The sequence below is a fragment of the Culex quinquefasciatus genome, chromosome 1 (genome assembly GCF_015732765.1).
Source record: "Culex quinquefasciatus strain JHB chromosome 1, VPISU_Cqui_1.0_pri_paternal, whole genome shotgun sequence".
Taxonomy (NCBI): Eukaryota; Metazoa; Arthropoda; class Insecta; order Diptera; family Culicidae; genus Culex; species Culex quinquefasciatus.
Window position 1 is genome coordinate 84,885,468 of NC_051861.1, and position 50,523 is coordinate 84,935,990.

The 50,523-nt window shown below is 44.4% G+C and overlaps 6 protein-coding genes, 1 long non-coding RNA gene and 1 pseudogene across 7 annotated transcripts; 7 read left to right on the plus strand and 1 right to left on the minus strand.

Moving 5' to 3' along the window:
- Positions 1 to 4,180: 4,180 nt before the first annotated feature.
- Positions 4,181 to 5,200, plus strand: LOC6034319 (AMP deaminase 2). The gene is made up of 2 exons (XM_001844600.2): positions 4,181 to 4,339; positions 4,399 to 5,200. The coding sequence occupies exons 1-2, from the start codon at positions 4,214 to 4,216 to the stop codon at positions 4,702 to 4,704; spliced, it is 432 nt and encodes a 143-aa protein (XP_001844652.1). The 5' UTR covers positions 4,181 to 4,213; the 3' UTR covers positions 4,705 to 5,200.
- A 2,148-nt stretch (positions 5,201 to 7,348) lies between these two features.
- Positions 7,349 to 9,630, minus strand: LOC6034320 (nitric oxide-associated protein 1). Its single transcript, XM_001844601.2, has 2 exons — positions 8,745 to 9,630; positions 7,349 to 8,682 (listed from the first exon to the last, which is right to left on the minus strand). The coding sequence occupies exons 1-2, from the start codon at positions 9,513 to 9,515 to the stop codon at positions 7,390 to 7,392; spliced, it is 2,064 nt and encodes a 687-aa protein (XP_001844653.2). The 5' UTR covers positions 9,516 to 9,630; the 3' UTR covers positions 7,349 to 7,389.
- A 10,409-nt stretch (positions 9,631 to 20,039) lies between these two features.
- Positions 20,040 to 20,820, plus strand: LOC6034321. The gene is made up of 3 exons (XR_005276806.1): positions 20,040 to 20,355; positions 20,414 to 20,691; positions 20,752 to 20,820. It is a non-coding gene; the product is annotated as an uncharacterized LOC6034321 (long non-coding RNA).
- Positions 20,821 to 29,986: 9,166 nt separating this feature from the next.
- LOC6054688 lies at positions 29,987 to 30,589 on the plus strand. The gene is made up of 3 exons (XM_038265701.1): positions 29,987 to 30,059; positions 30,127 to 30,277; positions 30,344 to 30,589. The coding sequence occupies exons 1-3, from the start codon at positions 29,987 to 29,989 to the stop codon at positions 30,456 to 30,458; spliced, it is 339 nt and encodes a 112-aa protein (XP_038121629.1). The 3' UTR covers positions 30,459 to 30,589.
- On the plus strand, positions 30,582 to 32,226 carry LOC119765326. Its single transcript, XM_038248966.1, has 2 exons — positions 30,582 to 31,638; positions 31,700 to 32,226. Exon 1 carries the CDS (start codon positions 30,623 to 30,625, stop codon positions 31,214 to 31,216), a length of 594 nt encoding a protein of 197 aa, XP_038104894.1. The 5' UTR covers positions 30,582 to 30,622; the 3' UTR covers positions 31,217 to 31,638; positions 31,700 to 32,226.
- Positions 32,227 to 32,344: 118 nt separating this feature from the next.
- LOC6034322 lies at positions 32,345 to 34,733 on the plus strand (annotated as a pseudogene).
- Positions 34,734 to 38,394: 3,661 nt separating this feature from the next.
- LOC6034324 lies at positions 38,395 to 39,592 on the plus strand. The gene is made up of 4 exons (XM_038265708.1): positions 38,395 to 38,532; positions 38,657 to 38,883; positions 38,944 to 39,319; positions 39,384 to 39,592. Exons 3-4 carry the CDS (start codon positions 39,156 to 39,158, stop codon positions 39,526 to 39,528), a joined length of 309 nt encoding a protein of 102 aa, XP_038121636.1. The 5' UTR covers positions 38,395 to 38,532; positions 38,657 to 38,883; positions 38,944 to 39,155; the 3' UTR covers positions 39,529 to 39,592.
- A 139-nt stretch (positions 39,593 to 39,731) lies between these two features.
- On the plus strand, positions 39,732 to 45,602 carry LOC119770574 (serine/arginine repetitive matrix protein 1-like). Its single transcript, XM_038265721.1, has 7 exons — positions 39,732 to 42,502; positions 42,570 to 42,778; positions 42,842 to 43,345; positions 43,401 to 43,580; positions 43,636 to 43,845; positions 43,906 to 44,412; positions 44,473 to 45,602. Exons 3-7 carry the CDS (start codon positions 43,252 to 43,254, stop codon positions 45,600 to 45,602), a joined length of 2,121 nt encoding a protein of 706 aa, XP_038121649.1. The 5' UTR covers positions 39,732 to 42,502; positions 42,570 to 42,778; positions 42,842 to 43,251.
- The last annotated feature ends 4,921 nt before the right edge of the window (positions 45,603 to 50,523 follow it).

Consider the following 50,523-nt stretch of genomic DNA (forward strand, 5'->3'; position numbering starts at 1 on the left):
TCCGGCCTCCAAAAGTGTATAAAATAACACTTAAGTGCCAATAACTTTTGATAGGGTTGTCAGATCCTTGATGTTTTAGGCTCATTTGAAAGGTCTTTCGATTATCTAACTAACGATGGGTCGCATGATGGACCCGGACATCATTTTCATTGAAATATCTGAGATCCGGCCTCCAAAAAGTGTATAAATAACACTTAAGTGTCAATAACTTTTGATGGGTTTGTCAGATCCTTGATGTTTTAGGCTCATTTGAAAGGTCTTTCGATTATCTAACTAACGATGGGTCGCATGATGGACCCGGACATCATTTTCATTGAAATATCTGAGATCCGGCCTCCAAAAAGTGTATAAATAACACTTAAGTGCTAATAACTTTTGATAGGATTGTCAGATCCTTGATGTTTTAGGCTCATTTGAAAGGTCTTTCGATTATCTAACTAACGATGGGTCGCATGATAGACCCGGACATCATTTTTACTGAAATATCTGAGATCCGGCCTCCAAAAAGTGTATAAATAACACTGAAGTGCCAATAACTTTTAATAGGGTTGTCAGATCCTTGATGCTTTAGGCTCATTTGAAAGGTCTTTCGATTATCTTACTAACGATGGGTCGCATGATAGACCCGGACATCATTTTTACTGAAATATCTGAGATCCGGCCTCCAAAAAGTGTATAAATAACACTTAAGTGCCAATAACTTTTAATAGGGTTGTCAGATCCTTGATGTTTTAGGCTCATTTGAAAGGTCTTTCGATTATCTAACTAACGATGGGTCGCATGATAGACCCGGACATCATTTTTACTGAAATATCTGAGATCCGGCCTCCAAAAAGTGTATAAATAACACTTAAGTGCCAATAACTTTTGATAGGATTGTCAGATCCTTGATGCTTTAGGCTCATTTGAAAGGTCTTTCGATTATCTTACTAACGATGGGTCGCATGATAGACCCGGACATCATTTTCATTGAAATATCTGAGATCCGGCCTCCAAAAAGTGTATAAATAACACTTAAGTGTCAATAACTTTTGATGGGTTTGTCAGATCCTTGATGTTTTAGGCTCATTTGAAAGGTCTTTCGATTATCTAACTAACGATGGGTCGCATGATGGACCGGACATCATTTCATTATAAATATCTGAGATCCGGCCTCCAAAAGTGTATAAATAACACTTAAGTGCCAATAACTTTTGATAGGATTGTCAGATCCTTGATGCTTTAGGCTCATTTGAAAGGTCTTTCGATTATCTAACTAACGATGGGTCGCATGATGGACCCGGACATCATTTTCATTGAAATATCTGAGATCCGGCCTCCAAAAGTGTATATAACACTTAAGTGCCAATAACTTTTGATAGGGTTGTCAGATCCTTGATGTTTTAGGCTCATTTGAAAGGTCTTTCGATTATCTAACTAACGATGGGTCGCATGATGAACCCGGACATCATTTTACTGAAATATCTGAGATCCGGCCTCCAAAAAGTGTATAAATAACACTTAAGTGCCAATAACTTTTAATAGGGTTGTCAGATCCTTGATGTTTTAGGCTCATTTGAAAGGTCTTTCGATTATCTAACTAACGATGGGTCGCATGATGGACCCGGACATCATTTTTACTGAAATATCTGAGATCCGGCCTCCAAAAAGTGTATAAATAACACTTAAGTGCCAATAACTTTTGATAGGGTTGTCAGATCCTTGATGTTTTAGGCTCATTTGAAAGGTCTTTCGATTATCTAACTAACGATGGGTCGCATGATAGACCCGGACATCATTTTTACTGAAATATCTGAGATCCGGCCTCCAAAAAGTGTATAAATAACACTTAAGTGCCAATAACTTTTAATAGGGTTGTCAGATCCTTGATGTTTTAGGCTCATTTGAAAGGTCTTTCGATTATCTAACTAACGATGGGTCGCATGATGGACCCGGACATCATTTTTACTGAAATATCTGAGATCCGGCCTCCAAAAAGTGTATAAATAACACTTAAGTGTCAATAACTTTTGATAGGTTTGTCAGATCCTTGATGTTTTAGGCTCATTTGAAAGGTCTTTCGATTATCTAACTAACGATGGGTCGCATGATGGACCCGGACATCATTTTCATTGAAATATCTGAGATCCGGCCTCCAAAAAGTGTATAAATAACACTTAAGTGCTAATAACTTTTGATAGGATTGTCAGATCCTTGATGTTTTAGGCTCATTTGAAAGGTCTTTCGATTATCTAACTAACGATGGGTCGCATGATAGACCCGGACATCATTTTTACTGAAATATCTGAGATCCGGCCTCCAAAAAGTGTATAAATAACACTTAAGTGTCAATAACTTTTGATAGGATTGTCAGATCCTTGATGTTTTAGGCTCATTTGAAAGGTCTTTCGATTATCTAACTAACGATGGGTCGCATGATGGACCCGGACATCATTGTCATTGAAATATCTGAGATCCGGCCTCCAAAAAGTGTATAAATAACACTTAAGTGCTAATAACTTTTGATAGGATTGTCAGATCCTTGATGTTTTAGGCTCATTGGAAAGGTCTTTTAATACCTTTCTGAAAATGTATAACATGACAGGGTTTCTTACAAAAACCACCCTTTTTACAATCTTCCGGACATACGCCAAAATCGTTTTTAGCATAACTTTTGAAGTACTTTACTAAACTTCATAATTTTCAATAGGGACTTATGGGACCCCAAGACGAATCGAATGAGACCAAAACGGTCCAAATCAGTTAAGCCAGTGCTGAGATAATCGAGTGCATATTTTTTGGTGCACAGACCCACATCCCTACACACACACACACACACACAGACATTTGCTCAGAATTTGATTCTGAGTCGATAGGTATACGTGAAGGTGGGTCTACGAGGTCAAATTAAGAAGTTCATTTTTCGAGTGATTTTATAGCCTTTCCTCAGTAAGGTGAGGAAGGCAAAAAACGGGAAATCTGGGAAAACCTCGGGGTTTTATTCCATCGGGGAAAAAAATATAATTTTAGCCTAAAAAACAAAAAAAAATGTTGGTGATTTCCAAATTGTGATTTAAAATTAACAAAGAAAAATCAGATACTTAAAAAAGAATTCTGAGTTCTGCGACACTAAAAGTCACTTTCAATACAAACAATCACTTTAAGGCCTTTAAGGTGGATACAAAATCTACACACAAATTGAGTTCTTGTTGGTTTTAGTTTGATTATCACCTGAAAATACTGTTTGAAAAATTTGACTTTATTGGTGACGGTTTCGGAAAATTGGGTCCGAAAATTAAGCTTAAATTGCTGATAACATTGTTCACAACGATGAAGGATTTTAAATCCATTGGGTCCTAAAATGAAGCTTAGATTGCTGATATTATTGTTTACAGCGATAAAGCTTATTTTTCTGAGTACAATAACCCTGTGTACGACCACAAAGAGTTTAAAATGGATTTTTTTTAATCAATTTTGAAAAATTAACCTCGCGGTCCTTCTTGACAGAAAAGTTCCTACTTGACAGCTCGTTCCAAGGGGACCATAGTTGATCCATCGAAAAAAATGTTGTCTAGTCAATATTTTTTTTTTTTTTTTGCATTCGAATGAAAAAAAGTGATCAGAAATGGTTTTTAATCGTGTTTTTTTACCGTTGTATAAAAATTGACATAGGGCTTTAGTACAACAACTTTGCCGAAGACACCAAATCGATCAGAATATCCGTTCTCTATTGTTGGAGGACCATTACCGATAACCGATTTTTGAATGTTTTAATACAGAGATGATGCAATAATTCGAATGGAACTGCATTCCAAATAGTGAATCCGAATTCGTTTGTTGAAACCACGTGCTCGGAAATCGCCGAACAGTGGGGTTGAACTGTCAACATCATTTTGACAACTCATTGAGTACTTTTTAATATGAATACGTTCGAATTTGCGAGCATTCAAATTTACGGACATTCGAAAAATTTTATGGAGAACTCTTAAAATTGTATCGATACTTGGATAAACGGACTAATTTTGCAAAATGTCTACTTGAAAAAGTACCCACAATGTTTCATCCAAATAAAACAAATGCTATAATTTATATTCCAGTAAATTTTCTAATTCTTGGTAGCATCGCTCATTACTCGTTTGCTTGATTTGATAACTTATCTAAGAATGCTCAGAATTCTGAAGTAATTGAAACATATTTGCTTAAACTTTCTTTTTACTGACCTACAGGTATCGCCATGTCTCCGCTGTCCAACAATTCGCTCTTCCTGAACTACGACCGCAACCCATTCCCGGAGTATCTGGCCAGGGGTCTGGTGGTGTCTCTATCCACGGATGACCCCCTTCAATTCCACTACACCAAGGTAACTTTACTTTGTTTCACAAAAAAGGACATAATTACAATAACGCTTTGTTCCTTTAGGAACCCCTGATGGAGGAGTACAGCATCGCGGCCCAGGTCTGGAAGCTAAGCTCGTGCGACATGTGCGAGCTGGCCCGGAACAGCGTGCTGATGAGCGGCTTCCCGCACAAAATGAAGCAGCACTGGCTGGGACCGAACTACACGCGCGAGGGCGTCGCCGGAAACGATATTACGCGGACGAACGTGCCGGACATCCGGGTGGCGTTCAGGTACGAATCGCTCGTGGACGAGCTGTCCAACATCTTTAAGGTGCACAGCGAGAAGACGTTGGCGCTGGCAGCGGCGGCCGGAGCGGGGAGTCCGTAGATTTTAGTTGAGGGACGCGAAATCTGAGAATCTATCGTATAGAGACACACAAACACACTCACCCACTTATTATATGTTGCATGTTGGTTTTCGGAGAAAGTGATTCCAAAATTGGTGGAAATCGGAAAACAGGCTGTTCTATTAGACAAGTTCAAAAGTGAAGGCATTGATGTTGATTATTGTTTTTTTATGTACCAACTATTTATTGTGTAGACGCTGTGAATCAGTTATCGATTAGATAACAGTTTGAAAACACCTTCATCAAAATGAAAACCATGTCTAAAACCATTGTGTACCACTTGGACCATTAAATGTTTACTATATATCTAATAGGAGCATCTTTAAATCTACAACAACGTGTTTGTAGCTGGTTTCAGGCTGTAGTGTGAAAGTGGCAAAGTGAGCAACATAAAACATTCTCTGTACTACACGATTGAGTGTAACAAATAAAAATATATATTTCAATCACTCGTTTGACACAATATCTTTCAAAAAATGTTGTTCTCTTTATACGCAAAGCATTATCCGAAAAAAAACACTGTTTGGTTCCTGTTTTGAGAATGTCCTTTAATCTTAACTCTGCTTCCGTGAATGTCTATCCATTTCACTCGTATTTCATCTCAAGGCGCTCTTATAACTAGAAATAGAGTCCTTTCTTCTCAATTAGAACCTTTTGCTATTCCACACATATATGAGCTCGAAGGGTTAAACAGCGCCCAGTTTCGCGTTACTTTTGATCAGATCAATATGATCCCATGCAAATGCGTACCGATAATGAAGATGGCCGACCGTCACAACGTCCTCTTCGCCACTGTTCCATCGTGAGTCACTTCTACTTCAACTGTCGTTGCCTTTGTCTTTTGCTCGATTGGTACCTCCATTTGACAGTTCTCGTGCTTCGATTGGTACTTTTGGTTTGAGATGGCCGTTCTCTAATAAGCTCCACCCTAGTAACATTTTTAAACTTACAGGTTTTATCATGGTTCTGAAAACCCTGATACGGCCTAAATAGGCTTTTATGGCCTACTTAAAACCTAAAATGTTGCTTGGGCAGGTTCTCTAGTTTTAACTCGTTCGTGGTTCATGCGCCTTCGACACTTGTTCTGAGATGTACGTACTCCACCGTAGATTGTTGGCTACACTTTCCATTCGAAAACATAGAGTACAACCGGTCTAATCAGTGTCTGGTACAGGGTCAGCTTCGCGGCGCTTTGTACTTAATCAGATGTCAAGGTTTGCCGTAATCCAAAATAGGCGCGACTCACAGAGTCCGGATCTCTAAGCTGGTGTCGTTGTCGGCCGTTACACGCTCACCTCATTCAGCTCATCGCCATCCACTGTTAAAGGGGTGAGTCTTGGATGGTCAACGTCCTTTGAGCCCCTCCCTCTCATGTACTTTGTTTTCGTCGTATTCATGGCAAATCCAATTCGTATTGCTTGCGTTTTCAAGGCGGTGTAAACCCTTTTCTCTACGTCTCTCGCTATAATATCAATGTCGTCCGCAAGAAGTTGAACTGTCCTGTTGCATATCGTGCCTCTCGTGTCTGTAACCGCTCTTCGCACAACTCCCTCAAGTCCGATGTTAAACAGCGCATTGGATAAGCCGTCACCTTGTCGTAACCCTTGGTGCGATTGTTGGTCAGCAGCGAGCGGTCCAAGTTGGGCTTTAAAGCCTTCTCCATGCGCTACATCGCCGTTGAGGAACTGGTGAATCGACCGTCGATGAGGACGTGGTTAATGATTGTTTTAGTTCTTTGGTTAGGTGACTTTTTGGATGTCTTTCCGGGAAAGAACGTACTCCGTAACACCATATCGCGGGAGGCTGTGTAGTTGATGCACCGCTGGCCGTTGTCGTACGGCTCCCAATCTATCACACGACTCCGCATCTTGCCCAACACAATGAAGGCGGTTCCCAGCTTGTTTTCGGCTCCGCCGCTCTGGAACATGGTGAGATCCTCCCACATCTTCGCTCCCTTCCAGCACATCTCCTGCAGTGATACAACATCGAAGTTACGGGGTTTGAGCTCGTTCAACAAAGTGTACTCATACCCATCGAAACGTAGCGATCTGCAGTTCCATGTTCCGAGTTTCCAATCGGTGTCCTTTTCGTGCCTAGGTCTATGCCGTTTGTTCCGGATCATTATTCCTTCTTGATTGTTCGTAATACTCGGATTTTCGGTATGCATCTGGATTGGGACATAGCTACACCCTCCGAAGAGGATGGAGACCGCGCCTTCCCTGTCAGTGTACATCATTAAGCGTTTTCTTAAGCATGCTTAGCGTGATTGGGTATCTCTCATAGTTTTAAACATTCTAAGTTGATCTCCCGGTGGTTGGTCACTTTTTCGTTTGACACTTTTTAAGTTTGTACCCCGTTGGTTTGTCAAAGTCAAACTAAAAAGTTACGAACTGTCACTTTTTACACGGCGCTCACGCACACTATCAAAACAAACGTTTGGTAGTGTGTGTGAACTCCGTGTAAAAAGGGTGTCAAACTGAAAAGTGACCCCGTTCGTTTGACAACAGTTGGTGTCAAACCATCGGGGTTTGAGTGTACCAGTCGTTTGTATCTGTACGTCCGCCAACGCGTTCCGATAGCATTAATCATTAATTTAAGGACTTTTCGGATCACTAATCAGTCACATTTGTAGTCACGATCATCTTTCTATTTTGACAATCCACTTCTCACCGCTTCACAAATCCATCCCCGATCCGGTACGCCAACGTACCACGTATCCGCTTCCCCCTCAAGCTCATCCCGTGCGGCAACAGCGCCGGCTGTCTCACGTAAATTCCGCGCGCTTCCGGCGTCCACGCCCTAAAAGCAGCCTCCTCCCCGGGGGGAAGATTCACCGCAATCCATCCACCGGAGGAGAGTAGAATGTCCGCGACGGAGATGTGCTTCTCCTGGACGCCTGTGAGGAGGATGTCCGGGGATGGTTTGAGTGCGGGCCACCGGGAGAGTCGGTTGGGGTCGGGTCCGGGGATTTGGAGGAACTCGGTTCCGAGAAGGTTTGCGTAGATTTGGGTGGCGGCGGTTGTTTCGCAGATGAGGGTTGGGAGGGAGGGCGAGGAGTAGAGGAGGATGCGGGTTGAGGGAGGGCCTTCGAGGTAGTCGAGGCGGCCGAGGCCGGCCAGGAAGAGTGAGAGACCGGGTTTGAGGAGGTAGGCCCGGGGGCGGATCATCTGCTTGGGGAGGGTTTGCAGGAGTTCGTCGGTGGTGAGGAGGTTCGTAATTTGGTCCGGTTGTATGACTCCTGGGGTGTCGTAGCACCACTTGCTGTTGGCGTACGTGTCGGACTTTTCGTTTAGGGTTAGGATTGGGCTTTGAGCAGTTCCTCTTTGGGAGACGGAGAAGCCCTCTTTGGTAGGGTCCTTTTCCTTAAGGAAGGTCTGTCCGATGTGGCCAATCAGGGTTGCGAACTTGGTAGATCCGGTCTGTCGAGCCTGTTGCTTTCGTAGTTTTTCCTCCTCGATCTGCTTAACTCGTTCGGACTGGAGTCGCTTCGTCCTCAAAAACAGTCGATAGTCCGACGGTCGCAAAATGGGGAACTTCAGCATCCGCAGCGTAGTACCCGGCCACGGACAGGCCGTCGCGCGCTGCACCAAATCCGTCGCCTGAACCTTGCACAAATCCGACGCCAGCAGCGCGTTGAACAGCGTACTCTTCCCCACGTTCGTGCACCCGACCAGATAGACGTCTCCGCGACTTCCCCAAACGTTGTGCAGCTTTGTGATCAACTCCTCAACGCCGAAGCCGGTCGCGGCGGAAACTAGGGCGACGTGCCGAATGTTGTTCCGTTCGAAGCCAGAGCTGACAATGGCCCGCGTCAGCGTGTCCCGGATGGTGTCCAGATAGCCGGGACTATCCCGCGGGAGCAGGTCCACCTTGTTGCCGACGACGATGATGGAGCGTTTCGGGCCGAGAATGTCCGACAGGCCGGGCCAAATCGAGCACGGGAAGTCGAGGAGGTCAACCTGCAAGGTTGCGATTTATGTTTAAAATAAATTTAAAAACGATTAAAGTCTGACTAAATTACCATCAACAGCACCAGCGCTCGCTTGTCCCGAATCGACGAAATCATCTGCACGTAATCCTCCGGCGACACCGTCACGTTGATGGCCGTGTTGTAGTTCTTCAAGAAATGGCACCGCTGACAAATCGTACTCTGAAGTTGCTTCTTGTGCTTTCCCTTGAACAGCTGACTTGGCAAATACCCCGGAATGCTAGGTTCCGCACACTGCATAAACGCCCCACACCCACCGCACGCCACACTCGAAACCGGTTCGCTCGGATCCGGCGTCCCGTAAAACGAAGACCGATCATCCCCCTCATCCTCCTCGTAAAACTCGTAATCCGTCATCCATTCACCACCCGTGGGCACGTTTTCCTCGGTTCGTTCAACCCTCCTAACCAACCGCTCGTACGGCAAGTAATCCCGAACCCCATCCAGCTCCTCCATCCCTCCACCCTCAACTGCATTCTCCTCCAAACTCTCCCCGTAGAGATGTTTCAGCGCGACCGGAAATGGTTCGGCTTTGGCCTGTGCCGCGAACGCCGCACGTTTCGCCTTGGCCATTTTCGATTCCACAATTTTATTCCTCTGGTAGCCCAACCGGAGCGTGCCGGCTTCGACCACCGAACTGTACAGGACCTTTTCCCGCACCTCCTCGAACCGGTCTTCGGCGGAACGGTCCAACTTTGGCGGTTCGAACTTTTTTGCGTCAACGGTGCAGCAACGTCGCGTTCCGGCGAAGAGTGAACGGTTGAACCGGACGGGGGTGGCGCTCCGGAGCGCGTTACGGAACATTTTTTTTAACTTTCAACTAAAATAACAAACTATATGGAATCAAAATTTAATTTAAAATATTGCATAAATCCGGGTCGGGAAATCGCGAACACGCGATCGAACTGTTTTCTATCGAGTTTTGTTTTGATCTGCTCTTTCGTTGCACGTGCGGGACGGGAATGACGGAGCGGAAAAAAACATCGCACAGGAGATTTTACACGGTAAACTGGATTTATTCTTTTGTCAGTTGTGTTTGCAGTTTGCAATGTGTAAATTTTACATAAGAGAGAAAAAATCACGGAAATTCTTAAATAATTTTATTTAATAAATAATTTAATGTCCGTTTGCGTGTGGCACGCTCACGCTAACCAGTCGATCTCAATTTTGAGATGAACGTCGCAAACCGGCTAAAGGCTAGTATGCAGATCGGAAGGAAAGGGGTCAAGAAACAGCTTCACGAACAGCAGAACAAAGGAGAGGGAGCGATTTCTTGGGGCTTTTCTTCACCCTCTCTGACTTGCTTGCGCTGCCGCTGCTGCCCATTTGATTTTTTTCTTGACCGGTTCCTTCCGAAGAGCGTATACCGCTTAAAAGTGAAACCACTCAACGTTGAGATGAGCAACTCGATCTCAACGTTGAGATGGGCTACTCGATCTCAAAATTGAGATGGGTCCGGTACCGGAAAAATCGCCAGAAAAGCAGGAAATCGATTCTGAAATTCAATTTTAATTCAGTTAAATAAAGAAAAGTACACACAATTCTCACTTTATTACACTAAAACGAATATGTTTACAGAGGTGTTGAAAGAAGCAGTATATAGATCTAGATGATGCACCATTTGTTGTTAATCGTGTTGGAATCTTGGTCGATTGTGGACAAACCTCTGATGCTGCGGCCTTGGAACTGACATCCTCTGTGACCGGGGACGAAATCTGTCTCCGTCAACAATTTACATAGTAATTTGACGGAAGAACTGCGAAGAAAAGAACCTGTGCGTCGGGCGGAACTGCTCCGACACTCCGGTCCAATTGGTCGGTTTCATGACCCGGCGGCAAGGCTACCTTGGAAAGTGCAGGGACAGATTATCGTGGCTCAGAAGGAAAGTTGGACCAGCGCACTAACTCCGTTTGCTACACAAAAATTAAGCTCCCCCGCCGACAAACCTCCTCTCACATCAGCAAATGAACGAAACACGCCGGTAGATCCAGATTTACCACCTTGGTGATTCCGGGTCTGAGAAAGATATCCCACCGGTCCGCCGGTGGACGGATTACGGTACAAGGTTTTGCAAGAGGAATCCGTCCGCCGGTGGACGGATTGCCTGCCAATGTTTGGCGAAAAGGTGGACTGAACGCTGGACAATGTTTTGCAAGAGGAATCCGTCCACCGGAGGACGGGTTGCCTACCAATTTTTGGCGAAAAGGTTCTGTCCTCCGGTGGACGGATTACTGTAAAAAAAATGCAAGAGGAATCCGTCCGCCGGGGAAGGATTGCCTGCCAAAGTTGACGAGAAGATACGGTCCACCGGTGGACGGAATATTGGAAAGTGTTTTGCAAGAGAAATCCGTCCGCCGATGGACGGATTACGGTACAAGGTTTTGCATGAGGAATCCGTCCGCCGGTGGACGGATTGCCTGCCAATGTTTGGCGAAAAGGTGGACGGAACGCTGGACAAAGTTTTGCAAGAGGAATCCGTCCACCGGAGGACGGGTTGCCTACCAATTTTTGGCGAAAAGGTTCTGTCCTCCGGTGGACGGATTACTGTAAAAAAATGCAAGAGGAATCCGTCCGCCGGGGAAGGATTGCCTGCCAAAGTTGACGAGAAGATACGGTCCACCGGTGGACGGAATATTGGAAAGTGTTTTGCAAGAGAAATCCGTCCGCCGGTGGACGGATTGCCTGCCAATGTTGGCGAAAAGGTGGACGGAATACTGGACAAAGTTTTGCAAGAGGAATCCGTCCGCCGGTGGACGGATTGCCTGCCAATGTTGACTGGAAAGTTCGGTCCACGGGTGGACGGAATACTACACAAGATTTTGCAAAAGGAATCTGTCCACCGGTGGACGGATTGGCTGCCAATGTTGGCGAAAAGGTTCGGTCCACCGGTGGACGGATTACTGGACAAGGTTTTGCAAAAGAAATCCGTCCACCGGTGGACGGATTGCCTGCCAATGTTTGGCGAGAAGGTGGACGGCACACTGGACAAAATTTTGCAAGAGGAATGCCTGCCAATTTTTGGCGAAAAGGTTCTGTCCTCCGGTGGACGGATTACTGGACAAGGTTTTGCAAGAGGAATCCGTTCACCAGTGGACGGATTGCCTACCAATGTTGGCGAAAAGATTCGGACCACCGGTGGACGGATTACTGGACAAGGTTTGCAAGATTCGGATTCGTCCGCCGGAGCACAACAATGTTTTCCAAGAGTAATCTTGGTTATGTTTGCAAGAGGAACTTTTATTCTGAAGGATGATTTTTGCCTTCCTCACTGAGGTAAGGCTATAATCTTGGCTATAATCCTGCTCTAAAAATAAACTTTTTATTAAAAGCTCGAAGACCCACCTTCATGTATACATATCGACTCAGAATCGAAAACTGAACAAATGTCTGTGTGTATGTGTGTGTGTATGTGTGTGTGTATGTATGTATGTGACCAACAAACTAGCTCATGTTTCTCGGCACTGGCTGAATCGATTTGATCTGAACTTGTTGCATTCGACTTGGTTTAGGGTCCCATAGATCGAGTTTTATACAGATTGAAGTTTCGATAAGTAGTTCAAAAGTTATGTATAAAAATGTGTTTTCACATATATTTGGATCTCACTTAACTGTATGTAAACTATGTCCGGGTCCATCATCCGACCCATCGTTGGTTAGGTTATCAAAAGACCTTTCCAACGAGTCCAAAACATTGAAGATCTGGCAACCCTGTCTCGAGATATGGCCACTTAAGTGATATTGATGTACTTTTTTGAAGCCGGATCTCACTTAAATGTATGTAAACTATGTTCGAATCCATCATCCGACCCATCGTTGGTTAGGTTATCAAAAACCCTTTCCAACGAGTGCAAAACATTGAAGATCTGGCAACCCTGTCTCGAGATATGGCCACTTAAGTGATATTGATGTAATTTTTTGAAGCCGGATCTCACTTAAATGTATGTAAACTATGTCCGGATCCATCATCCGACCCATCGTTGGTTAGGTTATCAAAAGACCTTTCTAACGAGTCCAAAACATTGAAGATCTGGCAACCCTGTCTCGGGATATGGTCACTTAAGTGATATTGATATACTTTTTTGAAGCCGGATCTCACTTAAATGTATGTAAACTATGTCCGGGTCCATCATCCGACCCATTGTTGGTAAGATTATCAAAAGACCTTTCCAACGAGTCTAAAACATTGAAGATCTGGCAACCCTGTCTCGAGATATGGTCCCTTAAGTGACATGATGTACTTTTTTGAAGCCGGATCTCACTTAAATGTATGTAAACTATGTCCGGATCCACCATCCGACCCATTGTTGATTAGGTTATCAAAAGACCTTTCCAACGAGTGCAAAACATTGAAGATCTGGCAACCCTGTCTCGAGATATGGCCACTTAAGTGATATCGATGTACTTTTTGGAAGCCGGATCTAAAAAATAGATAAAACTTGTGTTCAGCCATTGTTGTGAGGAAGGCTCTAACCACATAGGTGGATTAAGTTAGTTTTGACAAAGGACTTTGTCTTAAAGCTCTATCTGCGGTGTCAATGCAAAATTTTTCGAAAATGTAGCGTTACCGTCGCATGCCCTCGGCGTGACATTCTGTTTCTGTTGCGTGGATGCCGTGCCAACTATTTAAGCTAAAAGTTAGCCTCTGGAGGATTTAGTGTCCATCAGACTTTCATCAAAGAAGGACCTTACGTTGGGAATTTTAATGCTCACACACACACGCACACGTTGAAAGAAACAGGTGGTGCATAACCTTGAAGGTTCCAAGAAGATATTGACGGTTGCCAGAACGGTCACCGGAATACCGAAATGATTTTGAACAAATTGGTAGGATATCGGCCACACCCGGAGTGGCCAGTGCCCTGAGGGAAGGTTCTACCGGGGACATTTATCGAACCATACGACTTGGGGCAATATGGGTATCAAAATTCATGATTTTTGATACTGGTAATGAAAATGGCCATTTTGACAGGATTGGCCACACCCGGAGTGGCCATGGCCCTGAGGGAAGGTTCTACCGGGGGGACATTTATCGAACCATACGACTTGGGGCAATATGGGTATCAAAATTCATGGTTTTTGATACTGGTGATGAAAATGGCCACTTTGACAGGATTGGCCACACCCGGAGTGGCCATGGCCCTGAGGGAAGGTTCGAACCATACGACTTGGGACAATATGGGTATTAAAATTCATGGTTTTTGATACTGGTGATGAAAATGGCCATTTTGACAAGATTGGCCACACCCGGAGTGGCCATGGCCCTGAGGAAGGATCTACCGGGGGACATTTATCGAACCATACGACTTGGGGCAATATGGGTATCAAAATTCATGGTTTTTGATACTGGTAATGAAAATGGCCATTTTGACAGGATTGGCCACACCCGGAGTGGCCATGGCCCTGAGGGAAGGATCTACCGGGGGGACATTTATCGAACCATACGACTTGGGGCAATATGGGTATTAAAATTCATGGTTTTTGATACTGGTAATGAAAATGGCCATTTTGACAGGATTGGCCACACCCGGAGTGGCCATGGCCCTGAGGGAAGGATCTACCGGGGGGACATTTATCGAACCATACGACTTGGGGCAATATGGGTATCAAAATTCATGGTTTTTGATACTGGTGATGAAAATGGCCATTTTGACAGGATTGGCCACACCCGGAGTGGCCATGGCCCTGAGGGAAGGTTCTACCGAGGGGACATTTATCGAACCATACGACTTGGAGCAATATGGGTATCAAAATTCATGGTAGAATGGCCATTTTGACAGGATTGGCCACACTCGGAATGGTCATGGCCCTGAGGGAAGGTTCTACAGGGGGGGGGGGCAGTTATCGAACCATACGACTTGGGGCAATATGCGTATCAAAATTCATAGTTTTTGGTACCGTCCCAAGTCGTATGGTTCGATAAATGTCCCCGGTAGAACCTTCTCCAGGGCCATGGCCACTTCGGTTGAGGCCAATCCTGCCAAAATGTCCATTTTCATTACCAGTATCAAAAACCATGAATTTTGATACCCATATTGCCCCAATTTATATGGTTCGATAAATATCCCCCCGGTAAAACCTTCCCTCAGGGCAATTGAATAAATTGATTACTCCTTTATTGCCAAATGGTGTCTTCGGAAGAGTTGTTGTACTTGATAAGGGCTATCTTTTAAAGTTATTGACATACAGGGTGACGACCTTCCAAGGTGTCAACCAAAAACTGACTCTGTTGGATGACGTTGTAGGGCTTTGGTGTATTGCGCAAAGTTGTAGAGGAGAAAATTTCATGGAAGTTTGTCAAAGGCGCCAAATTTGTAGCTCTTAATCTACTACGTCATTTTTGCAAAAATGGTAAAAAAAGCACTTTTTTGTGATAACTTAAAATGTTAGCATTTTTGCGGCCTACTATGTTCTGAAGAGTTGTTTTTGACATAAAATTACACATCTTTGCCCAAGACAGCAAAATGTTGTGAGCCTTTATTGAGGAGTTATAACCATTTGTAAGTGATTTTGAGCATATTTTCAAGTTGCAATGTTTTAGAAATGGCGAATTTTGGCGCAAAACCGAACAATGCACATGAAAGTACACACTTTCAACTACATTTTCTGAAAATATCTTCGTGTCTATCGGTGTCGATTTAGAGATACAGTGGACTCTCTCGTTGTCGATCTTCTCGATATCAATATTACTCCAGCTGTCAATAAATTGTTCAGTCCCTTCAAATAGATTGCTTTGATTTTTGTTCTATAATTTCATAACTCCTGCTCTCGACGGTCCCTTCAATATCGACAACGAGAGAGTCCACTGTATCTTAATTTGAATTTGACGGTTTTTAATCAATTTATTTATAATTTTAAGCGGAATCTTATTGAAACGTGGTAATAATCAGTAAATTGAAAGGGTAAATTGATCGATTTTAATATTGCTTATTGCGAGATAAAATCACGTTTCTCCTTCGCTGTGAGTGACAGGAGATTATTGCCGCCTTATAAAAATCAGCAAGTTGAACTGAAATTCTGGTTGATTTGGCTGTCAACTTGGTTTGTTTTGAATATTTTCCAAAAAGTCAGCTCAAAACTCAAGGCAACCTATGACAACAGCCAAAAATTTGTTCTGCGGTTGTCTTGCGGCTGTCATGCGACCATTATCTTGCGGTCGTATCACCGCGCGTGAACTCTAATTATTGACGCCCGCAGTAAAACATTGTTCATGCTTAAAATTCTGATACACATTTTCAAATTATGAATAAATACATGTTTTTCCCAAAAATAATGTAAGTGAAAATTTTAAATAATTGTTCGTATTTAAAATTAAGTATTTCCTTTCGTATGTGGTCACTCTGGAAAGGTTGTCGTATTTTTTCATAGACAATGTAATTTCCATGAAAATCGATCAATTTACCCTTCAATTTACCGATTTTCACTTTGTATTCATTATGATTTCGAATAACATTTATAAATAAATTGATTAAAAATCGGCAAATTCAAATTGAGATATCTAAAAATATATACACGAAGATATTTTCAGGAAATTGTAGTTGAAAGTGTGTACTTTCAGGTGCATTGTTCAGATTGCGCCAAAATGCGCCATTTTGAAAACATTGCAACTTGAAAATAGGCTCAAAATCACTTAAAAATGGTTATAACTCCTCAATAAAAGCTCAAAACATTTTGCTGTTTTCGGCAAAGATATGTAATTTTATGTCATAAACAACTCTTTAGAACATAGTAGGCCGCTAAAACGCTAACATTTTAAGTTATCACAAAAAAGTGATTTTTGGACCATTTTTGCAAAACTGGCGTATATCTCGAGTAGATTAAGAGCTACAAATTTGACGCCTTTGACCAACCTTCATGAATTTTTCTCCTCTACAACTTTGCCCAAGACACTAAAGCCCTACAACGTCATCCAACAAAGTTAATTATGGTTGACACCCTGGAAGGTCGTCATCCTGTATGTCAATAACTTCAAAAGATAGCCCTTATCAAGTACAACAACTCTTCCGAAGACACCATTTGACTAGGACGTCAAATAAAAGAGTTATCAATTTATTCCACTTAATTTTGCCATTCCGAACACTGTGCAATGGCCACTCCGGGTGTGGCCAATCTTGTCAAAATGGCCATTTTCATCACCAGTATCAAAAACCATGAATTTTGATACATTTACCCAAGTCGTATGGTTCGATAAATGTCCCCCGGTAGAACCTTCCCTCAGGGCCATGGCCTCCGGGTGTGGCCAATATCCTACCAGTTTGGTCCCAACCCCATTGCCTTGAATCATTCTGGTTTCCGAGTGACCGTTCTAACAATGTTCTTTAGAACAGAATTCCTCCCAAGTTGGTGCACAACCTGTGTCTTTCAATGTGTGTATGTGTGTGTGTGAGCAATAAAATTACCACCGTCGATCCGTCTCTGACGGATTTTCAGTCAAAACTAAATTGTTCAGAGGCTATCTGTTAGCTTAAATAGTCCGCATGAAATGTGGCAACAATGGTGCAACATTCTCGCGTGACAGTTCCAAGAAAGCAGGAGACGAGGCAAAATTTGCACCATGTTGCCACATTTCATGCGGACTATTTAAGCTAACAGATAGCCTCTGAACAATTAGTTTTGACTGAAAATCCGTCAGAGACGGATCGACGGTGGTAATTTTATGCTCACACACACATACACACAGGTTGCACCAACTTGGGAGGACTGTTCTAAAGAACATTGTTAGAACGGTCACTCGAGAAACCAGAATGATTCAAGGCAATGGGTTGGGACCAACTGGTAGGATATTGGCCACACCCGGAGTGGCCATGGCTGATTCGAGGAACATTTATCGAACCATACGACTTGGGGCAATATGGGTATTAAAATTCATGGTTTTGATACTGGTGATGGCCATTTTGACAGGATTGGCCACACCCGGAGTGGCCATGGCCTGAGGGAAGGTTCTACCGGGGGACATTTATCGAACCATACGACTTGGGGCAATATGGGTATCAAAATTCATGGTTTTGATACTGGTAATGAAAATGGCCATTTTGACAGGATTGGCCACACCCGGGTGGCCATGGCCCTGAGGGAAGGTTCTACCGGGGACATTTATCGAACCATACGACTTGGGGCAATATGGGTATCAAAATTCATGGTTTTGATACTGGTGATGAAAATGGCCATTTTGACAGGATTGGCCACACCCGGAGTGGCCATGGCCTGAGGAAGGTTCTACCGGGGGACATTTATTGAACCATACGACTTTGGGCAATATGGGTATCAAAATTCATGGTTTTTGATACTGGTGATGAAAATGGCCATTTTGACAGGATTGGCCACACCCGGAGTGGCCATGGCCCTGAGGAAGGTTCTACCGGGGACATTTATCGAACCATACGACTTGGGGCAATATGGGTATCAAAATTCATGGTTTTTGATACTGGTAATGAAAATGGCCATTTTGACAGGATTGGCCACACCCGGAGTGGCCATGGCCCTGAGGGAAGGTTCTACCGGGGACATTTATCGAACCATACGACTTGGGGCAATATGGGTATCAAAATTCATGGTTTTGATACTGGTAATGAAAATGGCCATTTTGACAGGATTGGCCACACCCGGAGTGGCCATGGCCCTGAGGAAGGTTCTACCGGGGACATTTATCGAACCATACGACTTGGGGCAATATGGGTATCAAAATTCATGGTTTTGATACTGGTGATGAAAATGGCCATTTTGACAGGATTGGCCACACCCGGAGTGGCCATGGCCCTGAGGAAGGTTCTACCGGGGGGACATTTATCGAACCATACGACTTGGGGCAATATGGGTATCAAAATTCATGGTTTTTGATACTGGTAATGAAAATGGCCATTTTGACAGGATTGGCCACACCCGGAGTGGCCATGGCCCTGAGGGAAGGTTCTACCGGGGGGACATTTATCGAACCATACGACTTGGGGCAATATGGGTATCAAAATTCATGGTTTTGATACTGGTGATGAAAATGGCCATTTTGACAGGATTGGCCACACCCGGAGTGGCCATGGCCCTGAGGAAGGTTCTACCGGGGACATTTATCGAACCATACGACTTGGGTCAATATGGGTATCAAAATTCATGGTTTTGATACTGGTGATGAAAATGGCCATTTTGACAGGATTGGCCACACCCGGAGTGGCCATGGCCCTGAGGAAGGTTCTACCGGGGGACATTTATTGAACCATACGACTTTGGGCAATATTGGTATCAAAATTCATGGTTTTTGATACTGGTGATGAAAATGGCCATTTTGACAGGATTGGCCACACCCGGTGGCCATGGCCCTGAGGAAGGTTCTACCGGGGGACATTTATCGAACCATACGACTTGGGACAATATGGGTATCAAAATTCATAGTTTTTGATACTGGTAATGAAAATGGCCATTTTGATAGGATTGGCCACACTCGGAGTGGCCATGGCCCTGAGGGAAGGTTCTACCGGGGGACATTTATCGAACCGTACGATTTGGGTCAATATGGGTGTTAAAATTCATGGTTTTTGATACTGGTGATGAAAATGGCCATTTTGAAAATGGCCACACCCGGAGTGGCCATGGCCCTGAGGGAAGGTTCTACCGGGGGACATTTATCGAACCATACGACTTGGGGCAATATGGGTATCAAAATTCATGGTTTTTGATACTGGTGATGAAAATGGCCATTTTGACAGGATTGGCCACACCGGAGTGGCCATGGCCCTGAGGGAAGGTTCTACCGGGGGGACATTTATTGAACCATACGACTTTGGGCAATATGGGTATCAAAATTCATGGTTTTTGATACTGGTGATGAAAATGGCCATTTTGACAGGATTGGCCACACCCGGAGTGGCCATGGCCCTGAGGGAAGGTTCTACCGGTTCCATTGATTGAATAAATTTAATTAGAATTAATTATTCAGGATAAAAAAATAGGCAAAGAATTAAAAAATATAAATAAAAATAGCATGATTTTTTGAGTTTTGTACAAAGTTCTTTGTCATATTGGTCATGTAGAACATAACCACCTGCACCTTTTTTTCGTAATTTTTGCAGATGGAACCGGTCTACCTACACCAAAATGGACACCGCGCCGCCGTCAGGTTTCCGGTCTGTAATTACTCCCGCTCGGTGAATGCCAGCCTACGCCGAGATGCTGGTATCGCAGAGTTCGCCGGTGCAAAACTACTCGCTAACCTACTACATTGCCAAACAGTCGACCCACTGCGGCCAGCGTCCCTGCAGTTGACCCCGCCGCCGTTGCGCCGTCAACCGACGCCCTTCAATCCCGCCGCGGCGTTAATTTCTGGTGGTGCGTCCGGAAGATCTGAGAAGGGCCTTTCAGAGATTCGCGCTTTCTTCAACGGAGACCGCGCCAGTCAAGTACGACCAGCAGGGCGCGAAACACGAGGAGTTTGCGGAACTTTTTCCGGGACACTGGCGTGGCGGACCGGTTCGAGGAGTTTCCGATGCTGCGAGATAAGATCCTGCGGACAACAAATTGATCTCCAGCAACTTTTGCGATGTTGACCACACGATGACGTGGGAACGGATGAGAAGATCAGGACGAGACCATTTCAACTTTGAACGTGATGGACACGGACCAGTCGTTCTTCTGGTAGTTCGACTCGAAGGTGTCAAAGGTATGTTCCAAAGATTCGGCTAATCATCAAACTTCATCTAACTCAACCTTTTTTTCAGATAACTCAGCTTGGCAACTAGTAACGTGCTACAGACGTATGTAGCCCAAACGGCGGGTTCGGTCGTTGTCAGCGACACCGGCCGAAGGCGCATTTAATTGAGAACACGGTTCCGGCATCTCCGGGAAGGCCGAGACACGCCATGGAAATCCGTCCTCCGGAGGATCAGTTTCTCATGCCAACATGTTTGGAGGTGGAATCTGGCCAAAGTTGAGAACAGTTTTGGTCGGTCTTGAGCCTGTACCCTCGTCGAACACGAACTTGGTCGCTCTCAATCCGGTACGACCTGGTCTAGGCTGTATTAACTGATCTTAAAGATCTGCTTTATTCTTCTTTTAGGCGATCCACGACCTGACGGCCTTAACCCGGTACGCTCGTTGAAATCATTCACCATCTGCGAATTCGGACTTGGTCGCCTTCAACCCGGTACGACCTATTCTGTTCTGTATGAACTAATCTACAACTTGTTTTGTGGTTCTTCTAGGCGATCCACGATCTGCGATAGATTCCGCCAACATCCTGTGATATACCTCGTGCGCGATCAACCCTGATCCGGTACGCTCGTCAAATTCCATCTCAATCTGCGGTAGATCTCGTGCGCAGTTGGACAAGATGATGTCCGGGGACGGCGATGTCATCAACAGTCACCAACGATGGCCATTTTGAAGCTGATAGATGTAGATCACGAGATCGGCAAGCTGATGGTGCAGCTCTCGCAGTCACAGGACGGCGAGATCGGAGACCGGGGAATTCATCCAATTCGTATTGCCGATGGGTTGAGCTGGCGGCGCAGTGCGCGATCAAACATATGGACTCGATCGCAAGTCCGTTTCCGATTTCGTTAGACAACAAAGAACCGCTGATCCATTTGGCGATGACGGCTCGTAAGATTGTGAACATGTGCCACAGGACAATGGCGGAGATTGCCGTGGATGCTGACCGTGGCGGATTTGGTAAAGCGATGACCATCAGACCGGAACTCGCCTGTTGTCGTCATCGTGCTTCCGGCCTTTGTCACCGAACCCAACATTCTCAGCGGGGACAAGCAATCCTGTCCGGAGCAGTATTCAAAGTAGGCGACTAACATTAACTCCACAATCTATACCTTTTGTAATAAATTTCCGAGTTTTTAGTATATTTTATCAATAAAAAAAGGTGCAGGTGGTTATGTTCTACATGACCAATATGACAAAGAACTTTGTACAAAACTCAAAAAATCATGCTATTTTTATTTATATTTTTTAATTCTTTGCCTATTTTTTTATCCTGAATAATTAATTCTAATTAAATTTATTCAATCAATGGAACCGGTAGAACCTTCCCTCAGGGCCATGGCCACTCCGGGTGTGGCCAATCCTGTCAAAATGGCCATTTTCATCACCAGTATCAAAAACCATGAATTTTGATACCCATATTGCCCAAAGTCGTATGGTTCAATAAATGTCCCCCCGGTAGAACCTTCCCTCAGGGCCATGGCCACTCCGGGTGTGGCCAATCCTGTCAAAATGGCCATTTTCATCACCAGTATCAAAAACCATGAATTTTGATACCCATATTGCCCCAAGTCGTATGGTTCGATAAATGTCCCCCGGTAGAACCTTCCCTCAGGGCCATGGCCACTCCGGGTGTGGCCATTTTCAAAATGGCCATTTTCATCACCAGTATCAAAAACCATGAATTTTAACACCCATATTGACCCAAATCGTACGGTTCGATAAATGTCCCCCGGTAGAACCTTCCCTCAGGGCCATGGCCACTCCGAGTGTGGCCAATCCTATCAAAATGGCCATTTTCATTACCAGTATCAAAAACTATGAATTTTGATACCCATATTGTCCCAAGTCGTATGGTTCGATAAATGTCCCCCGGTAGAACCTTCCCTCAGGGCCATGGCCACTCCGGGTGTGGCCAATCCTGTCAAAATGGCCATTTTCATCACCAGTATCAAAAACCATGAATTTTGATACCAATATTGCCCAAAGTCGTATGGTTCAATAAATGTCCCCCCGGTAGAACCTTCCCTCAGGGCCATGGCCACTCCGGGTGTGGCCAATCCTGTCAAAATGGCCATTTTCATCACCAGTATCAAAAACCATGAATTTTGATACCCATATTGACCCAAGTCGTATGGTTCGATAAATGTCCCCCGGTAGAACCTTCCCTCAGGGCCATGGCCACTCCGGGTGTGGCCAATCCTATCAAAATGGCCATTTTCATCACCAGTATCAAAAACCATGAATTTTGATACCCATATTGCCCAAAGTCGTATGGTTCGATAAATGTCCCCCCGGTAGAACCTTCCCTCAGGGCCATGGCCACTCCGGGTGTGGCCAATCCTGTCAAAATGGCCATTTTCATTACCAGTATCAAAAACCATGAATTTTGATACCCATATTGCCCAAGTCGTATGGTTCGATAAATGTCCCCAGTAGAACCTTCCCTCAGGGCCATGGCCACTCCGGGTGTGGCCAATCCTGTCAAAATGGCCATTTTCATCACCAGTATCAAAAACCATGAATTTTGATACCCATATTGCCCAAGTCGTATGGTTCGATAAATGTCCCCGGTAGAACCTTCCCTCAGGGCCATGGCCACTCCGGTGTGGCCAATCCTGTCAAAATGGCCATTTTCATTACCAGTATCAAAAACCATGAATTTTGATACCCATATTGCCCAAGTCGTATGGTTCGATAAATGTCCCCGGTAGAACCTTCCCTCAGGGCCATGGCCACTCCGGGTGTGGCCAATCCTGTCAAAATGGCCATTTTCATTACCAGTATCAAAAACCATGAATTTTGATACCCATATTGCCCAAGTCGTATGGTTCGATAAATGTCCCCGGTAGAACCTTCCTCAGGGCCATGGCCACTCCGGGTGTGGCCAATCCTGTCAAAATGGCCATTTTCATCACCAGTATCAAAAACCATGAATTTTGATACCCATATTGCCCAAAGTCGTATGGTTCAATAAATGTCCCCCCGGTAGAACCTTCCCTCAGGGCCATGGCCACTCCGGGTGTGGCCAATCCTGTCAAAATGGCCATTTTCATCACCAGTATCAAAAACCATGAATTTTGATACCCATATTGCCCCAAGTCGTATGGTTCGATAAATGTCCCCCGGTAGAACCTTCCCTCAGGGCCATGGCCACTCCGGGTGTGGCCAATCCTGTCAAAATGGCCATTTTCATTACCAGTATCAAAAACCATGAATTTTGATACCCATATTGCCCCAAGTCGTATGGTTCGATAAATGTCCCCCCGGTAGAACCTTCCCTCAGGGCCATTGCCACTCCGGGTGTGGCCAATCCTGTCGAAATGGCCATTTTAATCACCAGTATCAAAAACCATGAATTTTAATACCCATATTGCCCCAAGTCGTATGGTTCGATAAATGTCCCCTCGGTAGAACCATCCCTCAGGGCCATGGCCACTCCGGGTGTGGCTAATATCCTACCAGTTTGGTCCCAACCCCATTGCCTTGAATCATTCTGGTTTCCGAGTGACCGTTCTAACAATGTTCTTTAGAACAGAATTCCTCCCAAGTTGGTGCATAACCTGTGTCTTTCAATGTGTGTATGTGTGTGTGTGAGCAATAAAATTACCACCGTCGATCCGTCTCTGACGGATTTTCAGTCAAAACTAAATTGTTCAGAGGCTATAGACAAATCCAGCGAAAGCTCAACGCTGCTTTTTGATGGTGAGAGATTTGACAGCTCCCATACTAAATGTCTCGATTTTCATACTTTTTGTTAATTTTCTTCTAAAATAAAACACTTAACATACGAAAACTATATATTTTTGGTGCCCAAAATTCCTGCTGAATCGAATGGTGTACTTATCTCAATTGCAAATTTTTTGAACAGTTTTTATTTTAATAATATTCTAGACACATTTTGTGCACCTAATCAATCAATACTTTTATCACAAATAATCATTTTATTGCTTAAAAATTGAGTTTTCCTGAGCTCCCATATTCAAATACATGGAAGCTGTCATTTCTAACACCATTGGCCACCTAGCGGCCATTTCAAACTGGATACGTCTATCTGTTAGCTTAAATAGTCCGCATGAAATGTGGCAACATGGTGCAAATTTTGCCTCGTCTCCTGCTTTCTTGGAACTGTCACGCGAGAATGTTGCACCATTGTTGCCACATTTCATGCGGACTATTTAAGCTAACAGATAGCCTCTGAACAATTTAGTTTTGACTGAAAATCCGTCAGAGACGGATCGACAGTGGTAATTTTATTGCTCACACACACACACACACATTGAAAGACACAGGTTGTGCACCAACTTGGGAGGAATTCTGTTCTAAAGAACATTGTTAGAACGGTCACTCAGAGCAGAATGATTCAAGGCAATGGGGTTGGGACCAAACTGGTAGGATATTGGCCACACCCGGAGTGGCCATGGCCCTGAGGGAAGGTTCTACCGGGGGGACATTTATCGAACCATACGACTTGGGGCAATATGGGTATCAAAATTCATGGTTTTTGATACTGGTGATGAAAATGGCCATTTTGACAAGATTGGCCACACCCGGAGTGGCCATTGCACAGTGTTCGGAATGGCAAAATTAAGTGGAATAAATTGATAACTCTTTTATTTGACGTCCTAGTCAAATGGTGTCTTCGGAAGAGTTGTTGTACTTGATAAGGGCTATCTTTTGAAGTTATTGACATACAGGATGACGACCTTCCAGGGTGTCAACCATAATTAACTTTGTTGGATGACGTTGTAGGGCTTTAGTGTCTTGGGCAAAGTTGTAGAGGAGAAAAATTCATGAAGGTTGGTCAAAGGCGTCAAATTTGTAGCTCTTAATCTACTCGAGATATACGCCAGTTTTGCAAAAATGGTCCAAAAATCACTTTTTTGTGATAACTTAAAATGTTAGCGTTTTAGCGGCCTACTATGTTCTAAAGAGTTGTTTATGACATAAAATTACATATCTTTGCCGAAAACAGCAAAATGTTTTGAGCTTTTATTGAGGAGTTATAACCATTTTTAAGTGATTTTGAGCCTATTTTCAAGTTGCAATGTTTTCAAAATGGCGCATTTTGGCGCAAATCCGAACAATGCACCTGAAAGTACACACTTTCAACTACAATTTCCTGAAAATATCTTCGTGTATATATTTTTAGATATCTCAATTTGAATTTGCCGATTTTTAATCAATTTATTTATAAATGTTATTCGAAATCATAATGAATACAAAGTGAAAATCGGTAAATTGAAGGGTAAATTGATCGATTTTCATGGAAATTACATTGTCTATGAAAAAATACGACAACCTTTCCAGAGTGACCACATACGAAAGGAAATACTTAATTTTAAATACGAACAATTATTTAAAATTTTCACTTACATTATTTTTGGGAAAAACATGTATTTATTCATAATTTGAAAATGTGTATCAGAATTTTAAGCATGAACAATGTTTTACTGCGGGCGTCAATAATTAGAGTTCACGCGCGGTGATACGACCGCAAGATAATGGTCGCATGACAGCCGCAAGACAACCGCAGAACAAATTTTGGCTGTTGTCATAGGTTGCCTTGAGTTTTGAGCTGACTTTTGGAAAATATTCAAAACAAACCAAGTTGACAGCCAAATCAACCAGAATTTCAGTTCAACTTGCTGATTTTTATAAGGCGGCAATAATCTCCTGTCACTCACAGCGAAGGAGAAACGTGATTTTATCTCGCAATAAGCAATATTAAAATCGATCAATTTACCCTTTCAATTTACTGATTATTACCACGTTTCAATAAGATTCCGCTTAAAAATTATAAATAAATTGATTAAAAACCGTCAAATTCAAATTAAGATACAGTGGACTCTCTCGTTGTCGATATTGAAGGGACCGTCGAGAGCAGGAGTTATGAAATTATAGAACAAAAAATCAAAGCAATCTATTTGAAGGGACTGAACAATTTATTGACAGCTGGAGTAATATTGATATCGAGAAGATCGACAACGAGAGAGTCCACTGTATCTCTAAATCGACACCGATAGACACGAAGATATTTTCAGAAAATGTAGTTGAAAGTGTGTACTTTCATGTGCATTGTTCGGTTTTGCGCCAAAATTCGCCATTTCTAAAACATTGCAACTTGAAAATATGCTCAAAATCACTTACAAATGGTTATAACTCCTCAATAAAGGCTCACAACATTTTGCTGTCTTGGGCAAAGATGTGTAATTTTATGTCAAAAACAACTCTTCAGAACATAGTAGGCCGCAAAATGCTAACATTTTAAGTTATCACAAAAAGTGCTTTTTTTACCATTTTTGCAAAAATGACGTAGTAGATTAAGAGCTACAAATTTGGCGCCTTTGACAAACTTCCATGAAATTTTCTCCTCTACAACTTTGCGCAATACACCAAAGCCCTACAACGTCATCCAACAGAGTCAGTTTTTGGTTGACACCTTGGAAGGTCGTCACCCTGTATGTCAATAACTTTAAAAGATAGCCCTTATCAAGTACAACAACTCTTCCGAAGACACCATTTGGCAATAAAGGAGTAATCAATTTATTCAATTGCCCTGAGGGAAGGTTTTACCGGGGGGATATTTATCGAACCATATAAATTGGGGCAATATGGGTATCAAAATTCATGGTTTTTGATACTGGTAATGAAAATGGACATTTTGGCAGGATTGGCCTCAACCGAAGTGGCCATGGCCCTGGAGAAGGTTCTACCGGGGACATTTATCGAACCATACGACTTGGGACGGTACCAAAAACTATGAATTTTGATACGCATATTGCCCCAAGTCGTATGGTTCGATAACCCCTGTAGAACCTTCTCTCAGGGCCATGGCCATTCCGAGTGTGGCCAATCCTGTCAAAATGGCCATTCTACCATGAATTTTGATACCCATATTGCTCCAAGTCGTATGGTTCGATAAATGTCCCCTCGGTAGAACCTTCCCTCAGGGCCATGGCCACTCCGGGTGTGGCCAATCCTGTCAAAATGGCCATTTTCATCACCAGTATCAAAAACCATGAATTTTGATACCCATATTGCCCCAAGTCGTATGGTTCGATAAATGTCCCCCCGGTAGATCCTTCCCTCAGGGCCATGGCCACTCCGGGTGTGGCCAATCCTGTCAAAATGGCCATTTTCATTACCAGTATCAAAAACCATGAATTTTAATACCCATATTGCCCCAAGTCGTATGGTTCGATAAATGTCCCCCCGGTAGATCCTTCCCTCAGGGCCATGGCCACTCCGGGTGTGGCCAATCCTGTCAAAATGGCCATTTTCATTACCAGTATCAAAAACCATGAATTTTGATACCCATATTGCCCCAAGTCGTATGGTTCGATAAATGTCTCCCCGGTAGATCCTTCCCTCAGGGCCATGGCCACTCCGGGTGTGGCCAATCTTGTCAAAATGGCCATTTTCATCACCAGTATCAAAAACCATGAATTTTAATACCCATATTGTCCCAAGTCGTATGGTTCGAACCTTCCCTCAGGGCCATGGCCACTCCGGGTGTGGCCAATCCTGTCAAAGTGGCCATTTTCATCACCAGTATCAAAAACCATGAATTTTGATACCCATATTGCCCCAAGTCGTATGGTTCGATAAATGTCCCCCCGGTAGAACCTTCCCTCAGGGCCATGGCCACTCCGGGTGTGGCCAATCCTGTCAAAATGGCCATTTTCATTACCAGTATCAAAAATCATGAATTTTGATACCCATATTGCCCCAAGTCGTATGGTTCGATAAATGTCCCCGGTAGAACCTTCCCTCAGGGCACTGGCCACTCCGGGTGTGGCCGATATCCTACCAATTTGTTCAAAATCATTTCGGTATTCCGGTGACCGTTCTGGCAACCGTCAATATCTTCTTGGAACTCCTTCAAGGTTATGCACCACCTGTTTCTTTCAACGTGTGCGTGTGTGTGTGAGCATTAAAATTCCCAACGTAAGGTCCTTCTTTGATGAAAGTCTGATGGACACTAAATCCTCCAGAGGCTAACTTTTAGCTTAAATAGTTGGCACGGCATCCACGCAACAGAAACAGAATGTCACGCCGAGGGCATGCGACGGTAACGCTACATTTTCGAAAAATTTTGCATTGACACCGCAGATAGAGCTTTAAGACAAAGTCCTTTGTCAAAAAAGCATTTCGTTGTTTATTATTTATTTTATTAGAGTAAATTTTCAAAAGGTCCTATGCGACAAAAGTAAACAAACTGAGTTATTTATTGCATTACATTCTGCAAGCTGGAAACTACACTCACCGCTAATCCAATTTCTTCAAAGCCTTTTATTTTTAAAGTTATTGATAAAATACAAAACAACCTAAAAGCATTCTTAATAAATTCTACACCAAATAAATATAGGTCGTTTTACCACACGGGAGTCCTATGTGCAATCGAGTGAAACGTGCACATAGAACCGTAGCAAATCAACCTATGAAACATTAATATAATTTTTTAATGCTGACGCACATATACACGCTTACTGGGGGAACTCAATTTTTAAGTTCGTTCAAGCAAAATGAAGTTCGGTTCAGCGATGTCAATTTTAAGATGGGTTTGTTTTGATTTTATTTCGCAAATTTGAGATCACTGAACCGAACTTCATTTTGCTTGGTGACTTTGCTGAAATTTAAAAAGTGACAGTTCTAGGGACTTGGCGTTTTCAAAGCGGGTGTTCTGGTAAGTTTGCCAAATTAATTTTTTTATTAAAAATATCACTTATTTGTATGTTTTACAGCATCATTCATGGCGCACCGAGTTGATTAACACTCTAGAGAAACCGGAAGCCAAGAAGCAGCAAAAGTTGTTTCTACAGGGCGTTGCCATCCAAGAGTAAAATCAACAAATACTTCCGGAATTTTTCGCAGTTGTGCTTTACCATCTTTTTGTATTTTAATCTTTCGATATTCAGCTCTTGATACTCATCGATGACCCTCCTGGAAGACGACCGTCCCGCCGGAACCACCACCCATCGAAATGTCCGCCGGTGGAAGGACCGCCGGAAGCAGTTGAAAGCGACCGCTGACGGCATCGCCGGTGGCGGCTAACAGGAAGGTTCAGGCCGCAGATTCAGCGCGTTCTCCTGCACGACAACTCCACACCAGCTTCGTAACGCTGTAGCTGCTCCCTCGTCACAAAAGTTCGGCAACAATCTGGGCGACTACTTGCTCTCTCGATAATCCCGGCCGCGGTCAAGCTTGGAACCGATCGAGGTCCTGTTCACGGTATGGCTGGCCGCCCTTGGAACGATCATGGACCGCTAGTTCACGTCCCGGATGACTATTCCGGTCAGGTGCAATCTGCCGCCCAGCAAATTCTCGATTATGGTCTTCGCAACATGGCGCAGCCGGAAAAGGTGTTGAACGATGGACAAACTTTGCTACTGCTTGACTCGACCACGAATCTGCCGTAATTCCGCGGATGGGACAGTCGCGATGCGTAACAGTTGCTCGAAACCCCGCTCCGGAAGAATATTAAGAAACCTTAAAGGTTGGGACGGAAGTTTCGCGGCTGCCAATCAGTTCGTAATCGAGCCGGATTGTGATTAAAAGGGAGTAATCTTGCCCGAACCATGAATCCGAATTTGCTTCCGCCGCCCCTGGCGACAAGTGCCATCGACCTGCTGCAGGAGATGCTCCTCGAGCGTGGGGCCATCCGGGCCGACTTTATGCTGTACCAGGACTTCGGATCTGCTGCTGGTTCCGCATCAAGGCAAGTGTGACGCCGACGCGGCCCGCTTTCGCAACACCGGAAACCGACTCTATCTGGACGGGAAGTATGGGGAAGCTTTGGTGTGGTACAACCGGAACATCTGCTTCACGGAGAAGGAGACGGACCAGCTGGCCACGGGATACGGGAATCGGTAGGGCGGGAGGCGTGTGTGGTTTGATTGAGGTTATGTTTTGATGTATGTTTTTTGAATTTGAAGGTCGGCGGTTTACTTCGAGCAGGGCGAACAGCAGATTGCCGCTGGCCGTTCGAAGGTTCCAAGTCCGCGGATGGTTATTAATGTGGACATCAAGCCCTCCTGGCCAAGGGAATAAGGTTTGATCACCGGCGAATCCTGGTCGCCGAATAGGACTTTAATCCGGGGACGTGATTATGTGCGGAACCGCTGCTGACGGTGATTGACTTCAAGCTGTGCTACGAAAACTGGGGAGTCAAGTTCAGCAACAGCTTGATTCCTTGCCCGGGCTGCGTCTTCTTCATGTACTGCGGCGAGGAGTGTCGGCAGAAGAGCTGGAATCTGTGGCATCAATTCGAATGTCCGGTAGCCCCGAAGCTGCGCAATTTCTCCAACTTTAATCTCCTGAGCACTCCACGTCAGTTTTTCTACGATCTTTTCCTGTTCGATGACAATTTGGCCGAGCAGAAGCGGTTCGAGTTCGAGTTGGATTACAGCAACCTGGACCGACGTGAGCTGATCAGAATTCTGCACAACACGGAAGCTCGTCGCAACCCGATCGGAGAGTTGAACGGCTACTTGAAGGCAAAGCTGATTTCTTACGGTTACTTCTTGGTGTTCCAAGCGAATCCACTTATGATAACGGTCACCACTGGCCGTCGGAACTATACGATCCAAAACTTGAACAAGCTCGCTCGCCTAGCTACCACCCTGCTCTCAAACAACCGCGACTATCTCGGGCGCATCATTTCCTGGATCTTTCCGGCCATCCCCGCCAACATCCACATGTGCGATCCGAACGCGCACACGGCCTTCGAATCCGGCCGCATGAAGATGGTGCTGCTACGACCGGTTCCTGCCGGCAAACCTTTCGTCGAGTTTTTCGGACCAATCTAGTGGAGTTCCAACCCGGAACCGCGCTCCCCAGGAATGCGCTGTATTTGGATTCTAGATAAGCGTGGTTTGCCGGCGGCGACGCGGGTGCGAGATCGACTCGGAGCGAAGCGTTTTTGTACGCCAACCAAACTATTAACCAAGTGCTCTACAGGACGGTTGGGTTTCAGTGAAAGGACAGCGTGCACAGCACCAGCAATCGGTGTGACGATCAGGACCAGGCACTGCACAAACAGAGACGCATTGACGTGGAGGTGATTGTTCCGACGCCGGACTTTACCGGGTGGAAGGCATCTGCACATTCTGAGCAGGATCCACGTGGGCTGTCTTTCGGCCACTCCGCCTACATGCCGGAACAGAATTGGTACCGTGTTACCAAACTCTTGCTGCTGGCCACAATGAACACGATGACCAGATAACTTCCGGTAGGTGAAACAATGATTTGTTAGGTCATTTTAATGTTTTTTTCTTTTTTCTTGATTCTAGGTGCAAGCAGTGATCGGAGGCAAGCTACGCTGATCGCATCGCACGTGGTCCGTGAGTAGGACTCGGTCAAGCATGTTGGCCTGCGAAAAATCAAGTCTTCTAAGCTTTCGCGCCCGGACATCAACGATAGATACGACCGTGGCAAGAGTATCCTGAAACAGCACGCCAGCACAATTAGAACCTGAAGTTTACGAAGAAGCCGCGCAGAGGAGCATTGTGAAATTTATTTTGGAACCGCTGAGCAAGCTGTTGATGCAGGTCGTCGGGGATGTGGATACCCTGGCCAATGCTGAAAATTCTCGTGACAAAGGAGGAGATCAAGTACATTATAAGGCCGCTGTTGAGGTTGATTTATATTCGGTTCATTGGTGATTTTTATGGGTTTGTGGACATGTGCGTTGAACACGCAAGATTGGCCAAATTTACACGGAATCTGCCAGGACATGCTGAGCTGTGACCAGAACGCGCAGTTGATGGTGCACAGCTCGAAGATTGTACGTTTTTCCAGATGTTGGCGCGGAATATGAGCGGGACGTTGCACGCCGGGCAGTAGGTTCGAGTGCTTGGTGAGAACTACTCGTTCGTGGACGAGGAAGATTCCTATACGCTGTAGGTCGGGCTATTGTTGATCTACGAGGCGCGTTTAAGGTCGAGTTGAACCGCGTCCAGGCCGGGCATTAAATTATCATCGCCGCTTCGAATCACTCTACTATCACACGTCGTCAACATGAACGAGGACGTGTTTATCTACCGGCCGCTCAAGTTAAACACCCAGTCCATCATCAAGATCGCCATCGAACCGGTCAACCCGTCGGAACACCCGAAAATAATGGACGGCCTGCGCAAGGTCAACAAATCCTACCCTTTACTCGATTGCATGAATCCGGCGAGCACGTGATCTCGGCACCGGTGAACTCTACCTGGACTGCGTGATGCACCTGCGCAAGATGTATTCCGAGATTGACATCAAAGTGGCCGTGTCGTCGAGACGAGTTCGCTCAAGTGGTTCGCCGAGGCGGCCAACAAAAAGAACGATGATTGCAGAACCGCTGGCGAAGACCCTGGCCGAGGACGAGGCGTGTTTTTCCGAGTCAACTACGACTGGGATTTGCTCGCATCACCAGCGATTTTGGCCTTCGGCCCGTACAACACCAGCACACACATCCTCGTCGACGAAAAGCTGTCCGTCGACTGCCTCAAACAGTACAAAGCGTTGGCTTATCGGGTTGAGGAGTACGGTGAGTGGTTCCGGGGGGTTCGTTTGGGGGAAGTTATTAATTAGTATCTTCTCGCAGCATTCAACCATGGCACGGTGAAGCAGCTGCTCAACCTGAAGGGAACCATTCCGGTGCGGTACAAGGGCAACACGTACCACATTCCGGTGGCGACCTAGCTGCTGGACACGCATCCCAGGTACGCGCCCCTTTGTTACGTCCAGCCGACGTCCGACATGCACATCAAGGTGTCCATGTACGTGGACCACAGCGGAAGATCTATCTGCCGTACTTGCACGACTGGAACTCGGCGCATTCGGACCTGCTCGGGCTCATACAGGTGATGATCGTCACCTTCGGGGATTACCCGCCGGTTTACTCCAAGCCCAAGAATGCGGCCAAGACGGAAGTGATGCCGCTGCAGCAGCAGCAGCAGACACCGTATCCCACACGTAAGTGCGGGGATCTCTTTGGAATTTGGGAATTGTTATCTTGAACAAGGCTTCTTTGCAGAATCTTTCATGCCTCAACCGCCGACGAGCACCCAGAGTCCGTACTGTCCGTATCCGCAGCAGCAGCAGCAACAGTTCCCACCGTACCCGGCGGCCGCCGGAGGAGGATACGTTGGCTACGGCCAACCGTCCGGAGCTGGAACCAGCTATCCACCGTACATGCCGCAGGGAATGCCCACAGCCGGCGGTTACAACACCGGATATGTGAGTAAAACTTGAAGAAACTTCTTTCTCAGGCGTTAATAACTTCTCCCCGTAGAACCCGTCGGCCCAGGGCACCGGAACCATCACCGAGGAGCACATCAAGGCCTCGCTCGTCAGCGCCGTCGAGGACAAACTGAAGCGGCGCATTCAGGAGAAGGTCAACCAGTGTCACGTCAAAGACTCCATCGTGCAAGGCTTCCAGTTGGGCTCGCGCGATGGACCGCTCTGCGAAGAACCCATTCGGAACGTCAAGTTCAAAATTATCGACCAATCCATCGCCCATGAAACGTTTCACCGCCGAGGTCGCCAAATCATCCCAACTGCCCGTCGAGTCGCCTACTCCGCCTTCCCCATGGCCACACCCCGCCTCATGGAATCGTATCTCTTCGTCCAAGTGCAAGTCCCCGCCGATTGCGTTTCCTCCGTGAACACCGTTCTTGCCCGGCAACGTGGCCACGTCGCCCAGGATGCACCCGTCTCCGGTTCCCCGCCATCGAACGCACGCCGACCTGCGAACGCACACCCAAGGCCAAGTCTTCTGCCTGTCCGTCTTTGATAGCTGGCCGATCGTCCCCGGTGATCCGCTCAACAAGAGCATCGTCATCCGGCCGCTGGAACGTAATCGTTATTCTAATCGTCCGAACCGATAGCCCGCGCAACCTTGTCACCGAACTCTCCAACGATGTCGACAAGTGTCACTCGCTAGTCCTCGTCCACCCGTAGTCAATTCCGTTGAATTCCGCTAAACACGATGTCCCGGGTGGCAATCCTCCGGTACGAGCAGTAGCACGAAGGTTTGGAGGAGGATCCGTTGCTCCTAATGCTGAAAATTATGGAATTAAGTTAAATTATAACACCATTAAAATTCAAATAAAATTAACAAAAAAATAGCCCAAAACGACAATTTCCTTTTCACTATCATTCCGAACCGATATCCGTCCCCCGGAACCATTTTTTTGCTTTCCTGGAGGATTTTTCCGGTACCCAGCCCATGTCAAATTTGAGATCGGCTTCACCATGTTAAAATTAAGTTCGGGTACTCGATGTCAAATTTGTATGGCTACGGTTTGCGCCGTTTTGATTGGATCCACTCAAATTTGAGTTCCCCTGGTAAGCGTGTACATGTACATGTTTATTGAGTTTATTTGAAAATATGTACACGGTTACTGAAAATCGCACTTTTGTGAGTTCAGAAATCGCACTTTTGGGAGTTCGCTTAATCGAACTCAAAAAAGTGCGAAATCGCGAACTTGAAAAATGGTAAAAATCACCAAAAAACAAGTTCAGTTAAGCTGTTTGAGTGGACCTTGGACTGGGCCGACGGGACTCGAGACCGGAGGAGAATTAAAGACGACCGCGTACTAAACTAAACGTGTATTTGCTTCTGATCGCATCGAGTGGTGAAAGAAGAATGACAGCGTGTTTTCCTTCTTGTTGATCTTGTCAGCCAATCAAAATCTGACAGTTGTGCAGGGTTGCCAATTCACCGGTGGGGAGCCACCGGAACATTCTCCCCCGCCTTGAGGCACCTGAGCCTCAATCCTTTCCTCGGCGTTTCTCGACCGTGGCATCTCGCTTGACCGCGCTGCGTTGTTCCTGTCGTGACGTTTCCGCTTTCTGGGGCTGGCACCGAATCGTAGAGCAGCAGTCGTACGATGATGCGTTGATCGTCGAACCGAGAATGATTCGACCAGGTGATCCGAGTAGTTGTTCCTTGTTGTAATGTAGATTTCCGATCTGTGTTCTCCAGCAGCGCTCGGCTGAGAGTCAGCTTCCTCGACGTCCGTCCGACGTGACTTCCTGTTCTGTTCTGCGTAAAAGTGATCTTGTCCAAGTTTGCTTGTTCTTCCATTGAGTTGATGGATTGATTCCTTGGCACGTTTGATGCGGATGACACTGTATGTGCTGACGGAACACCACCGTTGATCTTGACTTGTTTCCACTGACCTGAGGCACGAAAGACATCAATAGACCGTGCGAGGTCCTGCTGTTCCGGCCGTTGCCGCGCTGAACCACAGTGCTCCTGTTCCCGCTTGATCAGGCGCCCGTTTTCCCTCTGGCTCACATGGTGAGCGCTTGTTGCTTGCAGTTGCTGCCCGGTGGCCACAACCTTCTCGCTCGAATGCGGCAGACCGAGTCTGGCACGGACCTTGGAACCCAGCGATGCTTGGAGAAGAGCCGCGTCGTTTCCCCGAACACTGACAGCTTCAGTTGGCAGAATGTGGGCCTTCCGCTGTGCTCCTCTTGAATCTCGTGCCTCCATCTTCGCGTTGTTGTCGCTGACGGATGCCTTCTCTACGTCCTCTGAGAACGTCTCCGGACCATCCTTGCTCCGATTCCAGCTCGTCCAACCAGGGTGGAATGTCGACACCTCGATTGGGGGAAGAAGCTTCTCCGATTGGGGTAACCAGTTCGATATCTGGATTCCTCCCGTTGGTTCGATGTTGTAATCTTCCAGCGCAGAATCCATCACCGGTGCCGCCGTTGGACCCAAAACGGGCGCGCAACTTGGCAGCTGTTTGCCATCTGCATCGCCGCATCCCACTGCTCCAGACTGGCCGTTGATCTTCTTCGCACCATTGTTGTTTGTTGTTGTCGAAGGACCCGAGGAGGGTGCACGATTCGACACCGAATTGCTGCCATTCGAATCATCGTTGCCTTCACGAACGGCTCCGAACTGGCCGACGCACGTTGCGTTCCATTCCTTCACCTCGATGCTGAACTTCCGGATTTCCTCCAGCAGGCTTCCGGTGCTACCGTTCCGTGGAACTGCTCGAACCGGTTTGGTGCTCGAAATGTGTTTTTCGAGCAGTTCCTTGGCTCCTTGGTAAGCCGCCTTGAATTCTTCCGCTTTGAACCGCGCTGTGGCGATTGCTTCCGGATCGTCCAGAATCTCCTCTATCCGCTGCTGTGTCCACCGGAAGTCTCCAGCAAGTCCGTGGAGTTGGTCGAGCCTTTCTGTTGCCTCGCTGTGGGAAGCCTTCCGCTCGGCGAGTTTCCCGGCTGCCGCCAACACCCCGTTCACACGCAGTAAATGCACCGTTCGAAGGTGCTCCAGTTTCTCCATGGTAACCGATTCCGCGATAACCATCCGACGACGAAGGACCAATGTTTGAGTGGACCTTGGACTGGGCCGACGGGACTCGAGACCGGAGGAGAATTAAAGACGACCGCGTACTAAACTAAACGTGTATTTGCTTCTGATCGCATCGAGTGGTGAAAGAAGAATGACAGCGTGTTTTCCTTCTTGTTGATCTTGTCAGCCAATCAAAATCTGACAGTTGTGCAGGGTTGCCAATTCACCGGTGGGGAGCCACCGGAACATAAGCGAACTCCCAAAAGTGTGATTTTGGACTTAGCAAAATTTTAGAAATTTTGTTGAAACGTTTCGATCAAAGTTTTGTCATTCGTTGTTGTCATTTTTGTGCGATAGGGAGTTTTGTTTGTGCTCCGGAGGATTGGTAAGAAAACCGGAGTAGGTCAAAAAGTGGTCCACCGTTTGACAGATTGCTTACCAAAGTTGGCAAAGGATTAGGTCCAACGGTGAACGTTTTTTTTCTGGACAATATCCCGTCCCCCGGGGGACGGATTGAGTTGGGAAAAGAATTATTCCACCGGTGGACGGATTTCCTGACAACGTTCCGTTGCCCGGATTGCCTTTTATTTTTATTTTTTGACAGTCTTGAAAAAGGAATCCGTTTTCCGGGGGACGGATTGTCTCCAAGAGTTGGCAAAAAATCAGTCCACCGGTGGACGTATTGCCTACCAACCTTGGCGAGAAGGTTTTGCAAGAGGAATCCGTCCACCGGTGGACGGATTGAACGCCAATGTTGGCGAAAAGGTTTGGTCCACCGGTGGACGGAATACTGGACAAAGTTTTGCAACAAGAATCCGTCCACCGGTGGACGGTTTGCCTGCCAACCTTGGCGAGGAGGTAGACAAAGTTGTGCAAGAGGAATCCGTCCACCGGTGGACGGATTGCCCGCCAATGTTGGCAAAAAGGCTCGGTCCACCGGTGGACGGAATACTGGACAAGTTTTGCAAGAGGAATCCGTCCACCGGTGGACGGATTGCCTGCCAACCCTGGCGAGAAGGTGGACAAAGTTTTGCAAGAGGAATCCGTCCACCAGCTGGATGTGACCTCGGCCGAGGACTACCGCAAGCTGCGCGAGTACGAGCAGGAAAAGTTCCTGAGCATGGTAAAGCAGGTCAAGGACGCCGGAGCAACGTTTGCAATCCGACAGAGAAGATTCGACGACGAGGCAAACCATTTGCTGCTGCAGCAGCATTAAAAGGAGGCTCCAAAATCCATACTTTTTTATAAATGAGTATTTTAATCAATAAAACTAGCGCCGAGTTGTTAATTTATTTTAAACTTTCATTGTTTTCATTTCAAACCCTAAAGAGAAATAAAAAAAGCGCCCGAAGATAGGCAACCTCTAAACCTGTGAAATATTTCCCCATGCTCGAACTCGGCAAATCATGAAAATCATGATTTTGCCAGTTCGACCCACTTTACCAAAAAAAGTGTTATTCGAGTTGAACTCGAAAAATCATGATAATTACCATTTTTTTGGTTTTATTTGGTAAGCGTGTATAAGTCGTTTTTTAATAAAATTATAAAACATAAATATTTTACAATCTTCATGTTTGTACAATCCACGCACAACGTGTAGTCATCAGCTGGAAGAGAGCATGAAATGTTTCAATGCTGTCAAAACAAAAGAGAGAAGTTCAATTCAACCTATCTGCACTCTCTCGAATTTGACAGATACTACCACCCAAAAACTTGGGAGCATAACACCAACAAGGCAGCATAAAAAAACATAAAATTTGTGCATATAGGTCGTTTTGTACGGTTTAGTTTTTTGTTGTTTTTAAAGGCGATTTTTCATTGATGGAGGTAAGTCTTCATAAAATAGATAAGTCAGTTTTTTTTGTTGAAGGAGTGGAGTAATTTGGAGAGAGTTTTAACAGGTTTTAAAGTGAGAGTGATAATTATTTTTTGTTTGTTTAATTTTTCCCAGAAGTGTCGAGGTGTGCAAAACGCCGCATTATGCCCGGCACGGAACCGTAGCCCAATACAAGCAGAACTCGAACAAGATACTTATCCGGAAGTTGCCGTCTCCAGCTGTTGGTCGCGGGTGCTGTTCTGGTGTGAAATTACCTGCTGATGTTTTACTGCGCTCAGCAGTGTTGCTGGCGGAGTATAGTGACATCATTCTTCGATGTTACGCTGATCGTACCGCTAGTGGTAAGTTCCTCGGTATTTTCCTACTGTGAACAATTGCTAAACTCACGCCTCCAAATACAGCACATTTCGAACGAAATTTGGAAGCAGGCAATCGTCTACGTTCCAAGGAATCCCTAAAACTGCCGGCGGTGCCAGAATCCAAGCTGAAGGCAACGAAGGCTAAGTTGTTGGCCCACCCGGAAAATCAGCGCCGCTAGCTGCAGGCCGTCAAGCTACTCCGCGTTAGGTAGATCCTACTGCGCGCGGCCAAGTACACCAAAAAGTATGCCCGCATGGAGCATGAGGTGGTGGACAAGGTTAAGAAGGCCGGAAACATCTACATTCCGGGCGAGCCGAAGGTTGCCTTCGTCATGCGTATCTGTGGTATCATTATCAAGTTGAACAAAGTTACCAAGAACTTGCTGCGTATAACCGCCCGACATCAACTGGGGCTTGCTTAAGTTCGCCAAGCACCGATACAACCGAATCCCGACTACGGACTTCTTCGCGTGATCGAGCAGATGCTGCGTGCCGCGTACAAGCCTCAACACTCCGACCTGTGACTGGCGCAAGTACAACCACTACGGCGAAGACGGAGACTTTGGCAACCGCAAGGAAAAGATCAATGAGCTGATCAAGCGTATGGTTTACTTAAGTGATACATAGCGCGTTGAGGGAGAGTGTTGAATAAAACAAAACCAGGAATATAAATAAATTAAGTTTGAGAAAATCCTGTATGTTTAGTACTTCATTTAGGCAGCAATCGCGTGTAAGTTGAACTCACACACACATGCGCGGTCATGTCCGTCGTCTAGCTGTTGCCACGCGTGTTTCAAGCGCTGGTATTCCATCTTCCAGGGGAACGCCAACTAGACCAGCTGAGTAACGTACAGCAGATCACCCTGCTGAAAACGCTCCTTCTAAATTCTAACTTTTGCGTCAACGAACCGCTGGATGGCAATAATCACCGGAGACGGCACAACTAGGAGCACGATGGTAAACGAAAGGAGAGACGGTCAAATTAACTAGCAGATTGACCAGTACCTGCTACCTGACGAAGGTAATTAGCTAGAAAGCAGGGTTCAGATCCTCTCAACACGCAGTTTACAACCACCCAGAAATTGTTGTCCGTCAGCGCAGGTTCACAGGTTGGATGGAATGATCAATTTGAACAAAATAGCGGTTCCGGAATGACAAGAGTCGACGATGAATGCTGGTGCTTACTGCGTGGACAAATAACATAAATGTAATTCTGTCAAAAATGCGATAATAATGCAAAATCTAATATAGTTTCAAGAAACCGCCAAAAACCTGCAAAAAAAAGTTTTTATTCACGTATATTTACCCAACGAGGTTCACCGAGTTGGATAAATGTACGACTCGCTCTGAAAAAATCAAGTTTTTTGCAATTCAAAAAAACACCCTGTGAATGGAATTATAAGTGAAATGTTCATGTAGTTTTTTCAATTAAATAAAAAAATAACAGTATTACTTTTCGAAATAAGTGCTGAAAAGTTCACTAGAACTTTTCAGCATTTATTTTGAAAAGTGTTACTATTTGATTCTGTTTCTTTTGGTAGAGAAAAGTAGGCATAATGACAGGCAAAGTAAGTAGTGTCGCGACGGAATTGCAAAAAGACAATTTCAAAACAACGCTGAATAGAGAACACCAAATTAAATAGAAATGCAGAGCAGTTCATAAAATTTCATGTTCTTGTATGTTTTTATTCCTGTTAATAAAAAAATATGTTAAATGAAAAGAATAATGCTACTTTTATTCATTTTATTTATACAATAATTGCATCAAAATACTTTTTGAGGCCCCGAATCCCCTACAGGAACTGGGGATGGTCTCGAACGTAAAGATGTGGGTTTTGTTTGTTGGCAAGACTTGTAAACGGAACCATTCCGACCATGCCGGACAACATCACGAAACGTGCCTCGAAAGGTGCACTTTTCCACCGTTTAGACCCTACAACGTTGTCAATCAAATATCGAATATTGGTCAAAATGTAATCTTTGGCGCACTGCACGCGTACGCTAACGGTTAACAGTTTCTATCACAAAGATGCTCAGCCCCAAAAGTCTGGACACGATCAAAACTTTAATCCGGTGTTGATCCGTAACAGGTTACCAGTGTGGGAAACTAGATCCAGCACCGTCTTCAACAGGACGCCGTTCAGGTTTAAGCATGTCGCGATGGAGACGATTCCCTCCTCGATGCTTTTGGCAGTCGAACAATCGACCGGATCGAGCAAAATGATACGGACTTGCCAGACCGACGACCTTGGCCCTGTTCACCGGCTTGGAATGGCCATGCATATCCTGTCGCTCGACATCTTCTTCCGCTCGGTGTACTCGGTCATGACCATTCTGGAAAGAGATTTTTTGAATTAAAAGATTGTTTTGGTAATTTTCAAAACGATTCCACAAACCAGACTTGAAGCAGTTAGTACATAGATTTTTCAAGTCCATGTTAAAGATCAGCATCAGATGAACAGCAAAATCACGACCTGTGGCTGTTGACGGCACTTGTTGATGGTCATCTTGTTCTAGGCTTTCCGCTCGTTGCTGGCTACCGTCCGTGTAATTTTTTGCCAAGTCGTAATCGTCTCCCTGCTCGGAAAATTTAAATCGACTTGATGCATTGCGTGGCCGCGAACCCGCCCAAAATCATCCTTATTGTTGCGTCATGGATTTGTAAACAGTTGACCGAGATTTGGACAAGCTAAGTAGTTTTCCGACGAGATCTGTAATAAAAATTAAGCAGGAAAAAAACGAACAAATAATGAGCTGTCACCGTACCGGAAACTCGAAAAAAAACTTACCTTAACACAAGTTATTCAGCTTTACAACATTAAAACACTTAAAAACGGCAAAAAGCAAAAAAAAAACAACCACAATTTTCAAAACACGAAGAGTTCTATGCGTACTCTGCAAAATATTATTTCTAGAGTACTTTTTCAAAAGGTCCTATGCGCCAAAAGTAAACAAACTGAGTTAGTTATTGCATTATATTCTGTGTACTCAAAACTATACTATCTGCTAACCCGATTTCTTGAAACTCTTTTATTTTAAAATATATTATTTATCTACAAAACAACCTACAACTATTCCTAGTAAATTTCAAACTAAATGGTTATAGGTCATATTACCAACTTATTGTTCTATGTGCATTCCAGTCCAACGTGTACATAGAACTGTAGCAAATCGACCTATGAGCAATTATAAATATATTTTAATCATCATACACATACGCTCTCATCAAAATGACCTATGTTAAAAATAAAATGAATATTTAAAAAATAAATTATACGTCGATTTTGTATGAAACAGAATCATTAAAAATTTTAAAATCTTCAATGTATGTACAATGTATCCGATTCTCGCGAAGAGTGTAGTCATAAGCCAGGAGAGAGCATGAAATGTTTCAATGCTGCCAAAGCCGAAGGGAATAGCGCAAAACGACCTAACCGCCCTCTCTCGAATTTGACAGATTGAACGCGAGCATAAATTGGATTGAACAAAAAAGCATAATTTTTGTTTTGACATTAGTGAGAATTGCTCTGTGGTTTGCACACGTGTTATTTCAGTTTGTAAGAAATCCTCTAAACAATGTCCAAATTGCAGTTACTTCTCGGTAAGATTAGTTATTTTTTTTAATCAAAACGTAACGTCAATGATTATTTTTAATAATATTCACTCAGATGCTGCTAAGCTTTTGAGCGAAGAAGACTCCGTGAAGTCAAGCGGTAAAACAACAAGAAATCTGGGTTCATTTTGGATTTGAACCTTAGTGTCGGCTCCGGTACTTCTCGGCCGTCATTTACCGGCGGAAGATCTTTTGCGGAAGTCTCCCGGTCCTCTACAAGCAGCGGGAGATCTCGGTTGTCCAGGAATGGAATTTTCTATTCTGGTAAAGTTGCTGTGATTTGTTTTAGTTCATAAAGAGTGTATTAAGTTTTCGTTTTGTTTATAGCTTCAACTGAACCGCAACCTCCGAATTTAAGCTCAGATTTGGACTTTCCCATATTGACCGTAAAAAAAAGCTCCAGCAAAATTCGCCCAACAGCTCGTACTCCTCGAAAGACCCTTGTGGAGCTTAACGGACCAAGGCGTCATCCACAAGGAACCGAGTCCAAGGTAGGTGCCGAAAACCTGGTGTCGGGAACTCAAGGTGTGCAGGTCAAGTTAGCGAATCGCTGGTCTTCGGCATCTGTTGATCATTTGCATACAAACGGCGGTTCCGACTCTGGGCTTCCGTTGACAGTTGTGAAAAGTTCGAACAAAATTCGCCCACCTGCTCGAACTCCTCGAAAGCCTTTGGTTGAGCTGAACGGGTCAAGGTGTCATCCGCAAGGTACCGATGCCAAGACAGGTGACCATTGGATGCCATCCGAACGGCCAACTTCGGTACTGCCGTACTTGGAAAACTCAGAGAAGGAAGCGACACCCACATCAAGTCCTTTGAAGGAACGGAACGGTATGTAATATGTTTAAACGGAAAGATGCAAGTTACATAAATCATTTTGTTACAGAGACGAAACATCAGAAACAAAAAGAAGATTCCGGAAATTTGACCGTGCTTGACATTACGTTCGGCGATTTCAACGCGCCAATCACATCTACGCCTAAACCACGAATACCTCATTTGCTGCGGGACTCGGTCGATAGTCAAAGAGAAGAAATTGAGAATTTTCCAGCAGTTTCCGTTGATGGTTTGTATTTGTTTTTTTATGGTCAAATAGTATCTAACGTGAGTTATTTCCGCAGAAATGGACGACAGCTCGCTGAAACCTTCTATCGCAGATCGGTGGTCATTTGCAGGATGGGCAGGCCACGACCCGAGACCAGATGTCCAATCCCTTACAGTTTGCATCCCGATGGAAGGTCCAGCTGGAGCGTTCCCCGGCGCAATCGATCTTTCGGTCCAAACACGATCTGGAAAGGAATTGTTGGATCGTCCAGTTCCGGCACCGGCCGGTATGCAAATCTAACCTTTTTAGCGTATTGTTGGTTACAACCTGAGCTTTTTCTTTACAGTTTTGCGTTCCACTGAGGGTAAACCGCAGCCGAAGTCGACGGAAATGTCGACAACCCCCCCTTCGTCTCGGGAAACACCGACTGATCGAAGTTTTCAACAGACGCCGCAGGATCATCGTAATCTGATATCCTCGGTGCATCAACGTCCGGATCCGGATCGCGCTAAACCGCAGCCGAAGTTGACGGAAACGTCGGCAAGCTCTCCTTCGCCTCGGAAAACACCGACTGGTCGAAGTTTTCAACAGACGCCGCAGGATCGTCGTGAGCCGATATCCTCGGTGCATCAACGTCCGGATCCGGATCGCGCTGAACCGCAGCCGAAGTTGACGGAAACGTCGGCCAGCTCTCCTTCGCCTCGGAAAACACCGACTGGTCGAAGTTTTCAACAGACGCCGCAGGATCATCGTGATCCGATATCCTCGGTGCATCAACGTCCGGATTGCGCTCATGTCTTAACCGACCGCACCAACTCAAATACCGCATCGAGTCCAGCTTCAGCACCGGCCGGTATGCAAATCTAACCTTTTTAGCTTATTGTTGGATACAATCTGAGCTTTTTCTTTACAGTTTTGCGTTCCACTGAGGGTAAACCGCAGCCGGAGTCGACGGAAACGTCGACAACCCCCCCTTCGTCTCGGGAAACACCGACTGTTCGAAGTTTTCAACAGACGCCGCAGGATCATCGTAATCCGATATCCTCGGTGCATCAACGTCCGGATCCGGATCGCGCTAAACCACAGCCGAAGTTGACGGAAACGTCGGCAAGCCCTCCTTCGCCTCGGAAAACACCGACTGGTCGAAGTTTTCAACAAACGCCGCAGGATCATCGTAATCCGATATCCTCGGTGCATCAACGTCCGGATCCGAATCGCGCTAAACCGCAGCCAAAGTTGACGGAAACGTCGGCAAGCTCTCCTTCGCCTCGGAAAACACCGACTGGTCGAAGTTTTCAACAGACGCCGCAGGATCGTCGTGAGCCGATATCCTCGGTGCATCAACATCCGGATCCGGATCGCGCTAAACCGCAGCCGAAGTCGACGGAAACGTCGACAAGCCCCAGTTCGCCTCGGGAAACACCGGCTAGTCGAAGTCATCAGGTGACGTTGCCGTATCTTGAAGTCAACGATTCACCATGTGATGGAGGTGATCAAAGTATGGACGAGAGTGACGCAGGCTCGGGTGAAGATTACTCCAGCGGTAGTGGCGAAGAATGGGAGCCAAACAGCGAAGACGAAGATGATCCAGCAGATAAATTGAACGATACTTCATTCCTCAACGATTGTACGATTCGAGAATACTTCGAGCCCTTCAAAAACTTTATGCCGGATGATGAGGAACCTGCCAAACACAAAAACGGCTCGCAGAAGTATACCCGAAAAGGAGTGCGAGCAGCAAGAGAACGAGGCACCGGATATGTTCGCCGAAACGGCACTGTGGTCCCGGGTAGGAAGCTGAAAGCTCCCTGCAGTTGTTCCAGATCTTGTGGCGAAAAGTTTACAGAAGAAGTGAGAACGGAAATGTTCGTTAACTTACTACAGATGAAGAGAACCAGCCAGCATCAATTTTTGGCATGCCATGTCGCAGTGACAAAATCAAAGCGTACTCGAGTAAGTAAATACACACACACACGGGGGGTGGGGGCGGGGGGTTTGGTGGGTAGCGGAGCATATGTCCCCATTCTAGGTCAACAAAATTAGGCTTGGTCAGTCCAGAGAAATCATAATTTCGCTGGACGCCGAGGAGTAAACATAAACCTGGACCTGGAAGCAGATGATCAATTCTCTACAATATCGGTATTTTTTTCAATTTTAATTTATTTTTTTTTTAAATCCAGCTGAATGGCGTAGGACTACGTAAAGTTTTTATATGTGGACATAGGGTTTTTTCACTTATTTTTATTAGGTCCTTTTAGGTGCTACGACTAGGTTAGGACCGAGGAACGAAAAATAAAATAAAATCAAAATCAAAATCAAAATCAAAATCAAAATCAAAATCAAAATCAAAATCAAAATCAAAATCAAAATCAAAATCAAAATCAAAATCAAAATCAAAATCAAAATCAAAATCAAAATCAAAATCAAATCAAATCAAATCAAAATCAAAATCAAAATCAAAATCAAAATCAAAATCAAAATCAAAATCAAAATCAAAATCAAAATCAAAATCAAAATCAAAATCAAAATCAAAATCAAATCAAAATCAAATCAAAATCAAATCAAAATCAAATCAAAATCAAATCAAAATCAAATCAAAATCAAATCAAAATCAAATCAAAATCAAATCAAAATCAAATCAAAATCAAATCAAAATCAAATCAAAATCAAATCAAAATCAAATCAAAATCAAATCAAAATCAAATCAAAATCAAATCAAAATCAAATCAAAATCAAATCAAAATCAAATCAAAATCAAATCAAAATCAAATCAAAATCAAATCAAAATCAAATCAAAATCAAATCAAAATCAAATCAAAATCAAATCAAAATCAAATCAAAATCAAATCAAAATCAAATCAAAATCAAATCAAAATCAAATCAAAATCAAATCAAAATCAAATCAAAATCAAATCAAAATCAAATCAAAATCAAATCAAAATCAAATCAAAATCAAATCAAAATCAAATCAAAATCAAATCAAAATCAAATCAAAATCAAATCAAAATCAAATCAAAATCAAATCAAAATCAAATCAAAATCAAATCAAAATCAAATCAAAATCAAATCAAAATCAAATCAAAATCAAATCAAAATCAAATCAAAATCAAATCAAAATCAAATCAAAATCAAATCAAAATCAAATCAAAATCAAATCAAAATCAAATCAAAATCAAATCAAAATCAAATCAAAATCAAATTAAAATCATTTTTTTATGTCTTATTACAGGTTTTGAATTCGAGGCGCAAAAACACCCGGAAGTACTTCCTGCCGGGAGTTAATGGGCGTATAGAAGTGTGTAAAAAAATGTTTAAGTCGACATTCGATGTCGGAGATGCGACTATAAGGACCATTGCTCAACAACTCTCCAATGGCATGCCAACAGATGACGGGCGGCTGACCAACAAGAGCAACAAAATTGTGGACCCTAAGCACGTAGAGTTTATTCGAACGCACATTCAATCCTTCCCAGCAAGTGAAAGCCACTACAATGTGGCAAAGTCTGAAAAGATGTATTATAATAGTGACTTGAATTTAAGTATCATGTATCGTTTGTACAAAACTGAGTGCGAGGGCAAATATGAGCCTGTGTGTTACGACACTTACAGACTAATATTTAAACCAATGAAAATTAGCTTCAGAAAACCAAGAGTGGACACATGTGGAGAATGCGATAAACTTTTTCTGCAGGCTAAGCTTAGCGAAGGAGAACAAAAAGAACAAATATTGGCGCAACACGCTGAACATCGAAAAAAAGGTGACTTGATTTATCAAGAGAAGAGCAAGGACATGCAACTAGCAAAAAGCGCGGTAGACATATGTTGTGCAGCATTTGACTTGGAAAAGCAGCTTCCGACACCCAGCCTAACGTGCGGAAAAGCATTCTACGCTAGGCAACTATATACTTATAATCTAACGGTATACCAAACACTTGAAGGAAACAATTCATCAGATTGTTACTTGTGGAATGAAACACAAGCCAAACGAGGGTCCCAGGAGATAGGTAGCTGTGTTTTGCAACATTTGGAATCGTTGCCTGCCACAGTTCAAAAAGTTATTTATTACAGCGACCGCAGCGGCGGACAAAATAGAAACAAAAACATAGTTTTTATGTTTATGCTTTTCATTGAACGCTGTAAAGCAATGAACAGGAACTTAGTAATTGAACACAAGTTCATGCAAACGGGACATTCCCATATGGAATGCGACGCAATTCATGGGGCAATAGAGAGAGCTAAAAAGCGAAACAGCACAAACATCGAAACCCCACACGACTGGGCGACATTTATTTCGGCTATTTATCGAACGACACCAATTAGAGTACATGAATTAGACCAATGTGAAATACTAGCATTAAAATCTTTGAAACAAAGGTACAAAATTCCTAAGAAAAACATGTTAGGAGATCCCTTAAAATTCGGTGACATTATGGTCTTGCGGTACAATACAAACTGCCCGGGTTTAGTTAATTATAAATATCACGTTAGTGATGAATTTTATCGATGCTTCAAGCTACTACCGACCGAGGAAGTAATGCGAGGTATAAATCACATTGTTTTATCCCCAGCATTCTTTGAACCGGTACCAATACCTGATGTCAAATTGAAGGATCTACAAAAACTCATGCCTTTTATCAAACAAAAAGATTTTTATACAAGTTTTCTCAAAAAGTTAGTCCCAGGAAAACGAGGTCGCAGGGCGGCGTGCAATATAAGAGATGATTTTGATGCCGATTTGTCAGAAAGTGAGGAAGAAGAGGAAGAAGATGGTACTTAGATGTAGGTTGTAGGAGTATGAAGACAAAGAAAACGATGTAAATGTGTTGTATAAACTGTAAAAATAAAAAAAACTGTTTTAAACGCTCAATTTTGTTTCTATATAAATAGAGTGCGCACTTAAGGCTAGTATGGAGATCGGAAGGAAAGGGGTCAAGAAACAGCTTTACGAACAGCAGAACAAAGGAGAGGGAGCGATTTCTTGGGGCTTTTCTTCACCCTCTCTGACTTGCTTGCGCTGCCGCTGTTGCCCATTTGATTTTTTTCTTGACCGGCTCCTTCCGAGGTGCGTATACCGCTTTAGAAAGAAACCGGTCAAGAAAAAAATGAAATGGGCAACAGCGGAACCGAAAGCAATCCAGAAAAAGTAAAAAAAGCCCCTAGAAATCTCCCCCTCTCTTTAGTCTGCTATTTGTTAGGCCTTTTCTTTGGAGCTGCGTTCTGACCCTAGGAGAGGGTGAAATGCAAATGGACAAAAGCGAGTACAACTAACTTGGACTAGACTAGACTAAAAAACGCTGCATTTTGTCGTGATTGGGTTATCTTTTTTGTTTCAACTTGGAAACAGGTTTTGTTTTTCTTCTCTATAAAAAAAAGTCTTTATATCCGTCCATCAGTGGGGACATAACCACGCCCATTTATTAATTCAAGTGGCATTTAATCGTCATCCTCCTCAAAAGTCGTGAATGAGCCCTGTGCTGACGAAAAAACTAGCAATGTAATTGGGTCAAAGTATTTTTAAACAATGAGTGTATCCTGCTCACGTTAGGGGAGTTAACATTAGGATTATTTACAAACTTATATTGGCTCAATTACATTGTTTTGTTTGAATTCTGCTCACAATCACCTTCCTGACGTTGTACACGAATTATCGTTTGCGCAAGTTGGCGGAGGGTCGACCAGAGAGGACCCCGTCGATGTAGAGAGCATCCAGGACGTCCAGGTACCGGATCTGACAGCCCTTGGCCGTGCCCTTTCCCGCCAAGTGCAGCGCAAGATCGAACGGTGGTTCTATCTAATTTCCGACGCAATGAAGCTTAAGCTTTGTAGTTTCTGAAATTATTTTATTCGATGTACAATCGCTACCTTATTATTTATCCATAAAAAAAACGCACCTGTATTCGACCGTACATTGATTGCTATTGCTTTAAAAAATAAAACACAACAGTAGTATGTGCGCTCACAGCATGAAAGGCGGATAGGACAATTTTCCATGTCAAAATATCCAATGCGCCAAGGTAAACAATAATCATTGTTTACATTGGCGCATTGGTTAATTTAACATCATAAATTATCCTACCCGCCACCCATCTGACAGAAGTCTGATTGGTTTTAATGGTTTCTCTCTCCTCTCACGCGCTGGAAGCATTGAAATATTTCATGCTCTTCGTCAGCTGCTGCCTACACGTTGCGAGAGGGTTGGACATACACTGTTATCAAAAAAGTATTGCTTTTTTAAATCGAGATTTAAATTTTATTTCATAAAGTTTTATGTGCAATGCCACATGAATATAGTCCAATACGTTAAGTCTTATGTGCAATATTTGTCCTATGAACGTGTCCTATGTGCACTCATAGGTTGTATAAACCAAATTGCTTCAGAACTAAGTGTAATATTAACTTTTATATGATCCCGAGTTGCACACTTGAAAAGCATAACTCTAGACCCATTTGGGCGTTTTCAGAATCGAAAAATACCCAAGCGTGTTTAAATGAGATTTAAAAATGTACACCAAAACTTTGTCATCAAATTTCTCAGATTGAGGTTTTTGCACATAGGACCTTTTGAAAAAGTACTCTAGAATTTACATTGCCGGATAGGATGATTTGCCAGGAACCTATCTGACAGTTGTGGACGAGAGCGCTGATTGGTTGTTTCGTTCTCCTAACGGTTTCTCTCTTTCGCGCTGGAAGCATTGAAACATTTCATGCTATCAATGCTGTTACCTACACGTTGCGCCAGGATTGGGTGATCATAGTTATTATAAAAAAGTTGTTATTTTTAAATCAGGATTTAAAGTTAATCTGAAAAAGTCCTATGTGCAATGCTACACGAGTTTGGTCCAATGTGTTATGTCTTATGTGCAAAATTTGTCCTATGAAACGTGTCCTATGTGCACTAACAGGTCGTATGAAACAAATTGCTTCAAAAATCAGTTTAAACTAGACTTTTGATTATTTCCGTTAA

Coding starts and splice junctions, on each gene's coding strand:
- LOC6034320 (XM_001844601.2), bottom strand. CDS start 9,515: ATGTTCCGTAACGCGCTCCGGAGCGCCACCCCCGTCCGGTTCAACCGT. Junction 8,683..8,744: donor GAGCGCTGGTGCTGTTGATG/GTAATTTAGTCA, acceptor GCAACCTTGCAG/GTTGACCTCCTCGACTTCCC.
- LOC6034319 (XM_001844600.2), top strand. CDS start 4,214: ATGTCTCCGCTGTCCAACAATTCGCTCTTCCTGAACTACGACCGCAAC. Junction 4,340..4,398: donor TTCAATTCCACTACACCAAG/GTAACTTTACTT, acceptor TTGTTCCTTTAG/GAACCCCTGATGGAGGAGTA.
- LOC119770574 (XM_038265721.1), top strand. CDS start 43,252: ATGCCATCCGAACGGCCAACTTCGGTACTGCCGTACTTGGAAAACTCA. Junction 43,346..43,400: donor TCCTTTGAAGGAACGGAACG/GTATGTAATATG, acceptor ATTTTGTTACAG/AGACGAAACATCAGAAACAA. Junction 43,846..43,905: donor TCCAGTTCCGGCACCGGCCG/GTATGCAAATCT, acceptor TTTTCTTTACAG/TTTTGCGTTCCACTGAGGGT.
- LOC119765326 (XM_038248966.1), top strand. CDS start 30,623: ATGTACTGCGGCGAGGAGTGTCGGCAGAAGAGCTGGAATCTGTGGCAT.
- LOC6034324 (XM_038265708.1), top strand. CDS start 39,156: ATGGAGCATGAGGTGGTGGACAAGGTTAAGAAGGCCGGAAACATCTAC. Junction 39,320..39,383: donor CGACATCAACTGGGGCTTGC/TTAAGTTCGCCA, acceptor GTGATCGAGCAG/ATGCTGCGTGCCGCGTACAA.
- LOC6054688 (XM_038265701.1), top strand. CDS start 29,987: ATGAATCCGAATTTGCTTCCGCCGCCCCTGGCGACAAGTGCCATCGAC. Junction 30,060..30,126: donor GCAGGAGATGCTCCTCGAGC/GTGGGGCCATCC, acceptor TTCCGCATCAAG/GCAAGTGTGACGCCGACGCG. Junction 30,278..30,343: donor GCCACGGGATACGGGAATCG/GTAGGGCGGGAG, acceptor TTGAATTTGAAG/GTCGGCGGTTTACTTCGAGC.